This window comes from Salvelinus namaycush, chromosome 11 (genome assembly GCF_016432855.1).
Source record: "Salvelinus namaycush isolate Seneca chromosome 11, SaNama_1.0, whole genome shotgun sequence".
NCBI lineage: Eukaryota > Metazoa > Chordata > Actinopteri > Salmoniformes > Salmonidae > Salvelinus > Salvelinus namaycush.
Genome location: NC_052317.1, coordinates 39114193 through 39186281, shown reverse-complemented (window position 1 = coordinate 39186281; position 72089 = coordinate 39114193). Strand labels below are relative to the sequence as shown.

General features: G+C 42.9%; 1 protein-coding gene and 1 long non-coding RNA gene across 2 annotated transcripts; one reads left to right on the top strand and one right to left on the bottom strand.

Moving 5' to 3' along the window:
- Positions 1-25062: 25062 nt before the first annotated feature.
- On the bottom strand, positions 25063-29025 carry LOC120055689. Its single transcript, XR_005477714.1, has 3 exons — positions 28928-29025; positions 25402-25445; positions 25063-25164 (listed from the first exon to the last, which is right to left on the bottom strand). It is a non-coding gene; the product is annotated as an uncharacterized LOC120055689 (long non-coding RNA).
- Positions 29026-36981: 7956 nt separating this feature from the next.
- On the top strand, positions 36982-56895 carry LOC120055406 (SLAM family member 9-like). Its single transcript, XM_039003269.1, has 5 exons — positions 36982-37159; positions 54726-55046; positions 55150-55431; positions 55525-55635; positions 56789-56895. The coding sequence occupies exons 1-4, from the start codon at positions 36982-36984 to the stop codon at positions 55620-55622; spliced, it is 879 nt and encodes a 292-aa protein (XP_038859197.1). The 3' UTR covers positions 55623-55635; positions 56789-56895.
- The last annotated feature ends 15194 nt before the right edge of the window (positions 56896-72089 follow it).

Sequence of the window (72089 nt, the reverse complement as noted above, 5' to 3'; positions counted from 1 at the left end):
GTTTGGATGAGTTTGGTCATTGTGGGGACGACGTCGTCTAAGCACTTATTGATGAAGCCTGTGACTGATGTGGTAAACTCCTCAATGCTATCAGATGAATCACGGAACATATCCCAATCTGTAAAAGCAAAACAGCCGTGTGGCCTTGCATCTGCTTCATCAGACCACTTCCGTATTGGGCGTGTCACTGCTACTTCCTGTTTGAGCTTTTGTTTGTAAACAGAAAGCAGGAGGATACGAATGAGTCGAAAAGCTTGATATTTCCTTCACACTGGAAGCAGCGCGCCATTTGTTGTTGAGAGAGAGAGAGAGAGAGACATATGCAGGTCATATTATACCATTAGAAAAAAAATATTTATTTAAATTTCACCCTTTTGTTACTTGTTGCTCAAAATCAACCCAATAATTCAGACACATGGAACATCTTAACAGTATCATCCACAATGGGGCAGAACTAAATTCAACTAATGAGCTAAATAAAAATTTTAAAAACTGAAAAATAATTAGGAATAAAATCTGATAAAAAAGTAAGATCCCAAACAAATATTCCAACCTATATTACTGAACTGCTCCTCCTGCTTCTCTCTTTTGATGCTTATTTTGTGGGTGGACGCATCAAAGTGTACTTCCTATTTTTAAAGGTTGCAAAGCGGTCAATAACACTATTGTGGCTTAGTGGCCCAAGCACTTCACCCTCAATGGACGTGGCTGCAAGACTTGCAAGCCTTTTCTGACCCGTTGTCTTACGCAACCAGGAGTGCAGCCGGTGCAGTGCAGTAAAGGACCTTTCACAGGAGCAGCTGCTCACAGGAATTGTGAGGGCAACCTGAATGATTTCCTTCAGAGAAGGAAACATATCATCATCCAGGAGGTTATGCACAGCAAGCAAATCTTTGGAATGACATCCAGCCTCTCTTTCCGGGCAAGAAAGTTTCTGGCCACCAACAACTCTTCAGTTTTAACATCAATACCGTAGTGCTTGGCAAACTCAGTTAAGCATGATGTATCTAGGAAGATTTTTGAGTTGGGGCTGCATGCCTGTATGCCTTTGATCAGACTTGCATCTACAGTCGAGAATCGCTGGTCAAGCTCACAAACCATCCTGTCCAAGCAGGGGAGCAACAACTCTGTTATCATTGATTGGGAACATGACAATTCTGTGCCTAAACTCAAGGAGGTCTCCACCACAAAATCTCCCATTTTACTTTGTTTGCGCTTTCTTGCTGCATCTGCCTCTGGAATATTGTGAATTTCACAGAGTGCTTTGGTTCTGTCATAAAGTTCTGTGGCAAATGCATCTGTGAGTTTGCCTATCAGTGTGTCACATACAGCTTGTTTGCTGAAACAAGCTTCTGCCAGGTCTACAGTCTCTTTCTGGAGGAATTTACATAATCCCTCAGTTATAGAAATAAGGGACTGAAACATCAGTAGCAAATACACGGTGAAGAACTTATGAAGATTTGCTCTCAGACCAACAGCCATGGGGGATCCAATGGCAGATAGACAATCAAAAAAAGCAGTTAAAGTGTCCAGGACTGCATTTATTGCCCGCAGCTGGCATACCCAGCGAGTGTTTGAGAGCTGTACAAGTTCAGCTGATGCTATTCCAAGTTTGGACTGAGCTTCTTTGAACTTGTGGTGGTTAACTAGGGATGTACTGAAAAACGAATACGCATTTTCCAAGAAACTGAAAAACTCAGCAGCCTCCGGAATAACCCTGCATGTATGACACAACAGCAAATTAAGCTCATGAGCATAGCAATGTACATAAATAGCCTCCGGATGCAGCACTCTGACATGTGCTGCACACCTCCTTTGGATCCACTCATGACAGCCACACCATCATTGGTCTGTGCAACGCACTTTAGGCTTGTTACCCCTCTCATTTGGATCTGTTGTTGCAGCTCATTTGCTATCGATTGGGCATCAAATGACTTGATTTCTGCTAGTGCTAGTAAATGCTCCTTAATTGTACCCTCTGTCACAGACCTAACACACAGAGCCAACTGTTCAAACTGCCCATCCCTGGCCTTATCTGCCATAATGGCATACATTGCAGATTTTGACATCTCAGAGACCATGGTGTCCATAATCTCTTGAGCACAGCATTCGATCATGTCATGCTGAAATTCTGGAGAGAGATACGTCGCATTTGATGAAGTATTGTACCTTTGCAGGAAAGGGTCCCATACATTCAAGAAAGTTCCCTCTATTTCTGCTTTCACTAGATTCATCATTGGCCTGGAAAGAGAGTCCCTGTCTTCCTAACATTGAGGTGACCGCAACAATTCTCCTCAGATACTCCCTTCTCTCTGCAATATCACTAGCATGGGCAGATCTTAAAATCTGAGCAATGTTCCCATGACTGCTAGTTGCCAGGTAGCTTTGCCATGCCACAACACTGTCTGTGTGTGTTTGTGCCATTTCTTGTTTACCAAAAATAAACAAAGCTTTTTTCCAATTTTTGCACCCATTACTGACAAAATAATCAAATGTAATGTTTTTGCCAAAAACTCGACATGAAAAACAGAAAGCTGCTTTTTTTGTGGACAGAGTACTCTACCCAATTGTATTTCTCAAACCAGCAGTGATAAAATGCCCTTTCTGTGTACCAAACTTTCGTGTGGGTAGCTCTTTCATCTTCACTTGTCTGGGCCCAGTGTCTTTGTCACCTAAATTGCTCTCATTTCTGGAAGGAGTTGCTGCAGCGGCTTGATTACTTTCTTTCTCTGGATCTGTTTGTTGTCCCTCCTCTCTGGATCTGTTCGCTGTCCCTCCTCTCTGGATCTGTTCGCTGTCCCTCCTCTCTGGATCTGTTCGCTGTCCCTCCTCTCTGGATCTGTTTGATCTCCCTCTCTCTCTGGATCTGTTCGCTGTCCCTCCTCTCTGGATCTGTTCGCTGTCCCTCCTCTCTGGATCTGTTCGCTGTCCCTCCTCTCTGGATCTGTTCGCTGTCCCTCCTCTCTGGATCTGTTCGCTGTCCCTCCTCTCTGGATCTGTTTGTTGTCCCTCCTCTCTGGATCTGTTCGCTGTCCCTCCTCTCTGGATCTGTTCGCTGTCCCTCCTCTCTGGATCTGTTTGATCTCCCTCTCTCTCTGGATCTGTTCGCTGTCCCTCCTCTCTGGATCTGTTTGTTGTCCCTCCTCTCTGGATCTGTTCGCTGTCCCTCCTCTCTGGATCTGTTCGCTGTCCCTCCTCTCTGGATCTGTTCGCTGTCCCTCCTCTCTGGATCTGTTCGCTGTCCCTCCTCTCTGGATCTGTTTGTTGTACCTCCTCTCTGGATCTGTTTGATCTCCCTCTCTCTCTGGGCATGCTTGCTCTCTCACTTATACAGCTCGCATGTTGATCTCTGCCTTGCATAGAAGCCTTTCTTTCTGCATGACCCTTTAAGATATCATGAACATAATTTATTTATGCCTAACAAAAGTATGACATATGCTGTCATATGCTGTACAAATTTAACTGAAAGCTTAAACATCTACTTGCTTTTTTTTATCACTGACCTTCATCAGACATGCTCCCTCAGGCCTGTCAGCCTCCAGCTTCTTTCCCTCAAATCTTAATTTCCACCGGATTGGCCTTCAGCAGAGCTGCTGGCACTGCCTCTCTTGAAGAATGTCCGTATATTCATAGAACGTTAGTTGTTAGCTTGCCTACAGTTGAGAAATTGAGGATAATACAGTGACATTGTGATCAACAATATGTCACCTTTTCTACACATGACCTACTGATAATTGTTTTGCAATGGCCTACTGAATGAAAGCAATTGAGTATGAAAATATATGTATATGTGTAACGGCAGCCTTCCTCCTCTTCACGAGAAGAGGAGGTGTAGCAGGGATCGGACCAACACGCAGCGTAACCAGTGCTCAACATGTTTAATAGACGAAACCGTGAACACTTACAAAAATACAAAATAACAAACGTGGCAAACCGAAACAGTCCTCTCTGGTGCAATGAACACAAAGACAGGAAACAACCACCCACAAATCCCAACACAAAACAGGCTAACTTAATATGGTTCCCAATCAGAGACAATGACAAACACCTGCCTCTGATTGAGAACCACATCAGGTCAATTGACAATCCCCACATAGAAACACAAAACATAGAATGCCCACCCAGCTCACGTCCTGACCAACACAAAACAAGGAAAAACACACAAGAACTATGGTCAGAACGTGACAGCATGATGTTACGTGATCTGTCTCATTTATAGCTACATTAACTACAACGTAAACTAGATATCATCGCCACATCACTTATGTCGAATTTAAAAGACACCGTTACCGTTAGCTAGGTCGCAACGTCTGTTACACTGTAACTTACAGGCAGCCTCACATAAAAACGTATTGGCTAAAGCCCCCCTAAAATAGGCCTAGCAACGTCCCTGTTGGCTGTCATATGTGATAAGAAAAAAAGGAAAGATAAACATGAAAAAAGTCACGAAATAGCAAAGTGGGGTTGGAACTCGTAAGATGTTGATCTTCTCCATCGGTGCCATTTTATCTCCCCCGCCCTTAGTTATAATTGGGGGTGGCATAGTCTAACGGCTTCTACTTGCCACAATATGTAAAGTAAGAGTACATATTATCGGAGAAACTGTAACCTTATCCTCAGGCTATTTGCACACAGTAGGAAGAGTCTGATGTGCTGGACTAGAGGAACTGTAAACATAATGTCTATCTGTTGTATCCCAGTGTCTCCCCCTGCTGGCACGTCTGTGTACATGCTGAAGATCCTCCTGCTGACTGTGGGGCTGGTCATCATGATCTCTGCTGTCATCACCCTCTACATCAGGGATACATTCTACAAAACAAGTCTGATTTACAATAATGTTTTCATTGATTTCACTGATTTCAGCCCACTATGGCTAGAATGAGGTTTATTGTCATCATCCCCCCTCCCCTTCCTGTGCACCTCTTGGTTCATCACTTATCACTTATCCCCCACCTGTGTTGTATGCGTTTCTACTTTTGTTTCTGTTTCTGTTTAGTTTCTACAAATAAGTGCTTCACTCCTTCTTTATTTGTCTGTCTGATGAAGGTCTGCCATGACCATAATGGATAAGAGTCCACCACTATCTTTTCATTGTTTTCTTTTGCTAATACCTTCTCTGTCACAGTAATTCATCAGATTTGTATTTTACTTATTTAACCTTTATTTAACTTGGCAAGTCAGTTAAGAACAAATGATAAAAAGTTTGGGAACCACTGATATAGCATAGCTCTCACACCCTGATCTGTTTCACCTGTCCTCGTTATTGTCTCCACCCCCTCCAGGTGTCGCTTATTCTCCCCAGTGTATTTATCCCTGTGTTTCCTGTCTCTCTGTGCCAGTTCGTCTTGTCTGTTCCAAGTCAACCAGCGTTTTTCTGTACTCCTGCCTTTGCTGTTCTCTTTTTTCTATTCCTCCCGGTTTTGACCCTTGCCTGTTCTGGACTCTGTACGCACCTGCCTGACCATTCTGCCTGCCTTGACCATGAGCCTTTCTGCTACTCTGTACCTCCTGAACTCTGATCTGGTTTTGACCTTTTGCCTGTCCACGACTATTCTCTTGACTACTCCTTATTGATTATTAAACATTGTAAGACTCCAACCATCTGCCTCCTGTGTCTGCATCTGGGCCTCGCCTTGTGTCATGATAATAACATACTTAACATAGCATTGATTGACATAATATAGCATAACATGACACAGTTTAATATAGCACAGTAAACATATACAAATATCTTACTCTACAGTTTCTGTTTAATACCCACTATGATGAATGATTGTAACGTGTTCACTTATTTGTATGTATTTTACCCTATACTAATATTGTAATTACATTTTCAGAAAGCTTATCATTTATACCACTATGACTTTGAGGTAGATTGATTTCAATTTAAATTATTCGTGCAACTCAAAACTTCTCCTTTAAAAATTGTTGATGCGGATATACATTATAAGCTTGATTATAAGACATTATAAAAGTTAATACAACCAGTTATAAAGCATTGTATCAGAAGGGTTTAAGTGAAGTGTTAGCAAGCTGTCTTTACACAAAACACACATGCATCACCATGAACCACACGTAGCCTGCTGGTGTTACTGCTGTCAGTGTGGTTTGAGCCAGGAAGAAGAAGTTGCTCTGAATTTAAGAGAACAGGAAACAGTGGCTTAAATCTCAAAGCCGACTTGGTGAAAAATCTGTTGATGTGCCCTTGAGCAAGGCACTTAACCCTAATTGCTCATCTAAGTCACTCTGGATAAGAGCGTCTGCTAAATTACTAAAATGTAAATAATATACTTTTTTAACTTAAAAAAAATATGTAAACAAATAAAAATAAAACCTTAATATTCAAATGATGTATGGAAACACAATAAGCAAAATAAATTACATTTTCCATTCTGCAAAGAGAGTCATCGGTAAGGGGGAAATCTACTCACCAGCTAGCATGGTGGAGAGGTGAGGAGTGATATATGCCAATTAGGAATGAGGGGGCTAATTAGGTGGCCATGATGGAAATGGGGGCAGGACACCAGGGTTAACATCCCTACTTTTACAATAAGTGGCATGGAATTTTTATTGAGTCAGGACACCTTTAAAATCCCATTCAAAAGACAGCACCCTATGCTGGACAATGTCCCCTTCACTGGCCGTGGATTTGGTCTGAAGACCAGGGGAAATGTGCCCGATACCTGCCCTCAAACACCACTTCCAGCTGCATCTGGTCTCCCATCCAGGGACCAACCAGGACCAACCCTGCTTAGCTTCAGAAGCATCTGGTCTCCCATCCAGGACCGACCAGGACCAACCCTGCTTAGCTTCAGAAGCATCTGGTCTCCCATCCAGGACCAACCAGGACCAACCCTGCTTAGCTTCCAGCTGCATCTGGTCTCCCATCCAGGACCGACCAGGACCAACCCTGCTTAGCTTCCAGCAGCATCTGGTCTCCCATCCAGGAACCGACCAGGACCAACCCAGTGTAGCTTCAGAGGCAAGCCAGGAGTGGGATGCAGGGTGGTATGCTGCTGGCCTGCTCATTCTCTTACAACTCTATGTCCACTCTAACTATTTTGTATATAAATGTATGTAAATTTAAAATATCATGTTTATTTCTTTATTTAAATTCACATATTGATGCCATAAGTAAATCGTGCCACCTGTAAATGGTTTAGAGGACGGGATAAGAATTATTTTTATTGTTTCACTGTCCAGATCCGTCAACACTTTTTCCAGACACTTCCTACCTCCAGAGGTCGGCAGGAAGATCTGATCACAATCAGATCACAATGCGTCTTTTAATCATCTACACCTGTCTAAAAATGCGGGAACAATCAAATCAAATTGTATTTGTCACATGCGCCGACTACAACAGGTGTAGACCTTACAGTGAAATGCTGAATACAACAGGTGTATACCTTACAGTGAAAGGCTTACTTACAAGCCCTTAACCAACAATGCAGTTTTAAGAAATAACCCCCCCCCCCCAAAAAAAAGTAAGAGATAAGAAGAACAAATAATTAAAGAGTAGCAGTAAATAACAATAGCGTGGCTATATACAGGGGGTACCGGTACAGAGTCAATGTGGAGGCTATATACAGGGGGTACCGGTACAGAGTCAATGTGCTGGGGCATCGGTGTCAAGGTATTTGAGATAATTATGTACATGCAGGTAGGGTTATTAAAGTGGGTATGCATAGATAATAACAGAGAGTAGCAGCAGCGTGGGGGGGTGCAAATAGTCTGGGTAGCCATTTGATTAACTGTTCAGGAATCTTATGGCTTGGGGGTAGAAGCTTTTTAGAAGCCTATTGGACCCAGACTTGGCGCTCCGGTAGCAGAGAGAACAGTCTATGACTGGGGTGGCTGGAGTCTTTGACCATTTTTGGGACTTCCTCTGATACCGACTGGTATAGAGTTCCTGGATGGCAGGAAGTTTGGCCCCGGTGATGTACTGGGCCGTACGCACTACCCTCTGTAGTGCCTTGCGGTCAGAGGCCGAGCAGTTGTCATACCAGGCAGTGATGCAACCCGTCAGGATGCTCTCGATGGTGCAGCTGTAAAACCTTTTGAGGATCTGAGGACCCATGCCAAATCTTTTCAGTCTCCTGGGGGGGAATAGGTTTTGTAGTGCCCTCTTCACGACTGTCTTGATGTGCTTGGACCATGTTGTTGGGGATGTGGACATCAAGGAACTTGAAGCTCTCAACCTGCTCCGCTACAGCCCCGTCGATGAGAATGGGGGCGTGCTCGGTCCTCATTTTCCTGTAGTCCACAATCATCTCCTTTGTCTTGATCACGTTGAGGGAGAGGTTGTTGTCCTTGCACCACACAGTCAGGTCTCTGACCTCCTCCCTGTAGGCTGTCTCATCATTGTCGGTGATCAGGCCTACCACTGTTGTGTCATCAGCAAACTTAAAAAAAAATGTTTATTGAATATCCGAAACATACAATATACTTCCAGTGAAGCCCCTCAACAACTACATCAGACCAGTCATCCAACAGATTCCCATTCAGCGCGACACACAGAAGCATGCAGGGTCAATGCCCTGCTCAAGGGCACGTTGACAAATCTACCACCAGGACAAAAAACGTGAACCCGAACCCTCCTAGATCCCCCCACAGTTCCCCAATAGCTGTCCCTCAACCATTCGAGACCCCTCCCACAGTCCCCCCCAAGAATAAAAATAAAAATACAATCAATGTCACGACTTCCACCGAAGGTGGCTCCTCTCCCTGTTCGGGCGGCGCTCGGCGGTCGTCGTCACCGGTCTACTAGCTGCCACCGATTCCTTTTCCCTTTTCTGTTGGTTTTGTCTGTATTATTTTCACCTGTACCTTGTTTGTGGTTAATTCGGGGCTATTTATTCAAGGCCCACCTGCTTTTGTGCTTATTTTCTTTTCTGTCAGTGGAGGTTTGTGTTTTGTTCCATTACGGATTGTTTGGTGTCCCGTTTTGTGGTCATTGTGCCTGTTGTTTTTGGCTTGACCATTTTTGGAATAAAAACATATTTTTTTTAGAACCTTTGCTCTCTGCGCCTGACTCCACACCCACCACTCCTAGCTAACGTGACAATGAATTACATTCCCCACCCTCAAGAACCCCCAATGCACCAACAACCAAGAGAATGAACTATAGAGAAAAAAGGAAAAGAGAAGAAAACAGCAAACAACAATGCAAAAAAAAAAAAACTAAATTAGAAATTTAAAACTAAGGACATCAAGGACAACTAAAATCATAACAGCAATGCCAACTGTATATGTTTGTGTGCATGTCTGGCACTATTACATGTATGTGTGTGTTCTTGTATGTGTTTATTTGAATGAGAGTGTGTGTATATGCATGTGTACAAACACCTGCATGACATCAGCCTCAGGCAAACTGGCATTAGTTGTAAAAACACTGCCCCTCAGTGTCATTCAAATGTTATTTTTATTATGTTTTATTTAGACTTTTTATATTTTTTTCTTTGACCATCATTCTATCTCCAACACAGCAACTCCACTCCCACTTGTCTCCAATTCCACATACCAACCCTCAGCTTCCCTCAGCCCATGCCATCTATCTCTGCTCGCCACCCACTTCGGGTTTCTACGTAACACATATCTTTCAACTATACTGTGATGTTTAACGTACAATTTCAATCTATCTAATCGAATAGAATCCACAGATTGCAAGTTGAAGAGAAACACTCTTACTAAGAGTATTAGTATATTAGTAATTGACTGACCCGGTCTCTCCAGATCTCCTAACAGTACTATTTCTAGGGTACATTTTTATTTGATTTTATTTTTTCAGCAAATTCCTGAACCTGAGACCAGAAACAGGCTACCTGAGGGCAATACCAAAATAAATGGTCTATTGATTCTGTATCCTCACAACAAAATCTGCAGAGCTTTGATGATTTTATGCCCCAAATATTCAAAATTTTGTTGGTGGGAAGAATTCTATATAATAATTTTAGCTGAAAAGCACGAGGTCTTGAATCTTGCGTTGTTTTATATATCAACTCATACTGTACCATGGAATCGGTACATCAAAAATCTTTTCCCAACTATTTTGCAATCTGTATGGCACAGTTGTAAACATCCTGGTCCTCAAATGAAACAGGTATACTTTCCTATTTATGCTAATTTTATTCCTCCGCCAGTTTTGATCCTTTATATTGGGGAGACACCTGCCTCCTCCATTTTTGGGGTAATGATGTAATCAATTGGTTGTACTCTTGGATTGAGCAGACCTTCCCGTACAATCCTGATAACTCCATGAAGGACATAACTCTACTATTCCAATTTACAATATAATTTAAGAACAAAATACCCTTTTCAAACATCTTTCCCATAAATAGAGGTATTTTATCAACCAGCACATTTGAGTTAAGCCATAATATTTGTTGTAATATTTGTTCTATCTTTTCAGGGGATGAAATTGAAATTGTAGCTCAGCTCTGCAATGCTTCTTTGAAAAAGAGAGATATTTTGAAAACAGTATAATTTTCAATTAATCAAAAATGAGACATGGCAATCTGCACACAGGCAAAAAGGCCATTTTTAAATCAAATCAAATGTATTTATATAGCCCTTCTTACATCAGCTGATATATCAAAGTGCTGTACAGAAACCCAGCCTAAAACCCCAAACAGCAAGCAATGCAGGTGTAAAAGCACGGTGGCTAGGAAAAACTCCCTAGAAAGGCCAAAACCTAGGAAGAAAGCTAGAGAGGAACCAGGCTATGAGGGGTGGCCAGTCCTCTTCTGGCTGTGCCGGGTGGAGATTATAACAGAACATGGCCAAGATTTTCAAATGTTCATAAATGACCAGCATGGTCAATTAATAATAATCACAGTAGTTGTCGAGGGTGCAACAGGTCAACACCTCAGGAGTAAATGTCAATTGGCTTTTCATAGCCATTGAGAGTATCATTCATTGAGAGTATCTCTACCGCTCCTGCTGTCTCGAGAGAGATGAAAACAGCAGGTCTGGAACAGGTCAGGGTTCCATAGCCGCAGGCAGAACAGTTGAAACTGGAGCAGCAGCATGGCCAGGTGGACTGGGGACAGCAAGGAGTCATCATGCCAGGTAGTCCTGAGGCATGGTCCTAGGGCTCAGGTCCTCCGAGAGAGAGAAAGAAAGAGAGGAAGAGAGAATTAGAGAGAGCATACTTAAATTCACACAGGACACCGGATAAGACAGGAGAAATACTCCAGATATAACAGACTGACCATAGCCCCCCGACACAAACTACTGCAGCATAAATACTGGAGGCTGAGACAGGAGGGGTCAGAAGACACTGTGACCCCATCCAAAGATACCCCCGGACAGGGCCAAACAGGCAGGATATAACCCCACCCACTTTGCCAAAGCACAGCCCCCACACCACTAGAGGGATATCTTCAACCACCAACTTAAGATCCTGAGACAAGGCCGAGTATAGCCCACAAAGATCTCCGCCACGGCACAACCCAAGGGTGGGCGCCAACCCAGACAGGAAGATCACATCAGTGACTCAACCCACTCAAATGACGCACCCCTCCTAGGGACGGCATGGAAGAGCACCAGTAAGCCAGTGACTCAGCCCCCGTGCTTCTACACCTGCATTACTAGCTGTTTGGGGTTTTAGGCTGGGTGTCTGTACAGCACTTCGAGATATTAGCTGATGTACGAAGGGCTATATAAAATAAAATTGATTGATTGATTGATAATAGGGTTAGAGGCAAAGAATACCAGTGGAGAGAGGGGAACCGGCCAGGCAGAGACAGCAAGGGCGGTTCGTTTCTCCAGTGCCTTTCCGTTCACTTTCACACTCCTGGGCCAGACTACACTCAATCATAGGACCTACTGAAGAGATGAGTCTTCAGTAAAGACTTAAAGGTTGAGACCGAGTATGCGTAAAGCTGTTGGTACTCGTTGATTTCCCACGGGATCTCCTTAGTATCCAGGTTTATGTCACGCCCTGACCTGAGAGATCTTTTTTATGTCTCTATTTTGGTTTGGTCAGGGCGTAAGTTGGGGTGGGTATTCTATGTTCTCTATTTGTAGTTCTATGTTATGGCCGGGTAGGGTTCTCAATCAGGGACAGCGGTCTATCATTGTCTCTGATTGAGAACCATACTTAGGCTGCCCTTTTTACCACCTGTTTTTGTGGGAAGTTGACTTTTGTTTAGGGCACATTAGCCTTTGAGCTTCACGGTTTGGTTTTGTAGTGTTTATTGTTATGTTCGGCATCATTTTGATTAAATAAAAGAAAATGTACGCTCACCACGCTGCACCTTGGTCCTCTCCTTTCAACAGCAGTGACAGGTTGGCTCTTTACTCCAACCAGTTGTTTTACGAAAAGATAACAATGAGTCTTTCCCACAACGACGACAGGTGTCTGTAGTACAGCCAGCTAGCACTCGCGGAATCCACGCAAAAAAATGGAACACAAACTTGCAGTCCCAGCCATAAAGGCTAACTGCACCATGGAATCCTTAGCAACAAAACTTTAGTTCTGATTAAAATCGATTAAATTAATTTTTTAAATATAAACGACAAAGTGTAGACAGTACAATGTTCTGTTGCTCGCTCTGATCATCAGCAAACTTAATGATGGTGTTGGAATTATAGGAGGGGACCTGAGCACCCCTGAGGGGCCCCCATGTTGAGGATCAGCGCGGCGGATGTGTTGTTACCTACCCTTACACCCTGGGGGTGGCCCATCAGGAAGTCTAGGATCCAGTTGCAGAGGGAGGTGTTTAGTCCCAGGGTCCTTAGCTTAGTGATGAGCTTTGAGGGCACTATGGTGTTGAATGCTGAGCTGTAGTCAATGAATGGCATTCTCACATACTGTAAGTGTTTATTTTGTCCAGGTGTGAAAGGGCAGTGTGGAGTGCAACAGAGATTGCGTCATCTGTGGATCTGTTGGTGCGGTATGCAAATTGGAGTGGGTCTAGGGTTTCTGGGATAATGGTGTTGATGTGAGCCATGACCAGCCTTTCAAAACATTTCATGGCTACAGACATGAGTGCTACGGGTCGGTAGTCATTTAGGCAGGTTACCTTCGTTTTCTTGGGCATAAGGACTATGGTGGTCTGCTTGAATGTTGGTATTACAGACTCAGACAGGGAGAAGTTGCGGAATCAGAAGGATAGAGTTACGGTCAGATTTGCCAAATGGAGGGCGAGGGAGAGCTTTGTACACGTCTCTGTGTGTAGAGTAAAGGTGGTCTAGAATTTTTTTCCCTCTGGTTGCACATTTAACATGTTGATAGAAATTCGGAAAAACTGATTTAAGTTTCCCTGCATCAAAGTCACTGGCCACTAGGAACGCCGCCTCTGGATGAGCGTTTTCCTGTTTGCTTATTGGCGGTATACAGCTCATTGAGTGTGGTTTTAGTGCCAACCTCGCTCTGTGGTGGTGTGACAAAAGCCAAAAAGGATCTGCCCACTCCATCAAGAAGTGAGGACAACAACACAGGGCATCCATGGGACCTCTTGGAACCATGGACTACACCTGCAGAAACTGGACAACAGGGGGAAGAAGAGATACCCATCATAGACTTCTCACTGCTGACTCTGGACACACCACCTCCAGTGGAAGAAACAACCAGCTGGTATCATCAAGTAGAATCAGCCGACAGTAACATGGAAGCAGCAATGTGGGCGTCAGTATTGCATGACCTAGATTTGGAACAGGAAGCTTGAGTTATAGCTGAGTGCACTAACTGAAGTCTAAGATTGCGCAATAGTAGTCTAACGTTTAGACAGAGGCCCAGAACCTTGTGAACTTCCCCTGTAAAAAAAGGTATATAAAGAGAACAGAGATCATGAGAGAACCATGATCCTCACTGACATATGAGACATACTTCATATGGAGAATCATCATAGGTAAATTTACTATTGCACTATACTCTTTTTGTTGGACTAGAACAATATTTGAGAATTGGATAATTTTGCCTAAGTACTTTATTGGATCACTATCTGAATCTACCTGGTTGAACTTTGTGAGTCTCCGAAACACAGGGGTCTAGACACCTCTTGATCGCAGACAAAGCGGCATTCACACAGTGACACATCAGGTCCAGAAGTGATTAGCAATACAAGGAAACAGACAAATACCAGTTACAATATATTGAGTCTATACACAGGGTTGGAAGTGAATAGTATTAAGATATTGGAATTCGGAATCTAGCATTATTGCTGTGAGAATACCAATTACAGGAAAGTGACCAAGGGGCTGAGCATTTAAGGTAATTTAACTATTTTGCTATTTAGTCAATATTGTTAGAAGTGTTAACGCATTTAAAGATTTGCAATATTATCTGGCATTAGTATAAAGTGTATTAAGGATTGATTGAGCACCATTGTTGTATTAATGAAAACTGTATAACCATTGAAGTGTGATAACGTGTATAAGACAAAAAACTGAGTGATTTAATAAAAGCTAGAAACTTTGACAACTAGGCCAGTTTAACGATCTGGAGAGAAACGCCTTTGACACTCTCACTGAACAGAAAGTGACACTGGTTATAGGTTAAGGCTATAGCAATAAAGAATACTTAATTGTGTGGACAATAACAAGTATATCAGGGATTAGAATTTACATCCCACATATAACAATACTAGTTTCCAAGTGACTACTAGCTGACGAGCATAATAATCAACAGAGATTATTAGGTATTGATATATAAATAAATAAAAAGGACAGGTGGTTAAAGGAGATCTTAGTATAAATTTGAGTAGTTAGAGGAAATATAATACTCTAAGAGCCCACAATAGAATTATAAAGGGAGTGACAACGCGAACTAAGGAACAAAGCCAACTCACGCGAAGGGCCACTAAGAATAAATAGAAGGGTTGGTAGGGCCGCACGGCTAGGCCCTTGTTGCACCGAAGTAACTAAAATCCTAAAGTACTCTGCCTAGCCAGAGGACGGGATAGAGGCTTTTGCTGCAGGCGACGGGCAAAAGTCAGCACCGTGACAGTGGTATTGTTATGCTGGTGAATGAGGACCCAAAAGCGACGTAATAGTAACAGAGTCTTTATTCCAGTATTAAACAAATAATGATTCTCCTGGATATTATCAATGGTCAATCCAAAACAGGAACTGAAATCCTCTCGTCAATAGAGAGGAACGACTGGAGACGCGACCACAGACTGCAGGTCGCTTCAGGAAGGCACTGGCCGTAGCTGACATAGACACCTGCTCACACGCAGCATCTGAAGAAGGCAAAGAACACGACAGGGCGGAACAAGGACACAGGAACAGCAAACATCAAACAAGAATCCGACCAGGCAGAAGCGGAAAACAGAGGGAGAAATAGGGACTCTAATCAGAGGGCAAAATAGGGGACAGGTGTGAAAGAGTAAATGAGGTCGTTAGGAGAATGAGAAACAGCTGGGAGCAGGAACGGAACGATAGAGAGAGAGAGCGGGAGAGGGAGAGAGGGAGGAGGAGAGAGAGAGAGAGAAAGAGGGAAAGAACCTAATAAGACCAGCAGAGGGAAGCACAGGGACAAGACATGAAGATCAAAGACAAAACATGACAGTACCCCCCCACTCACCGAGCGCCTCCTGGCGCACTCGAGGAGGAACCCTGGCGGCAACGAAGGAAATCATCAATCAACGAACGGTCCAGCACGTCCCGAGATGGAACCCAACTCCTCTCCTCAGGACCGTAACCCTCCCAATCCACTAAGTACTGGTGACCACGTCCCCGAGAACGCATGTCCATGATCTTTCGTACCTTGTAAATAGGAGCGCCCTCGACAAGGACGGGGGGGGGGGAGGGAAGACGAACGGGGGCGCGAAGAAAAGGCTTGACACAAGAGACATGGAAGACAGGGTGGACGCGACGAAGATGTCGCGGAAGAAGCAGTCGCACAGCGACAGGATTGACGACCTGAGAGACACGGAACGGACCAATGAACCGCGGAGTCAACTTGCGAGAAGCTGTCGTAAGGGGAAGGTTACGAGTGGAAAGCCACACTCTCTGACCGCGACAATACCTAGGACTCCTAATCCTACGTCTATTGGCGGCTCTCACAGTCTGCGCCCTGTAACGGCAAAGTGCAGACCTGACCCTCCTCCAGGTGCGCTCACAACGTTGGACAAAAGCCTGAGCGGAGGGAACGCTGGACTCGGCGAGCTGGGACGAGAACAGAGGAGGCTGGTACCCAAGACTACTCTGAAACGGAGATAGCCCGGTAGCAGACGAAGGAAGCGAGTTGTGAGCGTACTCAGCCCAGGGGAGCTGTTCTGCCCAAGACGCAGGGTTTCGAAACGAAAGGCTGCGTAATATGCGACCAATCGACTGATTGGCCCTTTCTGCTTGACCGTTAGACTGGGGATGAAACCCGGAAGAGAGACTGACAGAAGCACCAATCAAACGACAGAACTCCCTCCAAAACTGTGACGTGAATTGCGGACCTCTGTCTGAAACGGCGTCTAACGGGAGGCCATGAATTCTGAACACATTCTCAATGATGATTTGTGCCGTCTCCTTAGCGGAAGGAAGCTTAGCGAGGGGAATGAAATGTGCCGCCTTAGAGAACCTATCGATAACCGTAAGAATCACAGTCTTCCCCGCAGACGAAGGCAGACCGGTAATAAAGTCTAAGGCGATGTGAGACCATGGTCGAGAAGGAATGGGAAGCGGTCTGAGACGACCGGCAGGAGGAGAGTTACCTGACTTAGTCTGCGCGCAGTCCGAACAAGCAGCCACGAAACGGCGCGTGTCCCGCTCCTGAGTAGGCCACCAAAACCGCTGGCGAATAGAAGCAAGCGTACCCCGAACGCCGGGATGGCCAGCTAACTTGGCAGAGTAAGCCCACTGAAGAACAGCCAGACGAGTAGAGACAGGAACGAACAGAAGGTTACTAGGACAAGCGCGCGGCGACGCAGTGTGAGTGAGTGCTTGCTTTACCTGTCTCTCAATTCCCCAGACAGTCAACCCGACAACACGCCCTTCAGGGAGAATCCCCTCGGGGTCGGTAGAAGCCACAGAAGAACTAAAGAGACGGGATAAGGCATCAGGCTTGGTGTTCTTATTACCCGGACGATAGGAAATCACGAACTCGAAACGAGCGAAAAACAACGCCCAACGAGCCTGACGTGCATTAAGTCGTTTGGCAGAACGGATGTACTCAAGGTTCTTATGGTCAGTCCAAACGACAAAAGGAACGGTCGCCCCCTCCAACCACTGTCGCCATTCGCCTATGGCTAAGCGGATGGCGAGCAGTTCGCGGTTACCCACATCATAGTTGCGTTCCGATGGCGACAGGCGATGAGAAAAGTAAGCGCAAGGATGGACCTTATCGTCAGACTGGAAGCGCTGAGACAGAATGGCTCCCACGCCCACCTCTGAAGCGTCAACCTCGACAATGAATTGTTTAGTGACGTCAGGAGTAACAAGGATAGGGGCGGATGTAAAACGCTTCTTGAGAAGATCAAAAGCTCCCTGGGCGGAACCGGACCACTTTTTTATTTTTATTTTTTTTATTTCACCTTTATTTAACCAGGTAGGCTAGTTGAGAACAAGTTCTCATTTGCAACTGCGACCTGGCCAAGATAAAGCATAGCAGTGTGAACAGACAACAACACAGAGTTACACATGGAGTAAACAATAAACAAGTCAAAACATGGTAGAAAAAAAGAGAATCTATATACACTCTATATACAATGTGTGCTAAAGGCATGAGGTAGGCAATAAATCGAGTAATTACAATTTAGCAGAGATACTGGTGTGCAAAAGAGCAGAAAAGTAAATAAATAAAAGCAGTATGGGGGGTGAGGTAGGTAAATTGGGTGGGTAGTTTACAGATGGACTATGTACAGCTGCAGCGATCGGTTAGCTGCTCGGATAGCAGATTTTTAAAGTTGTTGAGGGAGATAAAAGTCTCCAACTTCAGAGATTTTTGCAATTCGTTAAAGTTCGACTTAAAGCAAGTCTTGACAGAAGTCAGAGCTGTGAGAGGGGCAGCCACTTGACCGAAATTACGAATGAAACGCCGATAGAAATTAGCGAAACCGAGAAAGCGCTGCAACTCGACACGTGACTTAGGAACGGGCCAATCGCTGACAGCCTGGACCTTAGCGGGATCCATCTGAATGCCTTCAGCGGAAATAACAGAACCGAGAAATGTGACAGAGGAGACATGAAAGGCGCACTTCTCAGCCTTCACGTAGAGACAATTCTCTAAAAGGCGCTGGAGTACACGTCGAACGTGCTGAACATGAATCTCGAGTGACGGTGAAAAAATCAGGATATCGTCAAGGTAAACGAAAACAAAAATGTTCAGCATGTCTCTCAGTACATCATTAACTAATGCCTGAAAGACAGCTGGAGCATTAGCGAGACCGAACGGCAGAACCCGGTATTCAAAATGCCCTAACGGAGTGTTAAACGCCGTTTTCCACTCGTCCCCCTCTCTGATGCGTACGAGATGGTAAGCGTTACGAAGGTCCAACTTAGTAAAGAACCTGGCTCCCTGCAAAATCTCGAAGGCTGACGACATAAGGGGAAGCGGATAACGATTCTTAACCGTTATGTCATTCAGCCCTCGATAATCCACGCAGGGGCGCAGAGTACCGTCCTTCTTCTTAACAAAGAAAAATCCCGCTCCGGCGGGAGAGGAAGAAGGCACCACGGTACCGGCGTTGAGAGAAACAGACAGATAATCCTCGAGAGCCTTACGTTCGGGAGCCGACAGAGAGTAAAGTCTACCCCGAGGGGGAGTGGTCCCCGGAAGGAGATCAATACAACAATCATACGACCGGTGAGGAGGAAGGGAGCTGGCTCTGGACCGACTGAAGACCGTGCGCAGATCATGATATTCCTCCGGCACTCCTGTCAAATCACCAGGTTCCTCCTGAGTAGAGGGGACAGAAGACACAGGAGGGATAGCAGACATTAAACACTTCACATGACAAGAAACGTTCCAGGATAGGATAGAATTACTAGACCAATCAATAGAAGGATTATGACATACTAGCCAGGGATGACCCAAAACAACAGGTGTAAAAGGTGAACGAAAAATCAAAAAGGAAATGGTCTCACTGTGGTTACCAGATACTGTGAGGGTTAAAGGTAGTGTCTCACATCTGATACTGGGGAGAAGACTACCATCTAAGGCGAACATGGGCGTGGGCTTCCCTAACTGTCTGAGAGGAATGTCATGTTTCCGAGCCCATGCTTCGTCCATAAAACAACCCTCAGCCCCAGAGTCTATCAAGGCACTGCAGGAAGCAGCTGAACCGGTCCAGCGTAGATGGACCGACAAGGTAGTACAGGATCTTGATGGAGAGACAGGAGTAGTAGCGCTCACCAGTAGCCCTCCGCTTACTGATGAGCTCTGGCTTTTACTGGACATGACATGACAAAATGTCCCGCAGAACCGCAATAGAGGCAAAGGCGGTTGGTGATTCTCCGTTCCCTCTCCTTAGTCGAGATGCGAATACCTCCCAGCTGCATGGGCTCAGTCTCTGAGCCGGTGGGAGGAGATGGTTGAGATGCGGAGAGGGGAAACACCGTTAACGCGAGCTCTCTTCCACGAGCTCGGTGACGAAGATCTACCCGTCGTTCTATGCGGATGGCGAGTGCAATCAAAGAGTCCACGCTGGAAGGAACCTCCCGGGAGAGAATCTCATCCTTAACCTCAGCGTGAAGTCCCTCCAGAAAACGAGCGAGCAACGCCGGCTCGTTCCAGTCACTGGAGGCAGCAAGAGTGCGAAACTCTATAGAGTAATCCGTTATGGATCGATCACCTTGACATAGGGAAGCCAGGGCCCTGGAAGCCTCCTTCCCAAAAACTGAACGATCAAAAACCCGTATCATCTCCTCTTTAAAGTTCTGATAATCGTTAGAACACTCAGCCCTTGCCTCCCAGATAGCTGTGCCCCACTCCCGAGCCCGACCAGTAAGGAGTGATATGACGTAAGCGATCCGAGCTCTCTCTCTTGAGTACGTGTTGGGCTGGAGAGAGAACACAATATCACACTGGGTGAGAAAGGAGCGACACTCAGTGGGCTGCCCAGAGTAACATGGTGGGTTATTAACCCTAGGTTCCGGAGACTCGGAAGACCAGGAAGTAGCTGGTGGCACGAGATGAAGACTCTGAAACTGTCCAGAGAGATCGGAGACCTGAGCGGCCAGGGTCTCAACGGCATGACGAGCAGCAAACAATTCCTGCTCGTGTCTGCCGAGCATTGCTCCCTGGAACTCGACGGCAGTGTTGAGAGAATCCATAGTCGCTGGGTCCATCTTGGTCGGATTCTTCTGTTATGCTGGTGAATGAGGACCCAAAAGCGACGTAATAGTAACAGAGTCTTTATTCCAGTATTAAACAAATAATGATTCTCCTGGATATTATCAATGGTCAATCCAAAACAGGAACTGAAATCCTCTCGTCAATAGAGAGGAACGACTGGAGACGCGACCACAGACTGCAGGTCGCTTCAGGAAGGCACTGGCCGTAGCTGACATAGACACCTGCTCACACGCAGCATCTGAAGAAGGCAAAGAACACGACAGGGCGGAACAAGGACACAGGAACAGCAAACATCAAACAAGAATCCGACCAGGCAGAAGCGGAAAACAGAGGGAGAAATAGGGACTCTAATCAGAGGGCAAAATAGGGGACAGGTGTGAAAGAGTAAATGAGGTCGTTAGGAGAATGAGAAACAGCTGGGAGCAGGAACGGAACGATAGAGAGAGAGAGCGGGAGAGGGAGAGAGGGAGGAGGAGAGAGAGAGAGAGAAAGAGGGAAAGAACCTAATAAGACCAGCAGAGGGAAGCACAGGGACAAGACATGAAGATCAAAGACAAAACATGACAGGTATGTAGGCAGCTACGAAAAATACAGATGAAAACTCTCTTAGGTAGATAGTGTGGTCTACAGCTTTTCATTAGATAAATCTACCTCAGGCGAGCAAAACCTTGAGACTTCCTTAGATATCGTGCACCAGTTGTTGTTTACATAAATGCATAGGTCCCCGCCCCGTGTCTTACCAGAGGTTGCTTTTCTGTCTTGCCGATAGAGTGTATAACCCGCCAGCTGTATGTTCTTAATGTCGTTGTTCAGCCACGACTCGTTGAAACATAAGATATTACAGTTTTTAATGTCCCTTTGGTAGGATATATGTGCTTTCAGTTGGTCCCATTTATTTTCCAGCGATTGAAAGTTACCTAGCAGAACAGAAGGCAAGGGCAGATTATCCACTCCTCGCAAGGCACTCTGATCTTTTGCCTCAAAATCTCAGTTTCCTTCTCCAGATCGGGTGTCTGCAGTATATCCCTTGCGTCCGACGCATTGAACAAGAACTCCTCATCCAATTTGAGGTGATTAATCCGAGGCAATCCGTAATTTCGATTAAGACATTAATGAGCAAACTAGGACGGACATAGTCAATATAATTATTTGTTCAGCCCTTTTGAAATGTACAGCGACAGAATTCAGAACATTGGCCGTTCTTACAGTGTTCTCCCTGTACACCAAGTCAGAACCGTAGGATAAATAAAGGGGGCATGCAAGCAGACAATGAAAACTCTTACAATATCGACGATAAAACTTCTTTAAAACAGGTTATAGGCTAAGTGCACCACCAAGTCAGAACAGTAGGTGAAATGAAGAGGTGAAAATATACCCAATTATTAGGGTGAGTCACATGGTCTACTAACAGCTTACTACACAACATACACTTAGTATTACTCTCTTAGCTACAGTATACATATAACCCTGGAATATTCCATAATTCATGCAGCAGCATACAATGCATTTTTGGACACATCTGTTGTGCTGGGCTCACTTGAACAGGAAGGTGGTATGGCGGTCCTTCGTGGGCAAATTTTGTCATCAAAGTTTGTCATTCTCTGGATTTATGGTGCTTTCAAGACAACTGTGAACTCAGGAAAAAAAAGGTTGAATCATGATGACGTCAGTGATCTTCAGGTCGTAGCTCTGGAAAGAGGCCCGAGTTCCCGATTTACAATTCCGAGTTGGATCAGAGTTTAAAATGTTTTTTCCCAGTCGTAACTCGTTATTGCAGTAACGAGTTAACAGTTGTTTTGAGCGCGGCACAAATCATGCTTCATTGACAATATGATAAATGTTTATCATTTTAAACTAGGAAAAGAGACCCTTAATCTTAGACCACACAGCCATTCCACTGAATCACAGGCTAATGATTGCTTTGCAATGCTTGCAGTTAGCCACTTATTCCTTTCAACCACTCATTGTTGAATTTGTATTTTTCCAAAAATTTGAATTTGCGATTTCCAACGTGTTGTGTAATGAATATATTCAATGGCCGATGAGCCAGTTGATAGAATAATTTGTATGTTTAAGATAATGACTAAAGTATCCCACCCTGAAACCATATAATTGTATGAAATGTGTTAAGAGTCATAATTCAATCATGTGTGTGACTAGGCCATTGTGTTACTATTTCGCAATATGAGCTGGGTATAGTTGAGACATTCAAGGACAACTGAACTGTCGACTTGTGATAACAGTGAAACTAATAACCTAGCCATTTCTAAAAACTGTTAGGAATGGCTAGGCTTGCAGAAGATGATGAAACATGTTGCAGAAGGGTGATAAACAATGTATGTGAACTTTGGAAACATACAGACCACCTAAAGAGAGGTGGAGTTTCTACTGATGTGAGTTCATTTGTGTGTGTGTGTGTGTGTGTGTGTGTGTGTGTGTGTGTGTGTGTGTGTGTGTGTGTGTGTGTGTGTGTGTGTGTGTGTGTGTGTGTGTTATAAAAAGATTGTGTTCTCATTTTGAAGTGAGAGCGCTCTCTGAATATAAAGGACTGATCTATTGCAGAATCTGAGACTTTATCTAATTCTTTATTAACCGGAGATTTACGACCTCTGGGAAATAGACAAAGCTTGAGTGATAGTTGAGTTCCACCATTGAGATAGCAAAATTCTTGTGACACAAGTAGATTGTCGACTTGATTCATGATGATGACTGCTAGCTAAGATTCAGTCCAATTAAAGCTGCTGTAGATATAACGTGATTTGACATCATTTTATCTGTGTGCAAAGTCCTTGAGTCTTCTTGGATGGGCACTTCTAATGTAAATCTATGGCAGCACCCATGGGGCTTGAATTTTATAGCTCTACCCTTAGACTTGGCGGTGACGTAGTGTCCCCATGAGTGACAGAACACTGAGCCAATCACTGCGCAACGCTCTGTAGTTTCTGCTGGCTTGCACCACCATCACAGAATGCACTGAGCTAGGCTGAAACACCTGCATTTTGGAGCTCCATTACTCAAGAAAACAAAAAAAGAGGCCATGTTTGTATGCGGCTTTATTAACTCAATTACATATATATTTTTTACATTGTTTGCAAACTAATATGTGACACGTATTAATGCCAAAATAACGTGTAAGCCCATTGCTAAAAATGTGGGACTCTGCAGATTTTGCTGTGAGGAGGCAGAGTCATTACATCATTTATTTTGGTACTGTTGGTTCCGTTTTTCTGTGCTACGTTTTATTACTTAACAAATAAGGAACACTCAAAATGTGCACTTATAAATCATAACAATTTTAACCAAAATACAGCTGTAGACAGAAGACAAAGATCAAACATCACACATACAACGGAGGTCTCTCCTGAGTTCTGCCCCATAGGAAAAGTCCAAGTTGCTTTTATCATGCTTGTAGTAAACCCCCTGTGATGTCACTGCATACGTCTTTACCTGCTACTCCTCAGACCAAGCCCATGCATACACAGCTATACAAACTTGCAAGCGATACGATAGTTCCAGTGTTTTCTAAGGCCTCAGCAGTAAATGTCCACTCCCCCAAGTTGATTTATAGAGGTATGTCTGACTAGCCTCTTATCGCTTCTACTCCCCTGCAGGGCTCTTTGTTTATCATTTGAAATGCTTTCTCACCATTTCTTTATAAGAGGCAGAGACTTAGAAAAGACTGGAACAATTCCAAAACCTTACAATGAATATATATATTGTTAATCTGTAGTCTAGGACCCTATAAATGGTCCCATAGCCCCTCCCCTTCTATTAATACAGCATAAGCATAATCAATTATTATAATACATCAAACATTTGGTGCAGCCCCTATCATGACCCCAATTTGACCCCATCACTGTCCATAGGTATCTTGTTTATCTTTAATTTACAATCTGTAGAAGCTATGAGAATAGAAAGGTTCAGTACTTTTGTGAAGCATCACAGCAGAGTTGAAAAATATATGGCAAATAGAAATCCAAAATGGATGGTGTTAAGAGATAGATTTCAGGGGTTGAATGGAGCTGAAGGGTGGGACTAATAACAAGATAACCAATGTAAAACATATGGGGTCTGTAAAATGTATATAGGTTCAGAACTTTTGTGAAATAGGTTACAAATAGAAATCAAACTGGATGGACATCAGAAATAGAGGAAGGACTAAAAACAAACAAAATGTAACTATTGTAAAATAGATTGTCTGTAAAATGTGTATAAGATGTATAAACTGAAGGTAGAAGCCTAAGTGTTATTGTTTATTAGTTTACTCCAATTGGGGGAAGGGTGGTAGGGTTTGCAGGGAATAATAAAGGTATATTCTAAAATAAAGTATATATATGTATATACTGTAGGTATGTGTGTGTATGTATGTATATGTATGGATATGTATATGGATATATATTTACCCCAAAAAGATATGGGGGATTGGAAATGATGCAGACAATTACAATGATGGAAGCAACAATCTTTCCGCAATATTAAGCTGATCCACCCCTAGGAAAACAATAGTTTTATTTATTTATAAATGTGGGGCTCAAAACATCTGCCCTGAATGACAGGTCACCACTGCATCTAGGCACCACTTACAGATCACTTCAGGTTTAGCTAGCATATGCAGCATTTATCGTGAAAGCTGTCTCAGCCAATGCAGGAACATTGGCTTTAAAATATGCTTAGCCGACAAAGGGTGATCTAATAAAATTGGATTGAATCCCAGCCTAGAATTATGTTAAAATTCATTATCAGTGTTGGCTAGTCTTTTCCCCCACCACAGCATATAAACTCTCAGGCATGGAGGTCATGGGGAGGTCCACAGGCAAAGGCTGGCGGTTCACAGGCTGGGGTTGGGGTAGTCCCACCATACTGTAGATGGTGGGTGTTGTTGGACCTGGAGACGCCTGCTCTTCACCACCTACTTGACTGTTACCTGGAGTCTGGAGAATAAAAACATACATTTACATTTTCACTATGAATTTATGAATGGTGACCCAGGTATAAAACAAGGTCATTAATTACCTCAAATCAATAAATGTAATATTTCTCAGTGGCTGTTCAATGCGTTAAAATATAAGCAGTAAATTAACAGAAGTTTACCTTTAATTTAGAATGTATACATTTTCCACTAACATTTTTTGTTTTTAAATGACAGTAGCTGAGGTACAGTATCTTACCCTGACTGTAGCATACTCTGTGTTTATCATTTCCTTTTTGCCACCTATAAATTCAACAACATAAAAGTCCAATAAAGATTTAAAAGTAAGATGTTCAGAGACGCTCCATATATATATATACAGTGGGGAGAACAAGTATTTGATACACTGGCGATTTTGCAGGTTTTCCTACTTACAAAGCATGTAGAGGTCTGTAATTTTTATCATAGGTACACTTCAACTGTGAGAGACGGAATCTAAAACAAAAATCCAGAAAATCACATTGTATGATTTTTAAGTAATTAATTTGCATTTTATTGCATGACATAAGTATTTGATACATCAGAAAAGCAGAACTTAATATTTGGTACAGAAACCTTTGTTTGCAATTACAGAGATCATACGTTTCCTGTAGTTCTTGACCAGGTTTGCACACACTGCAGCAGGGATTTTGGCCCACTCCTCCATACAGACCTTCTCCAGATCCTTCAGGTTTCGGGGCTGTCGCTGGGCAATATGGACTTTCAGCTCCCTCCAAAGATTTTCTATTGGGTTCAGGTCTGGAGACTGGCTAGGCCACTCCAGGACCTTGAGATGCTTCTTACGGAGCCACTCCTTAGTTGCCCTGGCTGTGTGTTTCGGGTCGTTGTCATGCTGGAAGACCCAGCCACGACCCATCTTCAATGCTCTTACTGAGGGAAGGAGGTTGTTGGCCAAGATCTCGCGATACATGGCCCCATCCATCCTCCCCTCAATACGGTGCAGTCGTCCTGTCCCCTTTGCAGAAAAGCATCCCAAAAGAATGATGTTTCCACCTCCATGCTTCACGGTTGGGATGGTGATCTTGGGGTTGTAGTCATCCTTCTTCTTCCTCCAAACACGGCGAGTGAAGTTTAGACCAAAAAGCTCTATTTTTGTCTCAACAGACCACATGACCTTCTCCCATTCCTCCTCTGGATCATCCAGATGGTCATTGGCAAACTTCAGACGGGCCTGGACATGCGCTGGCTTGAGCAGGGGGACCTTGCGTGCGCTGCAGGATTTTAATCCATGACGGCGTAGTGTGTTACTAATGGTTTTCTTTGAGACTGTGGTCCCAGCTCTCTTCAGGTCATTGACCAGGTCCTGCCGTGTAGTTCTGGCTGATCCCTCACCTTCCTCATGATCATTGATGCCCCACGAGGTGAGATCTTGCATGGAGCCCCAGACCGAGGGTGATTGACCATCATCTTGAACTTCTTCCATTTTCTAATAATTGCGCCAACAGTTGTTGCCTTCTCACCAAGCTGCTTGCCTATTGTCCTGTAGCCCATCCCAGCCTTGTGCAGGTTTACAATTTTATCCCTGATGTCCTTACACAGCTCTCTGGTCTTGGCCATTGTGGAGAGGTTGGAGTCTGTTTGATTGAGGTTGTGGACAGGTGTCTTTTATACAGGTAACAAGTTCAAACAGGTGCAGTTAATACAGGTAATGAGTGGAGAACAGGAGGGCTTCTTAAAGAAAAACTAACAGGTCTGTGAGAGCCGGAATTCTTACTGGTTGGTAGGTGATCAAATACTTATGTCATGCAATAAAATGCAAATTAATTATTTAAAAATCATACAATGTGATTTTCTGGATTTTTGTTTTAGATTCCGTCACTCACAGTTGAAGTGTACCTATGATAAAAATTACAGACCTCTACATGCTTTGTAAGTAGGAAAACCTGCAAAATCGGCAGTGTATCAAATACTTGTTCTCCCCACTGTATATATATATATATATATATATATATATATATATATATATATATTATATACACAGTTGAAGTCAGAAGTTTAAATACACTTAGGTTGGAGTCATTAAAACTCGTTTTTCCACCACTCCACAAATGTCTTGTTTACAAACTATAGGTTTGGCAAGTTGGTTAGGACATCTACTTTGTGCATGACACAAGTAATTTTTCCAACAATTGTTTACAGACAGATTATTTCACTTATAATTCACTGTATCACAATTCCAGTGGGTCAGAAGTTTACATACACTAAGTTGACAGTGCCTTTAAACAACTTGGAAAATTCTTGGCTTTAGAAGCTTCTGATAGCCTAATTGACATAATTTTTGTCAATTGGAGGTATACCTGTGGATGTATTTCAAGGCCTATCTTCAAACTCAGTACCTCTTTGCTTGACATCATGGGAAAATCAAAAGAAATCATCCAAAACCTCAGAAAAAAATTTGTAGACCTCCACAAGTCTGGTTCATCCTTGGGAGCAATTTCCAAATGACTGAAGGTACCACGTTCATCTGTACAAACAATAGTAAGCAAGTATAAACACCATGGGACCACGCAGCCGTCATACCGCTCAGGAAGGAGACACGTTCTGTCTCCTAGAGATGAACGAACTTTGGTGCGAAAAGTGCAAATCAATCCCAGAACAACTGCAAAGTTGAATACTGAAGATGCTGGAGGAAACAGATACAAAAGTATCTATTTCCACAGTAAAATGAGTCCTACATCAACATAACCTGAAAGGCCGCTCAGCAAGGAAGATGCCACTGCTCCAAAACCACCATAAAAAAGCCAGACTATGGTTTGCAACTGCACATGGGGACAAAGATCGTACTTTTTGGAGAAATGTCCTCTGATCTGATGAAACAAAAATAGAACTGTTTGGCCATAATGACTATCGTTATGTTTGGAGGAAAAAGGGGGAGGTTTGCAAGCGGAAGAACACCATCCCAACTGTGATGCACGGGGGTGGCAGCATCATGTTGTGGGGGTGCTTTGCTGCAGGAGGGACTGGTGCACTTCACAAAATATATGGCATCATGAGGAAAGAAAATGACGTGGATATATTGAAGCAACATCTCAAGACATCTGTCAGGAAGTTAAAGCTTGGTTGCAAATGAGTCTTCCAAATGGACAATGACCCCAAGTATACTTCCAAAATTGTGGCAAAATGGCTAAAGGACAACAAAGTCAAGGTATTGGAGTGGCCATCACAAAGCCCTGATCTCAATCCTATAGAAAATGTGTGGGCAGAACTGAAAAAGCGTGTGCGAGCAATGGAGGCCTACAATCCTGACTCAGTTACACCAGCTCTGTCAGGAGGAATGGGCCAAAATGCACCCAACATATTGTGGGAAGCTTGTGGAAGGCTACCTGAAACGTTTGACCCAAGTTGAACAATTTAAAGGCAATGCTACCAAATACTTACTGAATGTATGTAAACTTCTGACCCACTGGGAATGTGATGAAAGAAATAAAAGCTGAAATAAATAATTCTCTCTACTATTATTCTGACATTTCACATTCTTAAAATAAAGTGGTGATCCTAACTGACCTAAGACAGATAATTTTTACAAGGATTAAATGTCAGGAATTGTGAAAAACTGAGTTTCGATGTATTTTGCTAACACGTATGTAAACTTCCGACTTCAACTGTATATACAAAAAAAAAATGATTTAATCACATCCTGTTATTACCAGTATTCACAATAGTTGAATGAATTTAATGAAGTTACTGTAATAATAGTGATCCTGCAGCAGGAGCAATGAGCTTACTTTTATTTATCTTTCGCCAAAGAACAATCAATCCAATAACGCTGAATAATCCAACTATGATGAAGACGCCGACAGTTATCCAGACTTTGACATTGGAGTAGTCGTCAGCTTCCTCCCAGGATAGGTATGGAAATACAGTAATCATCAACATTGCAAAGTCAGCAAAACATAAAACATGTAGTCTAGTTTAGTGTGCGTGCGTGTACAGGTGTCACAGAGTCCACTGTCAGGACTGGAGGCTCAACTCTCTCTGAAAACAAGTAGACCCCATTATTGTTAATATATTAACCTGAGTACTGGAGTTAGAGTACTAATGAATATGCATTTAACCTGTACACCATGTTTAGCTCTATTGATTGATACTCTAATTGTGTCACTGTAGAAAAAATAGAAAAACTGTCAAACATACCTTGTACTTCTATCAAGTATGTAGCAACATTTCTGTCGTTGTTACCAGCCACTACTGCCTCATAAAGTCCACTGTCTCCTTCCTGTAGGTTCTTCAGTAGCAGAGAGAAGTCTCCCTCACTAAATTCAGCCCTACCTTTGTACACTTCAAAGGTAACTTTTGGGGGATACTTTACAATATTGTCTGATCTGTTAAACTTCCAATATAGCACATAATCTTTTTTCAGTTGAACATTTGTCTGGACATGCAGGTGAACATCCTGTCCCTTCAGCACAAACACAGAGGTCACAGCACTGGGCTCTGAAATAAAAACACAGAATACTTCATGTAAAAAAGATGAGAAAGCCCATCAAACAATGTGACAAATACAGCAGTAGGATATGTTAATTTAGCATCGCAACCACTTAAAGGAATATGTGGAAATTGATTGTTTTTGCAAATAGCCAAACTGTCTGACACATTGCAATGATCCAATTTGCAGTATTTGTAGTTCGGGCTGGAATTTCTCTATACACCCTATTTGCTAAATGGCTTAAAGATAAACCCATTAATAAGATCAGCTGCCTTTAGATCATCAAGTAATACAGAAGTACTTTTACCATTAATAACTAGGATATGATACACACTATCAGCTGTTCAGTTTCAGAAACCATTCAGTAAAAGCAACTTGATGAAGTATAACTTCAGGAAGTACTACCTAATCTGCCTAAAAGCATAGATAACTTGGGTGCTCAGAGAGTGGGCGTTTTTCAGCCCACAGATTTGTGGTTGGCTGACAGACATGTCTAAAAACGAGTTGAGCTATGCATTTCTGGTAGTGCGAAGTTCCATGCTACAAATGGCGTTGTGGCGTAGTTTCCTGTCACTGACTTTACTGTAATGACACTGAACTTTTTCTTACAATGGTACAGTATACTATCACAACAAAACATTGTTGTATTACTCATGAATTATTGTATTACAAAACATATGTTTAAAACTACAGTATTATTTTTTTTAAATGTGCCCTACAGTTAATTACATACTGTACTTTCAATTTAAAAGTCTATCAATTACTTGAATGTTGTAAAAATCAACATATCACAACACATCACATGACTTAAAACTTTAGTACTTCATTAGATCATGTGACTTCATCTGAGTTCCTGTGTCACCCACTGGCTCGACAACAATTACACTGGTTGGACTGGTTAGACAACCATTACACTGGTTGGACTGGTTAGACAACCATTACACTGGCTAGACAACCATTACACTGGCTAGACAACCATTACACTGGCTAGACAACCATTACACTGGTTAAACAACCATTACACTGGTTAGACAACCAGTACAATGGTTAGACAACCATTACACTGGCTAGACTGGTTAGACAACCATTACACTGGCTAGACTGGCTAGACAACCATTACACTGGTTAAACTGGTTAGACAACCAGTACACCGGTTAGACAACCAGTACACCGGTTGGACTGGTTAGACAACCAGTACACCGGTTGGACTGGTTAGACAACCAGTACACCAGTTGGACTGGTTAGACAACCAGTACACCGGTTAGACTGGTTAGACAACCAGTACACCGGTTAGACTGGTTAGACAACCAGTACACCGGTTAGACTGGTTAGACAACCAGTACACCGGTTGGACTGGTTAGACAACCAGTACACCGGTTGGACTGGTTAGACAACCAGTACACCGGTTGGACTGGTTAGACAACCAGTACACCGGTTGGACTGGTTAGACAACCAGTACACCGGTTGGACTGGTTAGACAACCAGTACACCGGTTAGACTGGTTAGACAACCAGTACACCGGTTGAACTGGTTAGACAACCAGTACACCGGTTGAACTGGTTAGACAACCAGTACACCGGTTAGACTGGTTAGACAACCAGTACACCGGTTAGACTGGTTAGACAACCAGTACACCGGTTAGACAACCAGTACACCGGTTAGACTGGTTAGACAACCAGTACACCGGTTAGACTGGTTAGACAACCAGTACACCGGTTAGACTGGTTAGACAACCAGGACACCGGTTGGACTGGTTAGACAACCAGTACACCGGTTGGACTGGTTAGACAACCAGTACACCGGTTGGACTGGTTAGACAACCAGTACACCGGTTAGACTGGTTAGACAACCAGTACACCGGTTAGACTGGTTAGACAACCAGTACACCGGTTGGACTGGTTAGACAACCAGTACACCGGTTGGACTGGTTAGACAACCAGTACACTGGTTAGACTGGTTAGACAACCAGTACACCGGTTAGACAACCAGTACACCGGTTGGACTGGTTAGACAACCAGTACACCGGTTGGACTGGTTCGACAACCAGTACACCGGTTAGACAACCAGTACACCGATTAGACTGGTTAGACAACCAGTACACCGGTGGGACTGGTTAGACAACCAGTACACCGGTTAGACTGGTTAGACAACCAGTACACCGGTTAGACTGGTTAGACAACCAGTACACCGGTTAGACTGGTTAGACAACCAGTACACCGGTTAGACTGGTTAGACAACCAGTACACCGGTTAGACTGGTTAGACAACCAGTACACCGGTTGGACTGGTTAGACAACCAGTACACCGGTTAGACTGGTTAGACAACCAGTACACCGGTTGGACTGGTTAGACAACCAGTACACTGGTTAGACTGGATAGACAACCAGTACACCGGTTAGACAACCAGTACACCGGTTGGACTGGTTAGACAACCAGTACACCGGTTGGACTGGTTAGACAACCAGTACACCGGTTGGACTGGTTAGACAACCAGTACACCGGTTGGACTGGTTAGACAACCAGTACACCGGTTGGACTGGTTAGACAACCAGTACACCGGTTGGACTGGTTAGACAACCAGTACACTGGTTAGACTGGTTAGACAACCAGTACACCGGTTGGACTGGTTAGACAACCAGTACACCGGTTGGACTGGTTCGACAACCAGTACACCGGTTAGACAACCAGTACACCGGTTAGACTGGTTAGACAACCAGTACACCGGTTAGACTGGTTAGACAACCAGTACACCGGTGGGACTGGTTAGACAACCAGTACACCGGTTAGACTGGTTAGACAACCAGTACACCGGTTAGACTGGTTAGACAACCAGTACACCGGTTAGACTGGTTAGACAACCAGTACACCGGTTGGACTGGTTAGACAACCAGTACACCGGTTGGACTGGTTAGACAACCAGTACACCGGTTGGACTGGTTAGACAACCAGTACACCGGTTGGACTGGTTAGACAACCAGTACACCGGTTAGACTGGTTAGACAACCAGTACACCGGTTGGACTGGTTAGACAACCAGTACACCGGTTGGACTGGTTAGACAACCAGTACACCGGTTGGACTGGTTAGACAACCAGTACACCGGTTGGACTGGTTAGACAACCAGTACACCGGTTAGACTGGTTAGACAACCAGTACACCGGTTAGACTGGTTAGACAACCAGTACACCGGTTGGACTGGTTAGACAACCAGTACACCGGTTGGACTGGTTCGACAACCAGTACACCGGTTAGACAACCAGTACACCGGTTAGACTGGTTAGACAACCAGTACACCGGTTAGACTGGTTAGACAACCAGTACACCGGTGGGACTGGTTAGACAACCAGTACACCGGTTAGACTGGTTAGACAACCAGTACACCGGTTAGACTGGTTAGACAACCAGTACACCGGTTAGACTGGTTAGACAACCAGTACACCGGTTAGACTGGTTAGACAACCAGTACACCGGTTAGACTGGTTAGACAACCAGTACACCGGTTGGACTGGTTAGACAACCAGTACACCGGTTGGACTGGTTAGACAACCAGTACACCGGTTGGACTGGTTAGACAACCAGTACACCGGTTAGACTGGTTAGACAACCAGTACACCGGTTGGACTGGTTAGACAACCAGTACACCGGTTGGACTGGTTAGACAACCAGTACACCGGTTAGACTGGTTAGACAACCAGTACACCGGTTAGACTGGTTAGACAACCAGTACACCGGTTAGACTGGTTAGACAACCAGTACACCGGTTGGACTGGTTAGACAACCAGTACACCGGTTGGACTGGTTAGACAACCAGTACACCGGTTAGACTGGTTAGACAACCAGTACACCGGTTGGACTGGTTAGACAACCAGTACACCGGTTGGACTGGTTAGACAACCAGTACACCGGTTAGACTGGTTAGACAACCAGTACACCGGTTGGACTGGTTAGACAACCAGTACACCGGTTGGACTGGTTAGACAACCAGTACACCGGTTAGACTGGTTAGACAACCAGTACACCGGTTGAACTGGTTAGACAACCAGTACACCGGTTGAACTGGTTAGACAACCAGTACACCGGTTAGACTGGTTAGACAACCAGTACACCGGTTAGACTGGTTAGACAACCAGTACACCGGTTAGACTGGTTAGACAACCAGTACACCGGTTAGACTGGTTAGACAACCAGTACACCGGTTAGACTGGTTAGACAACCAGTACACCGGTTAGACTGGTTAGACTGGTTAGACAACCAGTACACCGGTTAGACTGGTTAGACAACCAGTACACCGGTTGGACTGGTTAGACAACCAGTACACCGGTTGGACTGGTTAGACAACCAGTACACTGGTTAGACTGGTTAGACAACCAGTACACCGGTTAGACAACCAGTACACCGGTTGGACTGGTTAGACAACCAGTACACCAGTTGGACTGGTTAGACAACCAGTACACCGGTTAGACTGGTTAGACAACCAGTACACCGGTTGGACTGGTTAGACAACCAGTACACCGGTTGGACTGGTTAGACAACCAGTACACTGGTTAGACAACCAGTACACCGGTTAGACAACCAGTACACCGGTTGGACTGGTTAGACAACCAGTACACCGGTTGGACTGGTTCGACAACCAGTACACCGGTTGGACTGGTTCGACAACCAGTACACCGGTTAGACAACCAGTACACCGGTTAGACTGGTTAGACAACCAGTACACCGGTTGGACTGGTTCGACAACCAGTACACCGGTTAGACAACCAGTACACCGGTTAGACTGGTTAGACAACCAGTACACCGGTTGGACTGGTTAGACAACCAGTACACCGGTTGGACTGGTTAGACAACCAGTACACCGGTTAGACTGGTTAGACAACCAGTACACCGGTTGAACTGGTTAGACAACCAGTACACCGGTTGAACTGGTTAGACAACCAGTACACCGGTTAGACTGGTTAGACAACCAGTACACCGGTTAGACTGGTTAGACAACCAGTACACCGGTTGGACTGGTTAGACAACCAGTACACCGGTTGGACTGGTTAGACAACCAGTACACCGGTTAGACTGGTTAGACAACCAGTACACCGGTTGGACTGGTTAGACAACCAGTACACCGGTTGGACTGGTTAGACAACCAGTACACCGGTTGGACACCGGTTAGACTGGTTAGACAACCAGTACACCGGTTAGACTGGTTAGACAACCAGTACACCGGTTGGACTGGTTAGACAACCAGTACACCGGTTAGACTGGTTAGACAACCAGTACACCGGTTGGACTGGTTAGACAACCAGTACACCGGTTGGACTGGTTAGACAACCAGTACACCGGTTGGACTGGTTAGACAACCAGTACACCGGTTGGACTGGTTAGACAACCAGTACACCGGTTGGACTGGTTAGACAACCAGTACACCGGTTGGACTGGTTAGACAACCATTAAACTGGTTGGACAACCAGTACACCAATACACTAATAAAATGGCCACCCAGACTATTTACATTTGTTTTTACACTGCTGCTACTCGCTGTTTATTATCTATGCATAGTCACTTTACAAATTACCTCGACTACCCTGTACCTCTGCACACTGACTCGGTACCGGTACCCCCTGTATATAGTCTCGTTATTGTTATGTACATTTCTTGTGTTACTTTTTGATTGATTGGATTTTTTGTTGTTAATTATTTAGTAAATATTTTATTAACTCTATTTATTGAACTACATTGTTGGTTAAGGGTTTGTAAGTAAGCATTTCACAGTAAGGTCTACAGCTGTTGTATTTGGCACATGTGACATACAATTTGATTTGATTTGGACTGGTTATAAGCAGAGTAATCAGTACAAATTATACTGCCTGTTACTTACTGTAGCTACTAATCAGATTATAGACACATGTCTAATCAATATAATAAATATCACTATATATATATATATGTCTTAGAAAATGTTTTTACCTGCTTGATGGAGAAGAGTTAGTAGAATAGCGATGGGGAAACACAAGGTCGCCATACTTTGATAAATGACTAAACCTAAACGAGGAAGTATTGTCACGTAGGCTTAGACTTCCTCTTCCTCTAGTAGGTTTTATACCCATAACCACAAATTTCACACAAAACATTGTTTACAATTCTAAAATGTTACATGGCATGTGAAACGACTTGATAACCTGTTTCCAATACATTTTAAATGTATTTAGGAACTGAATATGCACTCCAAAACACTCAGGTATTTGTGAAAGCAAAGACGGGGTAGAATGCATGTTTATCATGTTACAAATCAACTTGTGTTACTGTAAGATTTGTTATTGTGTAGTTATTGTCAAGAGGTGAGTGTAGCTGGTGCATCGAAGTCAGGCGCAGGAGAGCAGAGATGAGTGGACAAAGCACTTTACTAAGGCAATTATTAAAACAGGACGCAATAGCGTCACAAAACAAATGCCCAACTATCCAGTGAGGCAGCACAAAGTACAAAAAACACAAGTACAAAGTACATGCTACCATCAAGCACGGGTAATATAATAAACCCGGCGCAAACCAGCCGGAAGCGTGCCAACCGCAACAATAAACAATTACACACACAGACATGGGGGGAACAGAGGGTTAAATACAGGACATGTAATGAGGGAATGAATACCAGGTGTGTGAGAAAACAAGACAAAACAAATGGAAAATGAAAGGTGGATCAGCGATGGCTAGAAGACCGGTGACGTCGACCACTGAATGCCGCCGAACAAGGAGAGGGACTGACTTCGGAGGAAGTCGTGACAGTACCCCCCTTGACGCGCGGTTCCAGCAGCACGCCGCACCGGCCTCGGGGGCGACCCGGAGGGCGAGGTGCAGGGAAGTCGTGACAGTTATACTATTTCCAACACGTTTTTAGAGTGGGCATTTCTGGTAGGGTAGCCCCTACCAAATTACTGACACCCAAATAGGAGAGCCATGCCTTTCATTAACTAGCAGAAAACAAATAATTCAGTCGATGTTCATACCGGTCATAGATTATAGTGATATTGTCTATATGACTGCAGCTGCCACTGTATTGAAGTCATTGGACACAGATTATCATAGCGCACTGCACTTTATTACAGGCGACAGTGTCACATTGAATGACGCTGGAGAGATGAAGCATTTAATAAATAAAAACATTTAATAAATACCGGACATGAAACGAGACAAGAACAGCGTCAGCAACTAATACTTAAGACAAAAAAACAATCATTGCAGGCAGGCGTGCGTAATAATGGATGATAGGAGTGTGCGATGAAGGGCAGCCTGGCGCCCTCAAGCGTCAGGGGGGAGAAAAGCGGGAGCAGGTGTGACAGTACCCCCCCCCACCTGGGCGAACCAGCCGAGACATGGGCGCTGGGCAAGCCGGTTGGGGCGTGGAGCCCAACAAACCGACAGAGCGTGAGAGCCTGGTGAGCCGGCTGAGGCATGGGAGCTTGGCGATCCGGCTGAGGCAAGACGCCTGTCGATCCTGCTGCAGCGAGGGAGGCGTGATGCAGGGCAACCTGACGCCCTCGAGCGCCAGAGGTAGAGAGCGGAAGCAGACGTGACAGTACCCCCCCCCCCCCCCCCCCCTTTTTGAGGCACCCCCTGGCGTCCCACCTGGGCGAACCGGCCGAGACATGGGCGCTGGGCCAGCCTGTTGGGGCATGGGAGCCTGACGATCCGGCTGAGGCAAGATGCCTGTTGATCCCGCTGCAAAGAGGGAGCCCGATGATCAGGTGGAGCGTGACGAGGGATGGGAAGGCGCCAAGCCAACCGAGGCAAGGAAACCTCACGAGCCAGCCAGGGCGTGGAAGTCTGACAGGCTGGCTTAGGCACCCGCGGTTCCATCGGCTGCGGAATCCACCCCGACGTCACCAACAACAAAAAAACTCCTGGACCAGCTGGGCGAACAAGAACTGACGATCCGGCTGAGGCCCGGCGTGGGATGGGCGCCATCCGAGCCAACCGGGGCAAGGAAACCTCTCGAACCAGCTAGGGCATGGAAGCCCGACGAGCTGGCTAAGCACCACCGGTGCGGTGGCGACCCAGAGCCGATGCCACCATACCAACTGGAACACCAGTACTCCCCGATGCTTCGTGTGATGGCTTCTGCATTCTGTCATGTAGAATGACGCGGGAGAGACGAAGCAGGTGTAACGGCGTTCCTCCTCCTCTTCATCCGAAGAGGAGGAGCATGGATTGAACCAAAATGCAGCGTTGGAATAAGACATAATGAATTTATTTAAACAAGACAAAACGAACTATACTTGACAACTAAACAAAATAACAAACCGAAGGTAGACAGACTTGGACCACGAACTTACATGAAACACGAAGAACGAACGAACAAGTACTTACTACAAACAAAACGACGAACGAACGAAACAGTCCCGTATGGTGCAAACATAGACACAGACACAGGAGACAACCACCCACAAACAAACACTGTGAAACTGCCTACCTTAACATGATTCTCAATCAGAGGAGATGAAAACCACCTGCCTCTAATTGAGAACCATATTAGGTACCCATTCACCAACATAGAAACAGAAAACATAGACTGCCCACCCAAACTCACGTCCTGACCAACTAACACATACAAAACTAACAGAAAACAGGTCAGGAACGTGACAGCAGGTACGGAGAGTAAAACATTTAATAAATAACGGACATGGAACGAGACAGGAACAGCGTCAGCAAACAGGTAACACAAACAAAAGACAATTAATGCAGCAGCAGGGAACAGAGCAAGGGAACTGACAAATATAGGGGAGAAAATAAACAGATGATGAATGAGTCCAGGTGAGTCCAATATCGCTGATGTGCATGATTAGGGAAGGCAGGTGTGCGTAATAGATGGCAGGAGTGTGCGATGAAGGGCCACCTGGCGCCTGAGGGGGAGGGAAGAGCGGGAGCAGACGTGACAGACAGATTCAGTACACATCACTGCATTCTGTATCATAAATTAGGGTGGCCCTCTCTGAAGTCATCCTGCATAAACCTCCGCCGTACCTTACTTTATTGTTAACTTACAGATGTACAAGACACCAGACCCGATCTCAGAGATGGAGAACTCTGGAGATCCCTTTGATCTCCACTGAGTTAGATAAATCTGCTTTAGTTTTTTTTGCTCCTTTCTTGTGGAATAATCTCTGTGTATTGATGTGTATATTGATGTGTATTGTGTATATTTCAAAAAATAAATAAATGTAACCTTTATTTAACTAGACAAATTCTTATTTACAATGACGGCCTACCCCGACCAAACCCGGACGACGTTGAGCCAATTGTGCGTCACCCTATGGGACTCCCAATCACAGTCGGATGTGATACAGCCTGGAATTGATCCAGGGACTGTAGTGACACCTCTTGCACTGAGATATAGTGACTTAGACCGCTACACCACTCGGTAGCCCATTGAACTCACACCTTAATTTGGTTTACAGGAGAGAATGTTTTCAGACTGTTGGTATATATCGATGTGTATATTGATGTGTATAGTGTATTATTGATGTGTATATTGATGTGTATGAAGGGCTCATATGTGAAAGAGACCTTGGTCTCAGCAGGATTCCCTGTCGAAAAAAAAGGTTAAATTAAAATGTAACTTTCAAAGAATGATGCATTTTGTATTATATATTTTTATGCTAAACATTTTGGGACTATATCAACAATGGACTAATGAAACAAATACCAAAATATAGTTTTCATAACAAAACACTCAGTCTTCAAGGCCTCTGAGAGAACAAATTAGAACAAAACAATAAAATACAAAAAGCCTTCCAAGTCGATCATCACAATCCATCTTCATCAACTTTACATCCTTCATCATCATCATCATCATCATCATGGTAATGCTGGTTGTGTTCCCCTTCGCAGACGTTGCATGCATCAACCAATGGTTGCGTGCCACATCATTGACTGTGCCGTCAGGCACCAGATTGCCATTACATACTGTGTGATGTGGTTAGCTGATAAGTGAAATACATATCTAGACATTGTAAAATCTGGAATGCATCAGCAACATCTGTTACGTCTGAGCAGAGGAACACGACCAATATCTCCAGAATGACATCATCATGATGAGACCTGTGTTCAAATACTTTAAGGACCGGTTTCCCAGACACACATTAAGCCTTGTTGTGGACTAAGAAGCCCTTTCAAAGGAGAATCTCCATTTATAGTTTAAGGCTTGAGCTTTGTTTGAGAAACCAGCTCCTTAGCTTTGCTTCAGTCTGTCTAGAGTGCCAGATGGGCAGAGTTTGCAGTTTTCCAATTATTTGATTGGTTCCATTGCACCAGGAAAGCTCAAGGAAAGCTACCTAAAGTATTTGAAATGATTTCAAAAAGTATTTGAACCCAGATCTGATCATGACTGACACCACAAAATAATCAATTTACCAACAGTCTGAAAACATTCTCTCCTGTAAACCAAATTAAGCATGGGTTAATATACTCTAAAGCTAAAATGAGGTCTTGACGCATCTCTCTCAAGTCCTGACACATATCCAGTACTGAAACATCTCTCCCAACTCAAGTTACCCAACAATAATTTCTCCAAAACATATTTTACACAAGAAACCATGGTTACCATAAAGAGTGCAGATGGCCAATCATTTCTACCATCAGAGGAAGACATAGAAGGGTGTACTCAACGGGCTCGTGGTAATGGATGGAGTGGAATATGTGGAATGGTATCAAATGCTATCAAATACATCAAACACATGTTTTCCACATCCATTCCATTTCCGCCGTTCCAGCCATTATTATGAGCCGTTCTGCCTTCAGCAGCCTCCACTGGTCACTGGGTGCCCTAACAGCCCTGGTCAAAGGTAGGGCACTACATAGGGAATAGGGTGCTATTTGAGACTAAAGGCTCTCTGGATTAAGATGGAGGTGTGAACTAGAACATAGAATAGACCTAGAATGCATCGTAGAACGCCTCTTTCTGCTACTGTTGATTCCTCTAAATAGATCTCATTGATTACCTAGGAAAAAAATGTTTCTCTCAATGTGCTTACAATCACAAAAACAACACGTGTTGCAAACCGACTAAAGACAGGAAATGTACAAAATCGTCGTTGTTATATCACAATAATACACAATCACATATAATATGAATAGAAAGCATAATTAAAACCTTTCCTTCATTGTTAAAATGCTTTAAGGTTAAAATCACAACTCTAAATACAATACAGTAATAAGTGCTACAAAAATTCCTAAGGTGCCAACGTACTTAATAAAGTGTTAACTGTGTTTCTCTGTATCGACAATAACAGATATCTGTACAGACTGACACCTATACACAGAACCTTATATAAGAAAATGCTGTATTTACTGTAATAGCTGATGTCCTCTTTGCAACATTGACTCTTGACATGTAGTCAAACCAATCAATTCATTTCTAGCTCATGTTTTTACATATATACTATTAAAGGGATAGTTCACCCAAATTACGAAATGACATATTGGTTTCCTTACCCTGTAAGAGGTTTATGGACAAGGTATGACAGCAATCCATGCTTTGTATTAGAAGGCCTATTCTTACTGTGACACAGAGCAGGAATCACTGTGTGTGTGTGGGGGGGGGGGGGGGGGGGGAATGTATACAGTGCATATAGAAAGTCTACTCTGGTGTTTCTCGTAATCTGACTCATGGCAGCTAATCAGCCGTACCAGTGATTGTCTGGAAGGTGAGCTTCGAGCCTACACCTCGTGTTGATTATTCAGGGTTCATGATTCAGACTACTTTACACGCACAGCAGCAACTTGGCAATGTTCTGTTCTGGTATGTTAATTCTTAGCCAGTCATTTTTAGCACTCTGGTTGAAAAGGTTGGTTCCATCACACTGACACGCTCTTCTGACCTCACTCTGGGCGTGGCTATTTAATGTGCAAAGGATATGACTAGAAGTGATCTCTTATGACTCTTAAAACCTCTCTGGGATAGGTGGGACGGTAGCGTCCCACCTGGCCAAAAGCCAGTGAAAATGCAGAGCGCCAAATTCAAAATAAATTACTATAAAATTCAAACTTTCATGAAATCACACATGCAAGATACCAAATTAAAGCTACACTTGTTGTGAATCCAGCCAACATGTCAGATTTAAAAAAGGCTTTTCGGCGAAAGCAAACTATGCTATTATCTGAGGATAGCACCCCAGTAAACAAAGAGAGAAAATCATATTTCAACCCTGCAGGCGCGACACAAAACGCAGAAATAAAAATATAATTCATGCCTTACCTTTGACAAACTTCTTTTGTTGGCACTCCAATATGTCCCATAAACATCACAAATGGTCCTTTTGTTTCCGATTAATTCCGTCGATATATATCCAAAATGTCCATTTATTTGGCGCGTTTGATACAGAAAAACACCGGTTCCAACTTGCGCAACGTGACTACAAAATATTTCAAAAGATACCTGTAAACTTTGCCAAAACATTTCAAACTACTTTTGTAATACAACTTCAGGTATTTTTTTACGTAAATAATCAATAAAATTGAAGACGGGATGATCTGTGTTCAATACAGGAGGAAAACAAACTGTAGCTAGCTTTCAGGTCACGCGCCTCTAACAAGCAGTACACTTCACTGGAGCCTCATTCTGAACAGTGCTACTTCTTCATTTCTCAAGGGAAAAACCTCAACCAATTTCTAAAGACTGTTGACATCCAGTGGAAGAGGTAGGAACTGCAAGAAGGTCCCTTAGAAATATGGATTCCCAATGAAAACCTATTGAAAAGAGAGTGACCTAAAAAATAAAATCTGAATGGTTTGTCCTCGGGTTTCGCCTGCTAAATACGTTCTGTTATACTCACAGACATGATTCAAACAGTTTTAGAAACTTCAGTGTTTTCTATCCAAATCTACTAATAATATGCATATCTTATCTTCTGGGGATGAGTAGGTTGCATGCTTTTCTCATGCTTTTCATCCAAACGTGAAAATGCTGCCCCCTATCCTAGAGAAGTTAAAATCACATTCCTATCTTAACACACATCATATGCACAATGCAATTGGATGGAAACTTGGCAGATAAAGGGGATATCCTTTCCAAGTTACAGTATTTCGTCCATACACTTTTTAATGACATCACAAAATGAAAAACAATATGACATTTGTTTTCTACATCTCCCCACTGACCATTCCCCCATTCCTTATGTTAGAATTATTGTTACATTATCCACGTTTGACCATGGATAGGGTTTCAGTGGGAAAAGTCTGTTATTGACAAAGACATTCAAAAAAAGTTTAGACATTTTTGAAAATGTATTACAAATAAAAAACTGAACTGTGACATTTACATAAGTATTCAGACCATTTACTAAGTTCTTTGTTGAAGTACCTTTGGCAGTGAATACAGCATTGGGCCTTCTTGGGTATGACACCACAAGCTTGGCACACCTGTATTTGGAGAGTTTATCTCATTCCTCACGGAAGATCCTCTGTCAGGCTGGATGGGGAGCGTCGCTGCACAGCTATTTTCAGGTCTCTCCAGAGATGTTCGATCGGATTCAAGTCCGGGCTCTGGCTGGGCCACTCACGGACATTGAGACTTGTTCCGAAGTCGCTCCAGCATTGTCTTGGCTGTATGCTTCGAGCCATTGTCCTGTTGGAAGGTGAACCTTCGCCGCAGTCTATGGTCCTGATCACTCTGGAGCAGGTTTTCATCAATGATCTCTCTTTACTTTGCTCTGTTCATCTTTCTCTCAATCCTGACTAGTCTCCCAGTCCCTGCCTCTGAAAAACAACCCCACAGCATGATGCTGCCACCACCATGCTTCACTGTAGGGATGGTGTCAGGTTTCCTCCAGATTTGAAGCTTGGAATTCAGGCCAAAGAGTTCAATCTTGGTTTCATCAGACCAGATAATCTTGTTTCTCATGGTCTGAGAGTCCTTTAGGTGTCTTTTGGCAAACTCCAAGCAGGCTGTCATGTGCCTTTAACTGAGGAGTGGCTTCCGTCTGTCCACTCTACCATAAAGGCCTGATTGGTGGAGTGCTGCAAAGATTGTTGTACTTCTGGATGTTTCTCTCATCTCCACAGAGGAACTCTGGAGCTCGGTCAGAGTGACCATCGGGTTCTTGGTCACCTCCCTGACCAAAGCCCTTATCCCCCAATTTGCTCAGTTTGACTGGGTGGCCAGCTCTTGGAAGTGCCTTGGTGGTTCCAAACTTCTTCCATTTAAGAATGATGGAGGCAGCTTTGTTCATGGTGACCTTCAATGCTGCAGACATTTTCTGGAACCCTTCCCCAGATATGTACCTCAACACAATCCTGTCTCGGAGCTCTACGAACAATTCCTTCAACCGCATGGCTTGGTTTTTGCTCTGACATGCACTGTCAACTGTGGGACCTTATATAGACAGGTGTGTTTCTTTCCAAATGATATCCAATAAATTGAATTTACCACAGATGGACTCCAATCAGCTTGTAGAAACATCTCAAGGATGATCAATGGAGACAGGTTGCACCTGAGCTCAATTTCGAGTCTGATAGCAAAGGGTCTGATTACTAAAGTAAATAAGGTATTTCTGTTTTATATTTGTAATAAATTTGCAAATATTTCAAAAAACCTGTTTTCAATTTGTCATTACGGGGTATTGTGTGTAGATTTATGAGGGGGGGGAATTATTTAATCAATTTTAGAAAAGGTCAAATGATCTGAATACTTTCCAAATGCACTGTTCGTAGTCCTTGCATCTGAAGCTCTCTGACGCTCTCTCTCCTTTTGTCCAGACATCATCAGATACAGTTGAAGTTGAAAGTTTACATACACTTAGGTTGGAGTCATTAAAACTAGTTTTTCAACCACTCCACAAATTTCTTGTGAACAAACTATAGTTTTGGCAAGTTGGTTAGGACATCTACTTTGTGCATGACACAAGTAATTTTTCCAACAATTGTTTACAGACAGATTATTTCACTTAGAATTCCCTGTATCGCAATTCCAGTGGGTCAGAAGCTTACATACATTAAGTTGACTGTGCCTTCAAACAGCTTGGAAAATTCCAGAAAATTGTCATGGCTTTAGAAGCTCCTGATAGGCTAATTGAATTAAAAGCTAATTGACATAATTTGAGTCAATTGGAGGTGTACCTGTGGATGTATTTCAAGGCCTACCTTCAAACTCAGTGCCTCTTTGCTTGACATCATGGGAAAATCAAAAGAAATCAGACAAGACCTCCACAAGTCTGGCTCATCCTTGGGAGCAATTTCCAAATGTCTGAAGGTACCACGTTCATCTGTACAAACAATAGTACGCAAGTATAAACACCATGGGACCACGCAGCCGTCATACCGCTCAGGAGGTAGACGCGGTCTGTCTCCTAGAGATGAATGTACTTTGGTGCGAAAAGTGCAAATCAATCCCAGAACAACAGCAAAGGTCCTTGTGAAGATGCTTGAGGAAACAGGTACAAAAGTATCTATATCCACAGTAAAACGAGTCCTATATCGACATAACCTGAAAGGCCGCTCAGCAAGGAAGAAGCCACTGCTCCAAAACCGCCATAAAAAAGCCAGACTACGGTTTGCAACTGCATATAGGGACAAAGATCATACTTTTTGGAGAAATGTCCACTGGTCTGATGAAACAAAAATAGAATTGTTTGGCCATAATGACCATCGTTATGTTTGGAGGAAAAAGGAGGAGTCTTGCAAGCCGAAGAACACCATCCCAACCGTGAAGCACGGGGGTGGCAGCATTATGTTGTGGGGGTGCTCTTCTGAATTAGGGACTGGTGCACTTCACAATTAGATGGCATCATGAGGAGGGGGAAATTATGTGGATATATTGAAGCAACATCTCAAGACATCAGTCTGGAAGTTAAAGCTTGGTCGCAAATGGGTCTTCCAAATGGACAATGACCCCAAGCATACTTCCAAAGTTGTGGCAAAATGGCTTAAGGACTGATATTAAGGAATATGACTTTCCTCAATTGGATCCTTAGTTCGTACCCCCCAGGTCAATTGAACTTATCCCAGAGGCTGCTCCAAATCACCCTCCGGCGGAGAAGAGCTATTAGGAGTGGACTTTTAGTCCAACTCAGGAGGCGTGCACACCATCCACCCCTTCTGAGTATATTACTCGCTAATGTTCAGTCTCCGGACAATAAAGTAGATGAGTTCAGAGCAAGGATCTTCTTACAGAGAGACATCAAGGACTGTAACATACTCTGTTTCACAGAATCATGGCTCTCTCCGGAAATACTGTCCCCGTACATACAGTCAGCTGGGTTCTCAGTACATCGGGCTGACAGGAATAAAGAACTCTCCGGGTAGAAGAAAGGCGGCAGTGTATGTTTCATGATTAACTACTCATGGTGTTAAAGTGATAACGTACAAAACTCAAGTCCTTTTGTTCACCCGACCTAGAATACCTCACAATCAAATGCTGACCATATTACCTCCCAAGAGAATTCTCTTTGGTTATAGTCACAGCCCTGTATATTCCTCCTCAAGCCGATACCACGATGGCCCTCAAGGAACTACACTGGACTTTGTGCAAACTGGAAACCACATATCCTGAGGCCGCATTTCTTGTAGCTGGCGATTTTAACAAAGCAAATTTGAGGAAAACGCTACCATAGTTCTATCAACACATTGACTGTAGTACTCGCGCTGCTAAACCGCTCGATCACTGTTACTCCCACTCCCGGGATGCCTACAGGGCCCTCCCCCGCTCTCCCTTTGATAAATCAGATCACGACTCCATTTTGCTCCTCCCTTCCTATAGGCAGAAACTCAAACAGGAAGTACCCGTGCTAAGGTCTATTCAACGCTGGTCTGACCAATCGGAATCCATGCTTCAAGATTGTTTTGATCACGCTGACTGGGATATGTTCCGGGTAGACTCTGAGAATAATATTGACGTATACACAAACACGGTGACTGAGTTCATCGGGAAGTGTATAGGGGATGTTGTTCCCACTGTGACTATTTAAACCTATCCAAACCAGAAACCATGGATGGATGGCAGCATTCGTGCAAAACTGGAGGCCTGAACCACCCCATTTAACCATGGCAAGGTGACTGGAGCACTCACTTCAGTCATCATGAAGTGCTTTGAGAGGCTCGTTAAGGATCATATCACCTCTAACTTACCTGACCCACTTCAATTTGCATACCGCCCCAATAGATCCACAGATGATGCAATCGACATCGCACTTCACACTGCCCTATCCCATCTGGACAAGAGGAATACCTATGTAAGAATGCTGTTCATTGACTACAGCTCAGCCTTCAACACCATAGTACCCTCAAGCTTATCATTAAGCTTGGAGACCTGGGTCTGAACCCCGCCTTGTGCAACTGGGCCCTGGACTTCCTGATGGGCTGCCCTCAGGTGGTGAAGGTAGGAAAAAACACCCCCAATTCGCTGACACTCAACACAGGGGCCCCACAAGGGTGCGTGCTAAGCCCCCTCCTGTACCCCCTGTTCACCCATGACTGCGTGGCCATGCACGCCTCCAACTCAATCATCAAGTTTGCAGACTACACAACAGTAGCAGGCCTGATTACCAACAATGACGAGACAGCCTACAGGGAGGAGGTGAGGGCCCTGGCGGAGTGGTGCCAGGAAAATAACCTCTCCCTCAACGTCAACAAAACGAAGGAGCTGATTGTGGACTTCAGGAAACAGCAGAGGGAGCACGCCCCTATCCACATTGACGGGACCGCAGTGGAGAACATGAAAAGCTTCAAGTTCCTTGGCGTACACATCACTGATGATCTCAAAGGGTCCACCCATACAGACAGTGTGGTGAAGAAGGAGCAACAGCACCTCTTCAACCTCCGGAGGCTGAAGACCCGCAAACTTTTACAGATGAGCAAATTGACTGTTAAATAGCCATCACTAGCCGGCTAACACCTATTTACTCAACCCTGCACCTTAGAGGCTGCTGCCCTATATACAGAGACATTGAATCACTGGTCACTTTAATAATGGAACACCAGTCACTTTAATAATGTTTACATACTGCTTTACTCATCTCATATGTATATACTGTATTCTATTCTACTGTATTTTAGGTAATGCCACTCCGACATTGCTCGTCCTAATATTTATATATTTCGTAATTCCATTCTTTTACTTCTAGATTTTTGTGTATTGGTGTGAATTGTTAGATACTACTGCACTGTTGGAGCTAGGAACACAAGCATTTCGCTACACCCGCAATAACATCTGCTAAATATGTGTATGTGACCAATAAAATTTGATTTGATGTCTATAAGTCAACAATTAAGTAAGGTACAGTGGAGGTTAATGCAGGAGGGCTTTATAAACTAAAAGAGTGCAATGCATAGGCTTCAATACAGTGACAGCTGCGTTCATACAGACAATTTCGCCATAGTCTAAATAACCGGTATGAATGTTTACTGATTTATTTGTTTTCTGCTAGTTAATGAAAGGCATGGCTCCCGTATTTGGGTGTCAGTAATTTGGTAGGGACTGCTCTAACAGAAATGTGCATGTTAAAAACGTGTTGGAAATACTTTAATTACACAATAACAAATGTTATATTAACAAAAATGTATTTGTAACATGATAAAAATGCATTCTACCCCGTCTTTGCTTTCACAAATACCTGAGTGTTTTGGAGTGCATATTCAGTTCCTAAATACATAGGTTATCAAGTCATTTCACATGCATGGAACATGTTAAAATTGCAAACAGAATGTGTTAATCTTCCGGTTATGGGTGTAAAAAGCTACTGGAGGAAGTGGAAGTATAGGCCTATGTGACAATACTTCCTCATTTAGGTTTAGTCATTTATCAAAGTATGGCGACCTTGCGTTTCACCGTAGCTATTCTACTAACTCTTCTCCATCAACCAGGTAAGATCATTTTCTAAGACATCTGTATAGTGAAATTAATTATATTGACTAGACATCTGTCTATAATCTGTTAGTAGATACAGTAAGTAACAGGCATTATCATTTGTGCTGATTACTCTTCCTATAACCAGTCTAATCAGTGTACTGGTTGTCTAACCAGTGGGTGACACTGGAAGTCATATGATCTATTGAAGTGTTGTTTTAAGTCGTGTTGTGATATATTGAACTTTACAAGTAATTGATTAAGGCTTTTGAATTGAAAACATGTCATTAACTTTAGGGTAAAGTTTATTGATGTTACTGTCGTTTTAAACATATGTTGAAGCTATAGACTAAAGTAATGAGTAATACAGTACTACTGTGATAAAAAGTTATAAAAGTGTCAGTTATAGGAAAGTCAGTGACAGGAAACTAAACAACGCCATTTGAAGCATAGAAACTTCTAACTACAGGAACTGCGTAGCTCAACTTGTTTTAGAAATTTCGACCACAAATATATGTGCTGAAAAACGCCCACTCTCTGAGCACCCAAGTTATCTATTCTTTTAGGCAGATTAGGTAGTACTTCCTGAAGTTATACTTAATCAAATTGCTTTTACTGAATGGTTTCTGAAACTGAACAGTTGAATTTGTGGATTCGGCTATTTCAGCCACACTCGTTGCTGACAGGTGTATAAAATCAAGCATACAGCCTTGCAATCTCCATAGACAAACACTGGCAGTAGAATGGCCCTTACTGAAGAGCTCAGTGACTTTCAACATGGCACCGTCATAGGATGCCACCTTTCCAACAAGTCAATATGTAAAATGTCTGCCGTGCTAGAGCTGCCCTGGTCAACTGTCAGTGCTTAGTAACAACGGCTCAGCCGGGAAGTGGTAGGTTACAAAAACTCACAAAACGGGACCGCCGAGTGCTGAAGCGGGTAAACATTTTCTGTCCTCGGTTGCAACATTCACTACCGAGTTCCAAACTGCCTCTGGAAGCAACTTCAGCATAAGAACTGTTCATCGGGAGCTTCATGAAATGGGTTTCCATGGCCGAGCAGCCACACACAAGCCTAAGATCACCAATGCGCAATGCCAAGAGTAGGCTGAAGTGGTGTAAAGCTTGCCACGATTAGACTCTGGAGCAGTGGAAACGTGTTTTCTGGAGTGATGAATCCCGCTTAACCATCTGGCAGTCCGACAGACTAATCTGGGTTTGGCCGATGCCAGGAGAACACTACCAGCCAGAATGCATAGTACCAACTGTAAAGCTTGGTGTAGGAGGAATAATGGTCTGGAGCTGTTTTTCATGGTTCGGGTTAGACCCCTTAGTTCCAGTGAAGGGAAATCTTAACGCTACAGCATACAATGACATTCTAGATGATTATGTGCTTCCAACTTTGTGGCAATAGTTTGGGGAAGACCCTTTCCTGTTTCAGCATGACAATGCCTCCATGCACAAAGTAAGGTCCATTCAGAAATGGTTTGTCGAGATTGGTGTGGAAGACCTTGACTGGCCTGCACAGAGCCCTGACCTCAACCCCATCAAACACCTTTGGGATGAATTGGAAGGCCGACTGCGAGCCAGGCCTAATCGCCCAACATCAGTGCGCGACCTCACTATTGCTCTTGTGACTGAATGGAAGCATGTCCCCGCAGCAATGTTCCAACATAAGAAAAGCCTTCCCAGAAGAGTGGAGGATGTTATAGCAGCAAAGGGGGGACTAACTCCATATTAATGCCCATGATTTTGGAATGAGATGTTCGATGAGCAGGTGTCCACATACTTTTGGTCATGTAGTGTATGTTGTGTAAGATATACTAGTTATTTATCGTAAAGGTATGTGTAACTACTTTTTTAGCACAGCTGTGCAGCGATCATTGGTACTATTTCATCCCTCAACTAAAATATAGGCCTAGTCCCAACACATATCTATAGTTGCTAGCCAAGCCGGCTGACCGTATAGGTTAGGTTGTCAGAGACGGGACTCTCTGTAGTCTTTTTGTTCTATATCTATGGACAAGACCTAGTCGCTCATCTAAATGTTCCGTTGCCATACTGGCTGGCAAAGCTCGTATCCCTTCCTTTCTAGCTAGCCAACTACAGCTAACACAGTCACAGCCAGAATAACAGCAAAGTAGCTGCATTTGCGTTTGTTTAAGTTGTTTTCTGGTTACATTTATTTGTACACATCCATAACAATGAGCTAATGATCCGCGATTTCGACCTGGCATAGAAAATGTGCTCGCTCATCAGGACAATGTTGTTCAGAGGAGCTAGCCAACTACACAGTTAAAACAATCACTTCAAACTTAAGCTGGAAACATAGCAAACTAGCAAACTAGCTGCATTTCGTTTGGCCTGTTTTTCTATTCACATTTCTTTGTATATATCCATAAAAATTCTTCTGTTTCATGATTTTGATTGGCTGACAGAAGATCTCTCGTCCTAACACGCTAATCCTCTATGGGACAGTGGAGATCGAATTTCAATATTGAAACAATGTTGAAAATGTCAGACCAAATATTAGGCTAGAATCAAGGGGAAATAATGTCTAGATTAGTTTTACAGTGGAGATCAAGTTAATGAATTGCCCGGCTGGGCTGATGGGACAGTGGAAGCGCTGTGATTTCTCAGATAGAAAAGAAAACAAGATGCCCATTTTTGCGTCGTAGGCTTAGAATGCCTTAAAACGCGTCTTAACCAATCGCAATGCTTGTTTGACCAACCTTTTGTAGAAAATGGGTTAATCATTGAAAAATGTGGCAAATACGGTGTATAGGGAAATTCCAACCCAAACTCCAAAAGATGCAAACAGGTTGTTTTTTTTCAATCAGGAGATTATGTGTCAGCACGTTTGGCTATTTGCAAAAATTATCAATTTGCACATATTCCTTTGGGGAGTTGCATTGTGAAATTCATACACAGTGCATCAGAAAGTATTCAGACCCCAGGATAAAATGGATTAAATAGTATTTTTCTCCTCACAATCTACACAGAATACCCCATAATGACAAAGGAAAAAAAGGTTCTACATATTTTGGGGGCAATACATAAACTCTGCAAAAAAAGAAACGTCCTCTCACTGTCAACTGCATTTATTTTCAGAAAACTTAACATGTGTAAACATGTAAATATTTGTATGAACATAACAAGATTCAACAACTGAAACATGAACTGAACAAGTTCCACAGACATGTGACTAACAGAAATGGAATAATGTGTCCCTGAACAAAGGGGGGGGGGTCAAAATCAAAACTAACAGTCAGTATCTGGTGTGGCCACCAGCTGCATTAAGTACTGCAGTGCATCTCCTCCTCATGGACTGCACCAGATTTGCCAGTTCTTGCTGTGAGATGTTACCCCACTCTTCCACCAAGGCACCTGCAAGTTCCCAGACATTTCTGGGGGGAATGGCCCTAGCCCTCACCCTCCGATCCAACAGGTCCCAGACGTGCTCAATGGGATTGAGATCCAAGCTCTTCGCTGGCCATGGCAGAACACTGACATTCCTGTCTTGCAGGAAATCATGCACAGAACGAGCAGTATGGCTGGTGGCATTGTCATGCTGGAGGGTCATGTCAGGAGGAGCCTGCAGGAATGGTACCACATGAGGGAGGAGGATGTCTTCCCTGTAACGCACAGCATTGAGATTGCCTGCAATGACAACAAGCTCAGTCCGATGATGCTGTGACACACTGCTCCAGACCATGACGGACCCTCCACCTCCAAATCAATCCCACTCCAGAATACAGGTCTTGGTGTAACGCTCATTCCTTCGAAGATAAATGTGATTCCGACCATCACCCCTGGTGAGACAAAACCACGACTCGTCAGTGAAGAGCACTTTTTGCCAGTGCCGTCTGGTCCAGCGACGGTGGGTTTGTGCCCATAGGCGATGTTGTTGCCGGTGATGTCTGGTGAGGACCTGCCTTACAACAGGCCTACAAGCCCTCAGTCCAGCCTCTCTCAGCCTATTGCGGACAGTTTGAGCACTGTTGGAGGGATTGTGCGTTCCTGATGTACCTCTGGCAGTTGTTATTGCCATCCTGTACCTGTCCGGCAGGTGTGATGTTCAGATGTACCGATCCTGTGCAGGTGTTGTTACACATGGTCTGCCACTGCGAGGACGAACAGCTGTCCGTCCTGTCTCCCTGTAGCGCTGTCTTGGGTGTCTCACAGAACGGACATTGCAATTTATTTCCTTGGCCACATCTGCAGTCCTCATGCCTCCTTGCAGCATGCCTAAGGCATGCAGATGAGAAGGGACCCTGGGCATCTTTCTTTTGGTGTTTTTCAGAGTCAGTAGAAAGGCCTCTTCAGTGTCCTACGTTTTCAAAACTGTGACCTTAATTGCCTAGCGTCTTTAAGCTGTTAGTGTCTTAACAACCGTTCCACAGGTGCATGTTCATTAATTGTTTATGGTTCATTGAACAAGCATGGGAAACAATATTTAAACCCTTTACAAGGGTTTACAAGTTTTTTTTTGCTGAGTTGATATACAGCTCTGGAAAAAATTAAGAGACCACTGAAAAATTATAAGTTTCTCTGGTTTTGCTATTTATAGGTATGTGTTTGGGCAAAATTACATTTTTTTGTTTTATTCTATAAACTACTGACAACGTTTCTCCCAAATTCCAAATCTGCCCGATTCCAGCCTTGCTGAAGCACCCCCAGATCAAACCGATCCTCCACCAAATTTAACAGTGGGTGCGAGACCTGAAGAGGTCTTCAAGCCAGTGTCTCGCACCCACTGTGAAATTTGGTGGAGGATCGGTTTGATCTGGGGGTGCTTCAGCAAGGCTGGAATCGGGCAGATTTGTCTTTGTGAAGGACGCATGAATCAAGCCACGTATAAGGTTGTCCTGGAAGAAAACTTGCTTCCTTCTGCTCTGACAATGTTCCCCAACTCTGAGGATTGGTTTTAGCAGGTCAATGCACCATGCCACACAACCAGGTCAATCAAGGTGTGGATGGAGGACCACCAGATCAAGACCCTGTCATGGCCAACCCAATCTCCAGATCTGAACCCCATTGAAAACCTCTGGAATGTGATCAAGAGGAAGATGGATGGACATAAGCCATCAATCAAAGCCGAGCTGCTTGAATTTTTGCGCCAGGAGTGGTATAAAGTCACCCAACATCAATGTGAAAGACTGGTGGAGAGCATGCCAAGACGCATGAAAGCTGTGATTGAAAATCAGGGTTATTCCACCAAATATTGATTTCAGAACTCTTCCTAAGTTAAAACATTAGAATTGTGTTGTTTAAAAATGAATATGAACTTATTTTATTTGCATTATTCGAGGTCTGACAACACTGCAGCTTTTTTGTTATTTTGACCAGTTGTCATTTTCTGCAAATAAATGCTCTAAATGACAATATTTTTATTTGGAATTTGGGAGAAATGTTGTGAGTAGTTTATAGAATAAAAAAAAAACATTTTCATTTTACCCAAACACATACCTATAACTAGTAAAACCAGAGAAACTAATAATTTTTGCAGTGGTCTCTGTATATAAAAAAAAGCAAAAAATGAAATATCACATTTACATAAGTATTCAAACCCTTTACTCAGTACTTTGTTGAAGCGCCTTTGGCAGCAATTACAGCCTCGAGTCTTCTTGGGTATGATGCTACAAGCTTGGCACACCTGTATTTGGGGAGTTTTTCCAATTTTTCTATGCAGATCCTCTCAAGCTCTGTCAGGTTGGATGGGGAGGGTCGCTGCCCAGCTTTTCTCAGGTCTCTCCAGAGATGTTCGATCAGGTTCAAGTCCGGGCGCTGCCTGGGCAACTCAAGGACATTCAGAGACTTGTTCCAAAGCCACTCCTGCGTTGTCTTGGCTGTGTGCTTAGGGTCGTTGTCCTGTTGAAAGGTGAACCTTCACCCCAGTCTGAGGTCCTGAGCGCTCTGGAGCAGGTTTTCTTTAATGATCTCTCTGTACTTTGCTCCGTTCATCTTTCCCTCGATCCTGACTAGTCTCCCAGTCTCTGCCGCTGAAAAACATCCACACAGCATGATGCTCCCACCACCATGCTTCACCGTAGGGATGGTGCCAGGTTTCCTCCAGACACTTTGTCATTATGGGTTATTGTGTGTAGATTGATGAGGATTTCATTTATATTTAATCAATTTTAGAACAAGGCTGTAACGTAACAAAATGTGGAAAAGTCAAGGGGTCTGAAAACTTTCCAAATGCACTGCCTCATTCATCTATTTGTCTTGCTGGAGTTATTCTTCATCTTTTTTTGTTCTTCTTCTGTCTGTTTATTTCAGTGTCCAGCTCTGAGACCCCTGTGTTTGTGGAGAAGGGACAGGATGTTCGTCTGGATGTCCCGGGATATATGACAGTTAAAGAGAACCTGAAAAGGTTGAATAGTTTTAAGTGGATGTTTAACACATCAGACAATGTAGTAACATACATCCATGAAATCGAGTCACAAATCACCCCTAAATACCAAGGCAGGGTTGAGTTTAGTGAGGGAAACTTCTCTCTACTACTGAAGAACCTACAGGAAGGAGACAGTGGACTTTATGACGCAGGAGTGAGTGGTGAAAAAAACAAAGATGTTGCCAAGTACCAGATATCAGTTCAAGGTAGGTTTCTTCTTCTCTCTGTTTTTCTGTACAGTGACAGCTATTAGGATAATCCGTTTAATTCAGTCTGTGAAGTTAACCATGTTGGTCTATTTGTTTTCAGAGAGAGTTGAGCCACCAGTCCTGACAGTGAACTCTGTCTCCTTCATCAATGCCATCTGTAACGTGACAGTGACCTGCAGAGGCCAGAAAACCTCTGTCACCTCCAGCTGTAACAGCGGCACCTGCTCTCAGGTGGGAGGAGAGAGTAGAGGGGCTGAGACCTCCACTGTCCCCCTGCTCTCTGTCTATGTGGCAGGGGGTTCCATCATCTGTAACCACAGCAACCAAGTCAGCTGGGCCAACGACACCAAGGAGATCGAAACTATTTGTGCATCCAAATCTAGTAAGACATGAACCCGTGCATGCATACACACACACATAAACACACACACACACACATAATATGCTTTGTTGACTTTGCGATTGTATTTCCAAGAGCGGGACGAAGCAGACCACAACTACGCTGTCACAGTCCGGATACAAAGTCCTTTCATCATCATCATCTTTGTTGTATGCGCCCTGATTCGTTGGTGAAAGCTAAATAAAGGTAAGCTCACTGTTCCTTCTGCAAGATCGCTCTTATTTCAGAAACATCCTTATATTAATAAAACTATTGTGAATACTGTTGATAACCGTGAACGATTCTGAAGATCTTAGTTTTAAATATTTGTTGTATTTCTATGTGGTTGATTTATTTTATAAACACAGATTATGCTACAGTTTGGGTAAGATAGCCAGTGGTGTAAAGTACCTCAGTAAAAATACTTTAAAGTACTACTAAAGTAGATTTTTGGGGTATCTGTACTTTACTTCTTATATTTTTGTTAACTTTAACTTTTACTCCACTATGTTCCTAAATAAAATTATGTACATTCCTATATAAATATATATATAATTTACTCCATACATTTTCCCTGACAACCAAAAGTACTCATTACATTTTGACAAGAAAATGGTCCAATTGACAGACTTACCAAGAGAACACTCCTAGTCGTCTCTACTGCCTCTGATCTGGCGGACTCACTAAACACAAATGCTTTGTTTCTATCCATGAATAAAGAACACAAAAATTGTACCATCTGGTTTGCTTAATATAAGGATTTTTTAAAGATGTTTACTTTTGATACTTAAGTATATTTTAGCAATTCCATTTACTTTTGTTACTTAAGTTTATTTAAAACCAAATACTTTTTGACTTTTACTCAAGTAGAAATGTATTGGGTGACTTTTACTTTTACTTGAGTCCTTTTCTATTATATATACGAAAGTATGTGGACATCCCTTCAAATTAGTGGATTCAGCTATTTCAGCGACACGCATTGCTAACAGGTGTATAAAATCAAGCATACAGCCATGCATTCTCCATAGACAAACATTGCCAGTAGAATGGCCTTACCGAAGAGCTCAGTGACTTTCAACGTGGCACCGTCATAGGATGTCACCATTCCTAGAGAAAAGCCTTCCCAGATATTTAAACTTCACTGTGTCATTGTTGATGACATACAGTAAAACAAAAATTGCAGCTAATGAAAAATGTATAAATTCTAAATTAATTAATTAATATTGCTATATTATAGAGCATTTAACTACTGAGAAATATTAAATGTATTGATTTAATGTCATTACAGACCTTGTTTTATACCTGGGTTACCATTCATAAATTCATAGCAAAGTTGTTACTGAATGTCTTTATTCTCCAGAATCCAAGTAACAGTCTCCAGGTCCAGCATCACAGGTCTCCAGGTCCAGCATCACCCACCATCTACAGTGAGATGGGACATCCCCACACCCAGCCTGGTAACCACCCAACCATGGTGGGAGACTACCGTCCCCAGCCTGGTAACCACCCCACAATAGTCGGAGACCACCACCTGAGAACCACCCCACCATAGTCAGAGACCACCACCCCCAGCCTGAAAACCACCCCACCACAGTCAGAGACCACCATCCCCAGCCTGAGAACCACCCCACCATAGTCGGAGACCACCACCCCCAGCCTGAGAACCACCCCACCACAGTCAGAGACCACCATCCCTAGCCTGGTAACCACCCTACCATGGTGGGAGACCACCGTCCCCAGCCTGGTAACCACCCTACCATAGTCGGAGACCACCCCCCCCCCCCCCCCCCCCCACCCCACCGTGGTTGAAGACCAGCCTCCACCTGAGGACCTCCCCACCGTGGTTGGAGACCAGCCTCCACCTTAGGACCTCCCCATGGCCTCCATGACCTCCATGCCTGAGAGTTTATATGCTATGGTGGGGAAAAAGACTAGTAAACAATCATCTGGAATTTTAACATCGGGATTCTATATATATATGCACCTTTTAACCTTTGTCCCCACATTCACGGAGACAGCATTCAATTCGGCTCAATTGGAAATTAACTTTAAATGTGCATAGCTGACAGAGCGTAATCAGATTGAATGCTGGCCTAAGGCCTGGATTCAATCCGGAATGTAGAATATCCGTACTATTGTGTGATTGAAATTTAACGGCAATGTACCTGCGTTTGTAGCAAGGCCTGAATAGCCCAGGTGTGATATGGTTTGTCAAGAAAGCAGCATGACAAAAATATAATGCCAAGTTTTCGAACTACCGTTATATTCTTTGAGAAGATATATAAAGCAATCTGAGCATTTGAACAACACCATAAATACACCCTTTTCACACAAAAAACAAACAAATCACCACTGCTGCATATGCTGCCACAGTTTTGCACAGATTAGATTACACTAGTTAATACAAGTTACCAGCTCACAAACTAATGTTGAGAGCAGCAGGGTCTGGGATAACGCTAACATCACGTAGATGCAATAAGTGATTTAAAAAAAATCTAACTGGGGATAGCTAGCTAACAATGTCACAAAGCATGATGCGTTAGCCAGTTAAAGTTCATTCTGAAATAATAATATTTCTGAGTTAGTCAGATATGAGATTAGAAAGACTTGACATTGGCATGGGAGCTAGCTAGCAAGCTACCAGCTAGCTAGCTGCTTATCAAAGGTTGAGAACTGGTTAATTTGACCAACAATTACTGTAGCTGGCTAACTAATTAGATCATGCTTTGTGATACACCCAGTTCAATGCTGTTTTAGTCCACACAACATGTCGCCCTGACACCTGCAGTAGAACTTGACAAACGCAGTGGAAAACATTAAAATTGGCATTTCTGTCATACCAAAAGGTCCTTTGACTCTTGTTGGATGTAGTTGTCTGGATTATCAGGTCCCAGGCTCCCATGACTGTTATGATTATTTATTTACAAGTTCATTACAATTTCCTTTTCGCTTTAGTGCTATCTGAGAGAGTAGATAAAGTCATGTGCAGAAATAACCCTTCTGGCATAAGGGTCCGTGCTATCCGGTATCCTTGGGATGTCTCTACACCATTATAGTTGAAATTTAAAATGGTTAAGATAAGGGTTAGTTTAGCTTTATAGTTATGTTTAAGTTAGTGTAGGGGTTAAGGTTAGGTTTAGGGTAGGGATGTCCCAAGGATTCCGGATAGTACTGACCCTGGCACAAGAGATTCACTGGGAGGAGGAGACTTGGGCAGACCCAGAAGTTCTAAATGCACATTTGAGAACCCCAGGAAGATCCATTTACTTTGTGCTATTATAATTTATGCTATGAAATTCTGCGATTTCATTGGGTCAGTTCCCCCTCATAGCAAATAGCTGGCATCACAACCATGCAATATTTGCAGGCCTGTGTGCCCACAGAGACAGAGGCAGATGCTGCTGGCAGTCACTGGGGAGTAGAGTGGGAAGTTACGGACAGCTTGTTTTGAACAATATATTTTTTTAAACAGGAAAATGTACACATTTACCACGCTTTCATGAGCATTTAAATCATAATCCATAAGTTGTATAATATACATTAAATGAAAAAAATATTGATTTTTCACCAATAACATTACATTTGTCTTACCAATAACAAGAGGGACGGCACCCCTAATGCCCTAATGGGCAAGCTGCAGACTGCATTCACGGTAAATGCTGGATATGTCGGCTCAATTCGAAATTGCCTTTACATTTCTATTGTGATATAACGCAGAAGTGACTCTTCTTATCAACTGTATGCAAGAATTTCCTCTGTTTTGTCTTAGGAATTCAAAATGTTCTGTGTTGACCTTGCCAACCCCCATTGTCTCACCTCCTATTGGTCAACAACTCAGAATTTGAATCCAAACAACTCAGATGCTTATAAAATAGTCTTACATTCCTTGTTCTTTCTCTTGTGTTCCTGACTTGATGTGGTGAGAGACCTCTCTCTGACCATGCTTACAATAATGCCTTATAATGCTTGTTAACACTTTGTACTGTATGTGAATCCATACATTTTGCATAGTAATTAAATACACTTGTATTTAGAATTCCATTCTCATAAATGTAACTGTACTATAGTCTCTTGCATATTGCTAATCATCTTTATGGAGTTAGATAAACAATGTAATAGGTGTCGTAACGTGACTATCATTAAATGTGAAGACTGTTATATTATCCAATCTCTGTGTAATTATTCCTTATGTGATTAAACTAATCGTGTAAACCTTAATTAACTAGGAAGTCGGGGCACCACGGGAAAATGTTTAAAGAGTCTCTATGTCCTGAATTAACTCTTCAGATATTTTCAAATCTTATCGATTACTGTCTTTTATTCATGTATTTTTACCTCGTCAGTCTCATTCCTGAACGTCGTAAACCCTTGGATATCTGCACGAACCCTAGCATAAATCATGAATCAGCAATATACAAATTGGCTTAATTATTTATTTACTAACTAACTAACCAATCACAGAATTACATAAACATACACAGTAGGACATACATTGGTTACTAACATGACACAAAGAAAAGTCCCTAGTGGATGAAACCGATATGACGGCTTGGTAGACAAAGGAAAGGGGTGGGGACAGCTCAAGAGTGGGAAACTCAGAGTTGATAACTACACTCATATGAATGCTAATAATTTGAACATGAACAACCGCTACTTTGAAAATAAATTGCAATTTATATATTTACAATAATCATATTTACGAGTGTATGCCTTTGTTGTCTCTCTCTTTGGTCGCCGGTCCATCTGCTGGATAGATTGCCAACAGAAAGTCTCTGGTTTGTCCACCAGAGATCAAAATCTTTCGTAGTTGTAGCTTGTTATAATGGATACGTCAGAGTACCATTCGGAAATGTTATTGAGAATGGATCTTTCAGAGTACCATTGTTCTTAGATCAGATGTGTTTACCAGACTAAAGTACTTAAACAGCTGCAGCCTAAATAATTGGTCTTTAGTTTGTAGATTTATTTGCCATTTCAACGTAGGAACTCCCATCCCTGCGTTTTTGACGAATGTAAATTTTGTCCTTTATAAGCACTCGCCTTGGAGGGCGGTTCGGTCCCTTTTGTCCCAATGTCTGTGCTCACGTGGGCGTGGCTACTGACTGGGTAAAACTTTACATGAAAGACAATTCTCATTTAGGAGGATAAAATCACATTTCATCTTCTCATAAATAGTTTTGTATTTAATCATATAAGTTCCGCAACATGTAGATGTAAATCTGATATATACATTGTGAATGCTCTTAAAGTTACAATGTTTCTGTCATAACATCTTCAATGATATCACCACACAGTAAATGTTGGACATGACTATTGTTTAAATACCCACGGACCATTCCAACAGGTTGGAATACAGAAATATTGTTACATTATTCAACCTTTTGAGGTTACCATACTGTAAAGTCTTTCTCTGTGTTAACAAAGGGATTTTCAACTTTCATTTTGGCAGAGTAGGGAAAGGAGTTTCGGTATTTACAACCATTATAAAACAGCCCACTTCCCGCTCTACGAGAGAGAGAGCGCGCTGTAAAGCGGACCCACTGTAACCTGATCCTTCAGATCTTCACAGGAGAGTCATGACATAGGCTAATTGCTTGTCTTATTACGAGTCATATATGAAGTATATATAATATACTGTATATGCACATAAAAATATTACTGCCCACTACAGGAAATGGTGACCCCAACGTGATCTATCATTAGGAACTTGTGGATTATATTGATAACTTTGGAGGGACAGTAAGTACAATATTTATGGATACTTTGGACTAAATGGGAGTTTATTCCATTAGATTCCCTGATATATAACGAATATGTAGCTTACATGACGGAGAATATACAAGCAATTTATATTTTTGAGTTAGAATAGAATTGTATTAAAGGAGAATTTCCCCCTTGGGGAATCTGGGCTTGTTTTCATCGTGTCTGAGGCATTTTTAGGACAGTGAGATTTGTTTCACACATAATTTCCCAGGAAGAAGGCAGGACAAGGAAAACAGGTTATTTTGTGACCAAGCCAAAGTCGACTGCTTTGTAGGAGGAGCATCAGACACACCAACTGAGGTATAATGGATTTTGCAAATGGGATGCATCTCAAAATCAGTTAGTTTCACTAGCCCTGTTCTGTATGACTTGTATGACGTGTTTGTGTGTATAACCAACAGCTGGGCTAATGTTGGAGAAGTTACAAGGTTTGATTGAAATCAGGAGAAGCCCTTTGTCTTTGGTGATCAGACTCTAGCACTGGACTGTTCTGTCCATAAACATATTTTTTAAGTTACTATCATTCTTTATATCATTTATTTTTGTTTCATAATGTAGTTTCTTTTAATTTTAGTTTCTCGATTTGCAGTATATTTGCCAATCGGTTGGGCTGTCAGACTTATTTGCCATACCTTTTGCCTCATCCCTCTCAATCATGCAATTATTCAATTCCTCATCAATCCGAGGGGATTTAACCGTTTTTACAGCCATTTTCTTAATGGGTGTATACTTATTAGTAACTGGAATAAGCAATTTCATAAATGTGTCAACTGCAGTGTCATTATCACCCATTGTAATGGTCATTATGGTTTCAGATTGTACTTTAATTGTCAGGTCACTGATGGTACCAGATATGTGACTGGTAGTGGGTTTGCTGACGGAGAACAGATGGAGAGGTTGTGGTCCTACCTTAGAACATTTGGGAAGATCACGAAAGAGATGACACCATCTCATCGTGTTGACACCCTCACCGATGCCCTCCTCTACTACGCCGCCAGGGTCAGGGAGAAGTAACTAACTGGAAATCAGTTAAGTATTGAGATCACCCATTGTTTAGGATTGTGTTGATATCATTTTGCAACAAAAAAAACGCTGATGTATTTTAAACAATCTATTGAATGTATGTTCACCTTCATATGTTATAGCACCAACAATACAACTCCTTCGGCAGAAGGTCCTGAAGAAGGAAACTGAGGCAAAGGAGTAGTTAATGGTGCTGCTAAACAGCATTCCAGGTTAGTTTCCATGTGTTTTGCTCATCATTTTTGTTTATGTGTAATTATCATTTTCTGCAACGTCAATCAGATGAATTGGAAGCAGGGCTTCAGTAGCTGGAGGCAAGGCTTTCTCCTACAGACCTCCTCTTTGTGGAATGGTTTGCAGATGTGAGAGAATCAGACTCGGTCTCAACCTTCATGTCTACTGAAGACTTCTCTCTTCTGTCAGTCCTATGATTGAGTGTAGGCTGGCCCATGGGTAGGAAGGTAAATGGAAAGGTACTAGCCCCCAGAACCCACGCCACTCATAAACCTTAGCTGTGTTCGAATACTCATACTAACCGTGCTATTTGTGACGTAAATTGAGTATATAGTATGCTTATTGGTCATAGTATGGATATCGTTAGTATGCCAAAAGTACCCGGATGTTGTACTACATTCGCCAAAATACGAAGTATACAAGCAGTGGACACTATTTCTGTGCTTTTAGGGCCTGTCATGCCAAATAGTGTTCCCTGGCCAAATAATGTCTCCCTCTACGTCACAATGGGATTCGATGAGTTCTAGCTCCTGTTGCTAGGGCTGTTGCTAGAACTTGCAATATTCTGACCAGATTACGTAATGAACCAAAGCGTCCGTTGCTATGTTGGTTGCTTGGCTCAATTTGACCTCGTAGGAGAATGGGGGCAGTTCTAGTTCTATTTCACTGCATAAACACTGGCTCGCAAAATTATTACCTCAGAATTGCTCTCCAAGGACAGTGTTTTTGACTGTGACAACTTGCTGACTACCTGCTGCTTCAGAGGACCGAAAAGACTGGAAAAAGCACACTTTCTCTACCATGTATTTGTCTTAAGTACATATTGTTAAATAGGAATATGTAATTTAAGCTGTTTTTATTGATTGACGTTACTAGTTACTGTTCTTATATAACGTAAACTCACTCACTTTTGTACATTGCCTTGGTCCTTACAATTGCCCTTATTTTAGCGCCCCAAAAACGTAATACTTGGACAGATCGAGTGCTTTTTTTTCACTCGATCTGTCCAACTTATCACCTTATCGCCTCTAAAATGTAAATAAAACACTATAAAGAGTTTATATAATGTGTCATTACATACCTATTTGAAGGTTTGTGTCGAATTTGAACTGGTTTTTAGGGCGGTGCTAAATCAATCAAGTTTATTTTATATAGCCCTTCGTACATCAGCTAATATCTCGAAGTGCTGTACAGAAACCCAGCCAAAACCCCAAACAGCAAGCAATGCAGGTGTAGAAGCACGGTGGCTAGGAAAAACTCCCTAGAAAGGCCAAAACCTAGGAAGAAACCTAGAGAGGAACCAGGCTATGAGGGGTGGCCAGTCCTCTTCTGGCTGTGCCGGGTGGAGATTATAACAGAACTATGCCAAGATGTTCAAAATGTTCATAAGTGAGAAGCATGGTCAAATAATAATCAGGAATAAATGTCAGTTGGCTTTTCATAGCCGATCGTTAAGAGTTGAAAACAGCAGGTCTGGGACAGGTAGGGGTTCCATAACCGCAGGCAGAACAGTTGAAACTGGAACAGCAGCAAGGCCAGGTGGACTGGGGACAGGTTTGCCGTGACGTATGTGAAAGTGATCTAAAGTGATCTTAGAAGTAAACAGCGGCTTTGAGAATGATGATCGCATGCAATGATGACGAAAAAAATGACTAGATATCCCCCTTACCCCGTCACGGTCCATTTCTTGTTTTTAAAGGATGAGAGAAGTGCTACACCTGGTGGAGAGAGATTGTAAGACAGAAATAGTTGCTTTATGCGCGCTGTACGTTACGACATGACACGTCACGATGTAACGGAGGGTAAGTTTTTTCAACTTTTCTCCAATACTATAGAGCCATTACCATGTCGATCAACGCATGAATAGAAACGTAGTTCACACCCCCGATTTTGAAGTCAACACAGTCCCATTAGTGTTCTTTGTCGTCTCGTTTGAATGTTGCGGTTGCGCACATTTGTACGGAATGGGGTGAGTTTACATTACCTCAGGCTGCCTAGTCAGCTATAGTAGCCAGCTAGCCAGACAGTTGTATTTAGCTAACGTTAGCTAGCTAGCAAGCAAGCTACTTTAACTGTTATTGCAGCTTTCTGTTTGTATGTAGCTTGCACTTCAATGGTATCCCTCGAGGAGATTTTCTTTTATCTTTCCAACCAGGCGAAGTACTATTTAGACACCACTGATCTCGACAAGAGGTGCAACATTCAGAGAAATTCACAATTCAGGTTAACGTTAAGCAGTTAACTTCAATTAGATAACTGGACGGATTTAGCTTCAGTATGTACAACCAATTTCCATCTAACGTTAGCTAGTCGCTAGCTAACGTGTGTTTTATCAGGTGTTGCTTTATCAACCACATGGAAACCACGTTTGATACCATTCCATTTACTCTATTCCAGACATTATTATGAGCCGTCCTCCCCTCAGCAGCCTCCACTGATATAGTTATATGTCTGTCATATTGAGGTGTCTAGCTATAAGTTAAACCTTATCATTCAAATAGATAGGTGTAAACTAGGTGTCTTCGCTAGAAATACACAGAGGGGGGAGGAAGAAAGTGAGAAAGAAAGGATGGAAGTGAGAGAGAGGTGGGAAGAGAGTGGAAGACAGATGAGAGAGAAACACAACTGTGCAAATATACTTAGACTTTAGTATTTCAACAACTCTTCTCTTCCAACTTGTTAGGCAATCATATCTACCTATGGGGGAAGGACGGCCAGCCACACAGGAGGGTGACTTTTACTAAGGAAGAGAGGGAGGCCGTGCTGACCGAAATGCATGCTGGCCATTTCTGTCCACCTGCACTGCATCCTCATACACCAGGGCCTGTGGGAGCTGTGAGGACAAACCGTGTCTCCTCAGGTTGTAGTTCTTCACATTTGTTTATGCTACTACCGACCGTGGCAAGCCTTTTGGACAGGCGGTTGGCAATACCTTGACCATCTATTGATAACAGATAATAGACCAAAAAAATGTTAAAAGGCAATTAAATGACAAAAGCTGCTATGCAATTGCTCTAACATCCAACAATAGATCATTAGCAACAGAAACCAAGTTCAGAAACAGCTAAAAATATAAATTATTATTGTGTTTGAAATATCATAGAACTGATATGAGTTGACTTGTTCCTATTGATGGATATGGAAAAAAATTAAGAGACCACGCAGAAGTATCAGTTTCTCTGGTTTTACTATAAATAGGTGATCTGGGCTGGCCATGACAGGGTCTTGATCTGGCGGTCCTCCATCCACACCTTGATTGACCTGGCTGTGTGGCATGGAGCATTGTCCTGCTGGAAAAACCACTTCTCAGAGTTGGGGAACATTGTCAGAGCAGAAGGAAGCACGTTTTCTTCCAGGACAACCTTGTACGTGGCTTGATTCATGCGTCCTTCACAAAGACAAATCTGCCCGATTCCAGCCTTGCTGAAGCACTCCCAGATCATCACCGATCCTGGACAAACAAAAGGGTGTGCAATGTGTAGGCCCACTGAGTGTACATTCTGAACCTTGTTTGAAGTCAGTAGGTCACATGGCCAAGGAGCTATTGAAATGTAAAATTGTGAAAAATTCATGTAAAATCGCGTGAGATGAAAAGGGACAAACTAAAGGGTGTGCAATATAGAAGGGTAGTCAGTGGACATTCTGAACCGACTTTGACTCCAGTAGGTCACATGACCAAGGAGCTATTGAAATTAGAAAGTTAGAAAAATGCATGTAAAATCGTGAGATGAAAATTGACAAACTAAAGCATGTGCAGTGTGTAGGCCCACTGAATGTACATTCTGAACCTTCTTTGAAGTCAGTAGGTCACATGACCAAGGAGCTATTGAAATTCAAATGTAAAAACAAGTTTGTACTTTGTTTACTCTTCCTAACTAATTCAACTAGAAATACAAAATGCTGCTCACATTTCCACATGTTTATTAGCTTTGCAAAGCGAATTAAGGTCCAAATCGTGAAAATAAAACCTGTGCAATGTTGTGCGCAATTTTTCCAACATCATGACACTTATTTGGAGTCTGTGGCTCAAGTGGTTTGAAAGCTATTGAGGTTTGAAAGTGCAAATATCTGTCAAATATCCAACCTGAAAATGTCTTTACCTTGATGATGTAGAGGGGGACATTATTTGGCATAACCTGCCAATGAAAAGCAGTTTTTCTTGTCATGGTCCTTAATTTATAAGCATCATTTTTCTACACACAGATATTACATATGGAATAATCAGTACATATTGTATAAAAATACCTCTTTGTTTTTAGAATATTGGTTCCGAAATAATATCCTATCGGTGAGCCAACTTGTAAATACAGAGGGTCTTTTACTTAATTATAAGGAATTTATCACTTTACAAGATTCCTGTAACACCTAAAGATTTTGCAATTGTTTTAGATGCCATTCCCTCAGGTGTTGCTTTATCATTCAGGAATGTGTCAAGACCTGACCCTCAGAACATACCTACTAATCGTAGTTGACTCATCAGTAGGAAAGATTTTAGTCCATTCAACCACAATAGAGCTATTTGAGCCTTGTTTCAACAGGATGTTGTATCTATACCTTATGTCATGCCTTATTGGAATGGTTTTATTGATAATGTCTGTTGGGAAAAAGTTGATGTTGCCACCACGTACCTACTTAACAAAATTAAGTTTCTTATAAAATTATTCAGAAATATTATCCTGCCAACCACTATATGAAGAAGTCAATATATATATTTGTATCTTTTGTAATGACCACCCAGAAACAATATTGTGTATTTTTTAGGCATTGTATTCATGTAAGGAATCTGTGGCAAGATATCAATAGATTTATAACTGAACACATTTATGAAGATTTTACACTATTATGGAGAGATGTGCTGCTTGGATTCTTTACTAATGATAGAAATGTAGTTAATTTCATTATTCTTTTGTCCAAATTTCATATTCACAAATGTAAAATTACAAACAAAACACCACATTTTATTACCTTGCAAAAATAAATTGAACTATATTTTAAGACAATTAAATACACTACCAACAAAAAAGCTGATTGTGATATTGTACCCCCTAGCCCAAATGTCCTTTATGTTCTTTATATATAATTGTGTTCCACGTGTACTTTTTCTATTGATTTGTTGTTAATAAAAAACATATTTTTTTCTTTGATTTCCTTCTTTCTTTGGCATGACAGGCCCATAATGCAATTCCTCAGAAAACGGGCGTGGCTTCACATCGTTTTCAGATTTGAAGAAAATATGTAACGAGTGGAGGCAAATTCATTGCTTTAACTAATTATGACAAATGTTAAGAAAATGTTGAGCAATGTAATACATTAATGACTTTCCAAATAAGTTACCTTACACGTTATATTGGCTGAAAATTTGTCAGCTACGCTATCCATACGAACCACATAGCATATCATTACAGCAGTGTGTACCGGTATGTTAGCTAACATTAGTTGGCTACTAATACATCAAACGTGCCAGTATATTAACTGTATGTAATCAAACGACTTGATTATTCCCGTCATCCTTAGCTAAATAGTATAGTCGTTGTTCGTTTTCAATCGACGATCTGGCTATCTACTCCGATTTCAGAGCACTCTCGTCTGTGTACCAGAGCGCAGAATAACTGATTAACTTACGAACACTCAACGCCCGTTGAAAATAGCCACAGTATACGTTGGAGAAAGAAAAGCGGAATTAAATTGTTGCCAGATGCAGTCACCAACTCTCTGGATAACATAATCAATCTAACCAGCTCTGCTAGGACGAGTAAAAGGGTCAGAGTGAGGTGTTCTCTCATTTGTGTCTGGAAGTAGCTAGTAAGTTAGCTTGGGTGCTTGACTTCCGTTGTAAGGACAGAACGCTCTGATCAACCCTACTCTTCGGCCAGAGCGTCCAGTGTGCGCTCTGAACCCTCCCAGAGCGAAACACTGAATTTACCAAATGGGCAATCTGACAACGCTCTCAATTTACGAATGCCAAGAGCTCACTCTGGCACTCCAGGTTCAATTTAAGAACACACCCGAAGTCGTAAAATGTCTAGCTAGTTAGTAATTTGTTATGCTAGCAATAGGTTACACAGCAACAGCATCAACTTCGGGTAGACAGGCGAAGCGCATGCACAGATAGAACAATGAGACGGACACTTCACCGGATGTATAAATGTGAAGCTTCCGCTTGGTGTCATCGATGAGACATTTGATCTCAATACAGTTTTCTGTTCCCAAAACTAAAATATGTTATGAACAGAGTTAATTAAGTTTTGAAGACTTTACCCTTTGCAAAAGTTTTTTTTAAATGCATTGTTCCGAAGGAGTGCAAAGGCGAATCGAGTTATTGCACACGGGCACCATGGTAATATGCAGACGCATACTAGAATGCGCCAATAGGATCTCGCTAGCTCGTGCTGAGCTCTGCCCACCTCCTTGCTTGTTCTGCCCACAATGACTAATTTGATCACATTGGAAACGAGAGGCTGTGGTGTATCTTGGTATAGTTATACAAAACTTTCGTGTACAGTATACTAAAATGAATTAAGAGTATATAGTGTGTAGTATATATTCATTAAGTATGTAGTATACAGTATGTTAGTATAGGTATTCGAACACAGCTCTTGACTTCCTAAAACATCTGACCCTAGAGTCTTGAAATGTTTGCACCCTCTATAGCCATTATGGTCTTTACATGACCTGGTCAGTCTATGGTCAAGCCATGTTGTCAAAGGAATTTTTCGTAGAGCCCCGAGAGAGGATTGTGTCGAGGCACAGATCTGGGGAAGGGAATCAAAAAATGTCTGCATCATTGAAGGTCCCAAAGAACAGTGGCCTTCATCATTCTTAAATGGCTGAAGTTTGGAACCACCAAGACTCTTTCTAGAGCTGGCCACCCGGCCAAGCTGAGCAATCTGGGGAGAAGGGTCTTGGTCAGGGAGGTGACACCAGCAGTATGATCTCTATCATTGAATCTCTTGATCCTCTCCCTGAGAATACCTTGTTAGTTACTTTTGATGTTGAGTCGTTATACACAAATATTCCACACGAGGGCGGTATTGAAGCTATGGAACATTTTCTTCTGCAACGTGACCCTAATGATCTACCTTCCAGTGCATGCATTATAACATTGGCTGAAATAGTACTCACACACAACTAGTTCATGTTTCTAAATGATTTCTTTATTCAGACGAAGGGTACTGCTATGGGATCCCCCATGGCTCCTAACTATGCTCATTTGTATGTGGGTTACATGGAGAAAGTCTATTTTCAATCCTCTCAAAAATGTTTTCTTGCCTAACATCATTATTTGGAAACGGTATATTGATGATATTTTTGTTCTATGGAGGGGTGATGCAAAACAGCTCGAGGCGTTCCATGCTTTTCTTAACTCCTGTTCTGAACAATTGAGATTTACTATGCAATCTGATACACGTCAAATCAGTTTTCTTGATCTTCCGATCATGTGTGAAAATAATGTTCTATACACTGATCTTTACAGGAAACCTACTGATTGTAACAGTTTGTTGAGGGCTGACAGTTGTCACCCACTTCCCTTGAAAAATAGTTTGCCCTATAGCCAATTCTGTCGATTCAAAAGAATTTGCAAAAAACATTCAGATTTCGACAGAAATATGGCTGAGACGCAAAGTAAATTCAAGGAGAGGGTGTACAAAAATGATCAGATCAATATTGCCATTGAGAAAATTCAAAACAAAAAGACGCATTCTTGCGTTCTAACTACCCGCTATTCTAAGTGCTTTGAACAAATTAAGGGAATTGTTCACAAACATTGGCACATTCTAAAATCCGATGATAGTCTCGGTAATGTGTTTTCTGACCTTCCCTTGGTCGTATTCTCGCGGGGCAGAAATCTCAGAGACCAATTGGTACACTCTGATTTACCACCCCAAGATATTCCTGAACAACGTCTATTTGCGCCCCTACTGGATGGAAATTACAAGTGTAATGGCTGTGCTCAATGCAATGGCACTTATAAATGTAGATCCTTCAAACACCCACAAACAGGGAAACAGATCCCAATCAAAGGTGTTATCACGTCAAATCAAATTTTATTTGTCACATACACATGGTTAGCAGATGTTAATGCGAGTGTAGCGAAATGCTTGTGCTTCTAGTTCCGACAATGCAGTAATAACCAACAAGTAATCTAACCTAACAATTCCACAACTACTACCTTATACACACAAGTGTAAAGGGATAAAGAATATGTACATAAAGATATACGAATGAGTGATGGTACAGAACGGCATAGGCAAGATGCAGTAGATGGTATAGAGTACAGTATATACATATGAGATGAGTAATGTAGGGTATGTAAACATAAAGTGGCATAGTTTAAAGTGGCTAGTGATACATGTATTACATAAAGATGGCAAGATGCAGTAGATGATATAGAGTACAGTATATACATATACATATGAGATGAGTAATGTAGGGTATGTAACATTATATGTTTAAAGTGGCTAGTGATACATTTTTACATAATTTCCATCAATTCCCATTATTAAAGTGGCTGGAGTTGAGTCAGTATGTTGGCAGCGGCCACTAAATGTTAGTGATGGCTGTTTAACAGTCTGATGGCCTTGAAATAGAAGCTGTTTTTCAGTCTCTCGGTCCCTGCTTTGATGCACCTGTACTGACCTCGCCTTCTGGATGATAGCGGGGTGAACAGGCAATGGCTCGGGTGGTTGTTGTCCTTGATGATCTTTATGGCCTTCCTGTGACATCGGGTGGTGTAGGTGTCCTGGAGGGCAGGTAGTTTGCCCCCGGTGATGCGTTGTGCAGACCTCACTACCCTCTGGAGAGCCTTACGGTTGTGGGCGGAGCAGTTGCCGTACCAGGCGGTGATACAGCCCGACAGGATGCTCTCGATTGTGCATCTGTAGAAGTTTGTGAGTGCTTTTGGTGACAAGCCGAATTTCTTCAGCCTCCTGAGGTTGAAGAGGCGCTGCTGCGCCTTCTTCACAACGCTGTCTGTGTGGGTGGACCAATTCAGTTTGTCCGTGATGTGTACACCGAGGAACTTAAAACTTTCCACCTTCTCCACTACTGTCCCGTCAATGTGGATAGGGGGGTGCTCCCTCTGCTGTTTCCTGAAGTCCACAATCATCTCCTTTGTTTTGTTGACGTTGAGTGTGAGGTTATTTTCCTGACACCACACTCCGAGGGCCCTCACCTCCTCCCTGTAGGCCGTCTCGTCGTTGTTGGTAATCAAGCCTACCACTGTAGTGTCGTCCGCAAACTTGATGATTGAGTTGGAGGCGTGCATGGCCACGCAGTCGTGGGTGAACAGGGAGTACAGGAGAGGGCTCAGAACGCACCCTTGTGGGGCCCCAGTGTTGAGGATCAGCGGGGTGGAGATGTTGTTACCTACCCTCACCACCTGGGGGCGGCCCGTCAGGAAGTCCAGGACCCAGTTGCACAGGGCGGGGTCGAGACCCAGGGTCTCGAGCTTGATGACGAGTTTGGAGGGTACTATGGTGTTAAATGCTGAGCTGTAGTCGATGAACAGCATTCTCACATAGGTATTCCTCTTGTCCAGATGGGTTAGGGCAGTGTGGTTGCGATTGCGTCGTTTGTGGACCTATTGGGTCGGTAAGCAAATTGGAGTGGGTCTAGGTTGTCAGGTAGGGTGGAGGTGATAT

Coding starts and splice junctions, on each gene's coding strand:
- LOC120055406 (XM_039003269.1), top strand. CDS start 36,982: ATGGGCGCTGGGCAAGCCGGTTGGGGCGTGGAGCCCAACAAACCGACA. Junction 37,160..54,725: donor GACGCCCTCGAGCGCCAGAG/GTAGAGAGCGGA, acceptor TGTTTATTTCAG/TGTCCAGCTCTGAGACCCCT. Junction 55,047..55,149: donor GTACCAGATATCAGTTCAAG/GTAGGTTTCTTC, acceptor ATTTGTTTTCAG/AGAGAGTTGAGCCACCAGTC.